Source organism: Tachyglossus aculeatus, chromosome 15 (assembly GCF_015852505.1).
Source record: "Tachyglossus aculeatus isolate mTacAcu1 chromosome 15, mTacAcu1.pri, whole genome shotgun sequence".
Classification (NCBI taxonomy): Eukaryota; Metazoa; Chordata; class Mammalia; order Monotremata; family Tachyglossidae; genus Tachyglossus; species Tachyglossus aculeatus.
Window position 1 is genome coordinate 13649128 of NC_052080.1, and position 72089 is coordinate 13721216.

General features: G+C 48.6%; 2 protein-coding genes across 2 annotated transcripts; both read right to left on the reverse strand.

The window, feature by feature from the left end:
• Positions 1 to 13256: 13256 nt before the first annotated feature.
• On the reverse strand, positions 13257 to 29823 carry ASMT (acetylserotonin O-methyltransferase). Its single transcript, XM_038757463.1, has 8 exons — positions 29744 to 29823; positions 29265 to 29338; positions 24560 to 24734; positions 21852 to 21981; positions 19901 to 19969; positions 17477 to 17595; positions 14605 to 14727; positions 13257 to 13468 (listed from the first exon to the last, which is right to left on the reverse strand). Exons 2-8 carry the CDS (start codon positions 29331 to 29333, stop codon positions 13257 to 13259), a joined length of 897 nt encoding a protein of 298 aa, XP_038613391.1. The 5' UTR covers positions 29334 to 29338; positions 29744 to 29823.
• Positions 29824 to 30818: 995 nt separating this feature from the next.
• AKAP17A (A-kinase anchoring protein 17A) lies at positions 30819 to 51743 on the reverse strand. The gene is made up of 9 exons (XM_038757134.1): positions 51709 to 51743; positions 44123 to 44901; positions 42816 to 42964; positions 38800 to 39040; positions 36577 to 37439; positions 36246 to 36506; positions 35659 to 35764; positions 32341 to 32352; positions 30819 to 30941 (listed from the first exon to the last, which is right to left on the reverse strand). Exons 2-9 carry the CDS (start codon positions 44882 to 44884, stop codon positions 30819 to 30821), a joined length of 2517 nt encoding a protein of 838 aa, XP_038613062.1. The 5' UTR covers positions 44885 to 44901; positions 51709 to 51743.
• Positions 51744 to 72089: the final 20346 nt, after the last annotated feature.

Genomic DNA, 72089 nt, shown 5'->3' on the forward strand with positions numbered 1-72089 from the left:
CCCACGTGGGACAACCTGATCACCTTGTAACCTCCCCAGCGCTTAGAACAGTGCTTTGCACGTAGTAAGCGCTTAATAAATGCCATCATCATTATTATTATTAGTGGCCAGAGCCCAGGCCTGGGGGTCAGAAGGACCTGGGTTCTAATCCTGACTCCTCTGCTTGTCCGCTTTGTGACTCTGGGCAAATCACTTCACTTATCTGCACGTCTGTTCCTTCATCTTTAAATGAGGATGAAGACTATGACCCCATGGGGGACGTGGACTGTTTCCATTTAGTACAGTGCCTGGCACATTGTAAGCGCTTAACCAATACCATTAAGAAAAACAAAACAAAACTGGACAACTGGTCACTGTGCCTATCTAAGGTCCTCAAGGGCAAAACAGTAACACACTTAGAGTCCTTAAAAGACTGTCTTTCAGAATCCCTGAGCCATGAACTCCACACCCTACCACACTGCAATCAGTGGCTTGTTCCTTCCGGATAGCAGCAGAGTGAACACATCCAAATAGCAGGCAAACACTTCATCGCTTGCTACCCCCTTCGCTTCCCATTTGCAATTTTAGGGTTGAATCTTGGCAATTTGAAACGGATTCCTCCAAAGATGCCAGTAAATTAAACTCTCAAAAGTATTAAAAGCAAACAGATGGGCGTAAGGGTTGGAATTTTAAGTGGCGGATCTATCTCCGTGCCATTTTAATATCTCCAGCTAGGATTCCGAAAGTCACCTCCAAACCTGGAACTGCTTGGCTGCGTGACATCCATCAGCATAAACTCGTTAGGATTTAGACTTGTTCATTACCTTTCCGGGAGTCGTCCGTTTGACTCCCTTGAATCATGGAAATTGGCTCTTTTGAGATGTTGGGGTCAGAGTCGGAAGTGTCTCTGTCCTTTCTCTGCTTTAGGCGGTCGGCTGGCGGAGCCGGGATTCGAACCCAGCTCCTCTGACCCCCAGGCCTGAGTTCCTTCCACGAGGACATGCTGTTTCTCGACAGTCGTGAGGTCTAGCAATCTCCCCGCCTGAAGTCCCATCACACCAGCACGTCTCCTCAATTCCTCGGTTGACCTTTTTTCTCCCTCTGTCAGAGAAAGACTTATGCAACTAAACAGAGATTTTCTGCCTAAGAAAACATCGTCACGTTACAGTGAATGCTCAACTCGTGAAATAGCCGGATGGACGAGAGTCTGAAATGTGTCCTGAGGGGACCTCTTCTGATATTCCAGACAAATGAGCAGAGCAATTATAGAATGGGATGCATCACCAAAAGCAGTCATGGTTTTCTCGGCCCACAACCCCCCGGCAAAAATCACGGGGCAATCCTCAAAGATGATCAGCGAAATATCTCTGGACGCCTAGCTTCAGCCATTAATGACTTCTGGAGAGAAACAGAGTCTGAAGGACCTGGGTTCTAATCCCCTGCTCTGCCGCTCATCTGCTGTATGACCTTGGGCAAGTCACTCACTTCTCCAGAGCTTAGTACGGTGCCTGGAACATAGTAAGCACCTAACAAACACCATAATCATTCTCTGGGCCTCAGTTACCTCATCGGTAAAAAAGGGATTTAATGATACTCGTTCTCCCTCTTAGTGGATAGGGCATGGGCCCGAGAGTCAGAAGGACCTGGATTCTAATACTGGCTTCAACATATGGCTGCTGTGTGACCTTGAGAAAGTCACTTCACTTCTCTGTGCCTCAGTGACTTCACCTGTAAAATGGGGATGAGGACTTTGAGCCCAATGAGGGACAGGGCCGTGCCCAACCCGATTAGCTTGTATCTACCCCAGTGCTTAATAATAATAATTATAATGATGGTATTTGTTAAGCGCTTACTATGTGCACAGCACTGTTCTAAATGCTGGGGGGATACAAGGTGATCAGGTTGTCCCATGTGGGGCTCACAGTCTTCATCCCCATTTGACAGATGAGGTAACTGAGGCCCAGAGAAGTGAGGTGACTTGCCCAAAGTCACACAGCTGACAATTGGCGGAGCCGGGATTTGAACCCCTGACCTCTGACTCCAAAGTGCCTGGCACAGAGTAAGCCATTACTAAAAAATGCCATTAAAAAAAAACCCAATAAAAAACCATTAAATAAACCATTTTTAAAATACCATTAAAATAAATCTCCTTAAATGGGATTTGGCTGGATCCTAAGGCAAGCAAGGTGAGGAATAGGCAGGGCTAGAAACTGAGGTCATGGAGAGGAGTCCATGAGCAGCTCAAGCAGAGAACCCAACTCCAGCTTCAAATGCTGCGGTCCTTTGGTGGCCAGCGCTTAGTACAGTGCCTGGCACATAGTAAGCTCTTAACAAATCCCACAACCAAGAGGAAGGAGCTCGGACTTGGGAGTCAGAAGATCCGGGTTTTCATCCCAGCCCTGCCATTGGCCTGCTTTGTGATTTTGGCTCACTTAACCCCTTGGGCCTCAGTTCCCTCATCTGTAAAATGGGAATGTTCTGTCTCTCGTCCTTAGGCTGTGAACCCCATGGGGACAGGGACTGGGAATGAATGAATCAATGTTTGCGCTTACCTTTGATGTTCCTGATCTATCAGTCAGGGTCCGACAGACAATTCCCAGATTCTGGAAACCTTGACAAAATGGAAGAGAAATAAGATTTCACCGGGCAACATCTATTGCCTGCATCAATCTGGGGGGCCAAAAGGGGACACCCCATTTTCAAAAATGTGCTTTTAATAAGGTTTCGAAGGTGGGGAGATGTAGCAAATTTGACTACCGATGTAACAAAATACTTGGAAACATTTTGTCAGGAATTTGATATGTGTCGGCAGGATAACACATTTGGCACATAGCGAACGCTTAACAAATATCTTAACGATTATCAGTATTACCTCCTCCGAGTCTGGCATTATGTCAGACATTAGTGGGAAAAGTTCAAAGTCAAGGAATACGAGCCCTATCCTTCAAAAGTACTTCAACCTGAAAGGGAATATAACTTTAGAGAAACAAATTTCGACGCAAATTTCTCCTTTTTTTCCTAAAGCTATTTCAGGGTTTTTTATTATTATTTATTGTCATGAATTCATTTGCAGAGTCTATTAGAATGTTGGAAAATCTATTCCTAAATAAAAGGGAGAGGAGGGAAGAATCTTCAGTTTGACTCAACCACCTCCCACGCTCCATTAACCCACTCAAGCATCTGCGTCTCATCAGCGGCGATAAATCTCAAAATGCTCATTTTTTTTCCACAGCCGTGGAAACTAGGGGTGATGGCGTAATCCTTCAGGCCTTCCTATTATCACATGGTTTCTGACTCTTTTATATGGCAAACTCTCAAGTAGCGTATCGCTGATATCACAAAAAAAACGAAATCTGCAGATCAGTCGAAAACATGGAATAATAATAATAATGGCATTTATTAAGCGCTTACTATGTGCATGCAAATCACTGTTCTAAGCGCTGGGGAGGTTAAAGGTGGAAGCAAGGTTGCCTAGTGGAAAGAACACAGGCTTGGGAGTCAGAGGACCTGGGTTCTAATCCTGGTTCTGACCCTTGTCTGCCGTCATCTGGATAAGAAATGTCTCCTCCCCGAAGGCACATCTTTTCCAAAAGGCCTTCTCCGATTAGGTCTTCATTTCCTCTTCTCCCACTCCCTTCAGCATCGCCCCGACGCGCTCCACTTATAGTCATCCCTCCCTCAGCCCCAGATGTCTGTACCTGTCATTTACTCATTTATATTAATGTCTGTTTCCCCCTCTAGACTGTGAGCTCGTTGTGGGCAGGGAATGCTAATTCTGTTGTGTTAGAACAATCCTCGGCACACAGTAAATAAATGCGATTGATCGATTGATGAGAAGTCTGAGAATGCTTTCCATTTTGGGTCTTTTCACTGTTCTTGTAACCTGGCTCCAACAACTCATAATAAAAATAGTCGTTGAGCGCTTGCTATAATGATGATGGTGTTTGTTACATGCTTACCATGTGTCAAGCGCTATTCTAAGTGCTGGGGTAGATACAAATTAATCAGAGCATTTTCTGTGGGTCGAAGCACTGGGATAGACACCATACAATTCATTCAATCATATTTATTAAGTGTTTACTGTGTGCAGAGCACTGCACTAAGCACTTGGGAAAGTACAATACAATAAACAGTGGCATTCCCTGCCCACAATGAGACCCAGTGTCTGCCCCATCTAATAATAATAATAATAATAATGGCATTTATTAAGCACTTACTATGTGCAAAGCACTGTTCTAAGCGCTGGGAAGGTAAGGTGATCAGGTTGTACCATGGAGTCTTAATCCCCATTTTACAGATGAGGTCACTGAGGCCCAGAGAAGTGAAGTGACTTGCCCAAAGTCACACAGCTGACAATTGGCGGAGCTGGGATTTGAACCCATGACCTCTGACTCCAAAGCCCGGGCTCTTTCCACTGAGCCACGCTGCTTCCCAGGGGCTCTAGGGCTCAAAAACTAAACCGGGTGGGGATGAAGTATTAAATCTCCAGTTTACAGATGAAGAAACTGGGGCACAGAGGAGTTAGGTGACTTACTCAAGGTCACAACGCAGGTAAGTTGCGGAACCAGAATTAATGTCCAAACTTTCAGATCTTCAGTCCTGTGCTCTTTCCACTAGCCCATGCTGCTGTTACTACTACTACTGATAATAATAATAATAATAATAATAATAATATGGTATTTTTAAGTGCTTACTATGTGCCAAGCACTGTACTAAGTGCTAGGGTAGATTCAAGTAAATCGGACTGGACACAGTCCCTGTCCCATGTGGGGCTCATAGTCTTAATCCCCATTTTACAGATGAGGTAACTGAGGCCCGGAGAATAATAATTGTGGTATTTGTTAAGCGCTTACTATGTGCAAAGCACTGGAGGATACAAGGTGATCAGGTTGTCCCATGTGGGGCTCACAATCTTAATCCCCGTTTTCCAGATGTGGTAACTGAGGCCCAGAGAAGTTAAGTGACTTGCCCAAAGTCACACAGCTGACAAGTGGCAGAGCCGGGATAAGAACCCACGATCTTCTGAATCCCAAGTCTCACATGCTCCTTCTTCTTCTGCTACTACTACTGCTATAACTACTACCGCTATTAGTGGTACTTAAGCACTTACTATGTCCCCAAAACTGTATTAAGCGCTGGAGTAGATCTAATGCAAAAAGATCAGACACAGTCCCTGTCCCAGGCGGAGCTCCCATTCTAAGAAGGAGGAAGATTCTCACTTCTCACTTGGGAGAAATTGTCGATTCTCTTGGCCTTCCCACAATTAGAACTGGTTCCTCTCTCCCAGCAGGTCAAAGATGCTCCAAGCAGTCTTAACTCTCCCTCTCTCCTCGGCCTTACCAATCAAGGCATCTGGCTGAACTCCCGATTTCATCTGTTTCCTCTCTATTCTGAATTTCCTTGAGACTGTTCTCTTATTTGTCTCATTTCCATATGCTTCAGACGTAGACTGCTGTTCAAAATGATGGCAATTCCAAACGTAATCTACCAGAAAACGGCGGTATAGGCAGTGACAATGAAGCACTGCAGCACTTGAAGAGAGAGCTGGAAAATCTGAAGAAAAGAAGTTCATGTATTCCAAGCTTATATGAGCACCCATGTCTTCCCAATCTCCCTGATCTGATACGAATGAAAATATGTCAGAAACGGAGACACAGTGAAGGCTTTTATCCACAGGCTCCCTTTTTTGCCCATTGAAACTGCGTATTTATGAATATCTAAAATCGCTCTAGGATGTCACCTTTCTTGGCTCTTTCATTTTGCCTATGAATGAATGAATCCCTTAGTGAGTTTTTCCACTAGCTCCCTCAATCAACCAACTGTATTTATTGAGCGCTCACTGTGTCCAAGGTATTGTACTAAGCGCTTGGAAGAGCTCAGACAACAATAACAGATACATTCTCTGCCCCAAACCAGCTCTATTTCCCCCTCCAACCTTATCCAAATAGGACTCATTCTTTTTTCAATCAATCAACGGCTCCCAATCTTAACTCCCCATTTTACAGAGGAGGGAATTGAGGCCCAGAGAAGTGAAGTGACTTGCCCAAGCTCACACAGCAGACAAGTGGCAGAACCAGGATAAAAACCCAGGTCCTTCTGACTCTCAGGCCTGGGCTCTATTCACTAGGCCACAGTGGGGGCTGAAGGTATCATTCATTCATTCATTCAATTATTGAGCGCTTACTGTGTGCAGAGCACTGTACTAAGTGCTTAGCACTGTAAGGGTACGGATGCAAGTCTATAGGCAAAATGATGAGGATTTGGGGAAAAGAGGGCACAACTGGGGAAGCCCTTAATGAGGCTTTAAAGGTTATTCGTATTAGTAATCACAATTTTTCTACTCTGTGCCAAGGTCTGTATTAAGTGCGGAATTAAATATTATATTTTAAAGAACCCTGCCCACAGGAAACTCACAGGTTGAAGGGGAGAGAGACGAAGTATCTGATTTCCATTTTAGAAATGGAACAATCAGCCACACTTATTGAGTATTTCCTGCATGCAAAGCACAGTAGGAGAGTCGACAGATACGTTCCCTGCCTATGGTAAGCTTACAGTCTAGAGGGACAGAGAAGTCCTGAACGCCTCTGAGCCTGTGTCCTTACCTATAAAACAGAAATCAGAGATGAGGAAACTGAGGCACAGAGAAGTGACTTGCCCAACGTCACACAGCAGGCAACAGGCAGAGGCGGAATTAGAAGCCAGGTCCTCTGACTCTATAGAACATCCTGCGACTAGGAGAGCTACAACTATGTCAAACATTTAGCCTTGTTTAGAATTAAGCGCACCAAAACTATCATCATTTCTCCTGTCTCTGGTATTTCTCAGCAAAGGGAAACGTACGGACAGCTCTGCTCAGACAGCTCAGCGATGACCAAATGAATTATTTAGCAATTTTCACCTAAAAGGAATCCTCTGTTGGCCTGACACCAAGCAGAAAATAATGCTGAAGAGAGCAAAGCAGACTGATTATCGAATTTTCTTTTGGTGACAAATTCTTCAAAGCCAAGCATTTCAAGGAACAGTGATACCCACTGCTTCTGTCCACTGGCTGGATTGAGAGCTCGTAGACAGCGGGGCGAAACACAAACAAACAAACAAAAACAAAATAAAATTCCAGGGAAGGAAAGTGGTCATTTACACAGCTTATAATGTCATTTATAATGTCATTTATTAAGCGCTTACTATGTGCAAAGCACTGTTCTAAGCACTGGGGAGGTTACAAGGTGATCAGGTTGTCCCACTGGGGGGCTCACAGTCTTAATCCCCATTTTACAGATGAGGTAACTGAGGCCCAGAGAAGTGAAGTGACTTGCCCAAAGTCACACAGCTGACAAGTGGTGGAGCCGGGATTTGAACCCTTGACCTCTGACTCCAAAGCCCGGGCTTTTTCCACTGAGCCACGCTGCTTCTTCTAAAGCTTGCTGCCTTACTGAGCATAGCACTTACGCACATATCCATAATTTATTCATTTATATCACTGTCTCCCTTTCTAAACTGTCAGCCTGTTGTGGGCAGGGAGCATGTCAATCAGTCAATCAATCGTATTTATTGAGCGCTTACTGTGTGCAGAACACTGTACCAAGTGCTTGGGAGAGTACAATACAGCATTATAGCAGATGTGTCTACCACTCTGTCATACTATACTCTTGAAAGAGTATAGTATAACAATAAACAGACACGTTCCCTGCCCACAACGAGTTTACAGTCTCCTCCGTAAAGTGTGAGCCCTATGTGGGACAGGGACTGTGTCCAACCCGATTCGCTCGTATCCACCCCGGCGCTCAGTACAGTGCCTGGCATACAGTAATCGCTTAACAAATGCCACAGTTACTCTTAGTACGCCACCGGTCCTACATTCGGCCAAGACCTTTAAAGCCTTTTTGGCTCAGCAAATCCCGAGCAATAAATGATCCGCATTGTCTGCAAAATCTAAGATCTTCTCAGTCGAAGGAAGGTTCTTGTTTTTCCCAACAGACGGAAATATTTCCGTCCAGGACGCAGAAATCATTTCACTGGTCAAGCCTGTTTTGCGGTGAGGGCTTTAGAAGCAGATCCATTTCTGCACGGAGCAGTGAGGGATCGATGCGCTGAGAAGGGCTACATTAAGATGCGAAGCGTGTCCGTGCCTGAAATTAATTTGGCGGGTGAATTTTTTTGTTTAAGCACTTACTACGTGCAGGACACCTTACTAAGCGCTGGGGTCGATACAAGCCGATCAGATTGGACACAGCCCAAGGGATTCTCCGTCTTCACCCCCGTTTTCCAGCTACTGAGGCCCAGGGAAGTGAGTTGTTCAAGGTCACACAGCGGACAGGTGGCAGAGGCGGGATTAGAACCCGGGTCCTTCTGACTCCCAAGCCCGGCCTCCAGCCACGATGCTTCTCACGGTGACGGTTTGGAGCAGTAGTATTCTGGAATTAGACGGCCTTGGGAAAAACCGATTTCGCCCCAGCCTGCGTGGCATCTAGCACAGGGTGGATGCTCAGAAAGTCAACAACTCGACGCAGAAATCTATCTGCAGTCATGCAAAGGAACAAAGCACCAGAGCTTCACCTACTGGGCACGGGGAAAACAACTCCGAATCAGGGAAAATGCAGAATTTATAGCTTTCCCCAGTCTCAACAAGGTCAAATCCAGGTGTCGGACTCAAATGAATCCATTTCTAAAGACTCCCTTGCCTTTTTTTATTTCATGATTTTTGGTTTGGTTTTTCAATGGCATTTGAATGTTTCCTATGTGCCAGGCATTGCATTCGGCACTGTACAAGTCACTGAGCTTCTCTGTGCCTCAGTTCCCTTATCTGTAAAAGGGGGATTAATAATAATGATGGTATTTGTTAAGCGCTTACTATGTGCAAAGCACTGTTCTAAGCGCGGGGCAGGTTACAAGGTGATCAGGTTGCCCCACGGGGGGCTCACAGTTTCATCCCCATTTTCCAGATGAGGTAACTGAAGCACAGAGAAGTGAAGTGACTTGTCCAAAGTCACACAGCTGACAGTTGGTGGAGCCGGAATTTGAACCCATGACCTCTGACTCCAAAGCCCGGGCTCTTTCCACTGAGCCACGCTGCTTCTCAAGCATGAGCCCAGTATGGGACAGGGATTCTGTCCAACCCGGTTATCTTGTATCTGCCCCGGGGCTTAGTACAGTGCCTGGCATATAGTAAGCACTATACAAATACCACAATTATTATTATTATTATTACCAGCTTGTCAGGTTGGACACAGTCCCTGTCTCACACTCTGAATCCCCATTTTACCAGATGAGTGAACTGAGGCACAGAGAAGTGAAGCGACTTGCTCAAGGTCACGCTTTCATTCATTCATTCATTCAATCGTATTTACTGAGCGCTTACTGCGTGCAGAGCACTGTACTAAGCACTTGGGAAGTCCAAGTTGGCAACATATAGAGACAGTCCCTACCCGACGGCGGGCTCACAGTCTAGAAGGGGGAGACAGACAACAAAACAAAACGTATTAACAAAATAAAATAAATAGAATAAGTATGTACCAATAAAATAGAGTAATAAATGCGTACAAACATATATACATATATACCGGTGCTGTGGGGAGGGGAAGGAGGTAAGGCGGGGGGGATGGGGCTCAGTCTGGGAAGGCCTCCTGGAGGAGGTGAGCTCTCGGTAGGGCTTTGAAAGGAGCAGACACCCACTGCTGCACACCCAGCAAACAAGTGGTGGAGCCGGGATTAGAACCCAAGTCCTTCTAATTCCCGGGCCTGGGCTGTACCCACTAGGCCATGCTACTTTCTAGACACTCTGTTGAGCGCTTATTATGCGTTAGGCACTGTTCTCGGCTCTGGTGTTTAAATCAAATTCTTGTGAAAGAGCTAATAATAATAACACCACTTTTACGTGCTTACTATGTGCCAAGCACTGGGGTAAAGGCAAGATAATCAGGTTCCTCGTGTTTGCTCACAGTCTCAGCAGGAGGGGGAAAAGGTATTGAACCCCCTTTTCGCAAATGAAGGGACCTGAAGCCCAGAGGAAGTGACTTGCCCAAGGTGCCACGGCCCACAGGTGGCAGAGCCGGGATTAGAACCCAGGTCCTCTGACTCCCCGGGCTGGGCTCTTTCCGTTGGGTCCCGCTGTGTCTGTTTCTTATTGTACCGTATTCTCCCAGATGCTTAGTACGGTGCTTTGCACGCGGTCAGCGCTCACTAAATAGGATCGACTCCTTCGGGTGGATGATGCCGTGTAGATAATAATAATAATGGCATTTATTAAGCGCTTACTATGTGCAAAGCACTGCTCTAAGCGCTGGGGAGGTACAAGGTGATCAGGTTGTCCTACGGGGGCTCACAGTCTTAATCCCCATTTTCCAGATGAGGTCACTGAGGCTCAGAGAAGTGAAGTGACTCGCCCAGAGTCACACAGCTGACAGTTGGCGGAGCCGGGATTTGAACCCATGACCTCAGGCTCCAAAGCCCGGGCTCTTTCCACTGACCCACGCTGCTTGTACATTTCTGAAGCCATGGGAATGGAATTGTACATATCTATTCTATTTATTTTATTTTGTTAGTATGCTTGGTTTTGTTCTCTGTCTCCCCCTTTTAGACTGTGAGCCCACTGTTGGGTAGGGACTGCATATATTGTCAACTTGTACTTCCCAAGCGCTTAGTACAGTGCTCTGCACACAGTAAGCACTCAATAAATATGATTGATGATGATGATGATGATAAAGGTTCATTTCAGACCAATCGTTCTCCCAATCTGAATATTTTTGCAGCAAAAAGTAGATCAATTCTAGCTTCTATCGAGAGACAATACTCTAGCTACATCTAAAGGCAAAATGAGACGCCAGCACTAAAAAAATCCCCCAATTTTAGAATAGGACTGGGTTGATACACTAAGGCTCCAATTGGTGCTCTGTGCAGAGCACTGTACTAAGCAACACAGTTGGTAGGATCACTAATATAATAATAATAATAATGATGGCATTTATTAAGCTCTTACTATGTGCAAAGCACTGTTCTAAGCACTGGGGAGGTTACACGGTAGCGTGGCTCAGTGGAAAGAGCCCGGGCTTTGGAGTCAGAGGTCACGGGTTCAAATCCCAGCTCCGCCACTTATTGGCTGCGTGACTTTGGGCAAGTCACTTCACTTCTCTGTGCCTCAGTGACCTCATCTGTAAAATGGGGATTAAGACTATGAGCCCCCCGTGGGACAACCTGATCACCTTGTAATCTCCCCAGCACTTAGAACAGTGCTTTGCACATAGTAAGCGCTTAATAAATACCATCATTATTATTATAAGGTGATCAGGTTGTCCCACAGGGGGCTCACAGTCTTAATCCCCATTTTCCAGATGAGGTAACTGAGGCCCAGAGAAGTGAAGTGACTTGCCCAAAGTCACACAGCTGACAGTTGGCCGAGCCGGGATTTGAACCCATGACCTCTGACTCCAAAGCCCGGGCTCTTTCCACTGAACCACGCCGCTTCTCAATGAAGACAAGTATGAAGACAAAGCCCTCGTTCCCGAAAAATCATTGCCCGTAGAGCTCTGCAGAGAACTATCTTCCATTTAATGGTATCTGTTAAACACTTACTATATGCTTACTATTAAATGCTGGGGTATAATAATATAATAATGGCATTTATTAAGCGCTTACTATGTGCAAAGCACTGTTCTAAGCACTGGGGGGGATACAAGGTGATCAGGTTGTCCCACGGGGGGCTCACAGTCTTAATCCCCATTTTCCAGATGAGGTAACTGAGGCACAGAGAAGTGACTTGTCCAAAGTCACGCAGCCAATAAGTGGCGGAGCCGGGATTCGAACCCATGACCTCTGACTCCCAAGCCCATGCTCTTTCCACTGAGCCTACAAGCTTCTTCTCCCTCTCCCTCCTGCGTCTCTCTGACAAGCTCCCTTTATTCATCCCCCGCTTCCAGCCCCATATACGTCCAAATCTGCCTTTCGTTTATTTCTATTTACGTCCGTCTCCCCCTCTACACTGTCAGCTCGCTGCGGGCGGGGAATGCGTCTGTTTAATGTGGTACTGTCCTCTCCCGAGCGCTTAGTCCAGTGCTCGGCACACAGTAAGCGCTCGATAAATACAACTGACTGACTGACCAGCGTTCGGCCGGTTGGCCTAGCGTTTACGACAGTGCCTGACACACAGTAAGCACTTAACACATACTAAGCGCTTAACAAATACCATTAAAGAAAAAATAATAAAAGAAAAATAATAAAAACAAAGTAAAAGGATCGGTCTCCATACCTGATCACCTTGTATCCCAAGCGCTCAATAAATACGATTGATGATGATGATAGTAAGCGCTTGACACATGCTAAGCGCTTAACAAATACCATTAAAGAAAAATAATAAAAGAAAAATAATAAAAACAAAGTAAAAGGATCGGTCTCCATACCTGATCACCTTGTATCCCAAGCGCTCAATAAATACGATTGATGATGATGATAGTAAGTGCTTGACACATACTAAGCACTTAACAAATACCATTAAAGAAAAAATAATGAAAGAAAAATAATAAAAACAAAGTAAAAGGATCGGTCTCCATACCTGATCACCTTGTATCCCAAGCGCTCAATAAATACGATTGATGATGATGATAGTAAGCGCTTGACACATACTAAGCGCTTAACAAATACCACTAAAGAAACAATAATAAAAGAAAAATAATAAAAACAAAGTAAAAGGATCAGTCTCCATACCTGATCACCTTGTATCCCAAGCGCTCAATAAATACGATTGATGATGATGATAGTAAGCGCTTGACACATACTAAGCGCTTAACAAATACCATTAAAGAAAAAATAATAAAAGAAAAATAATAAAAACAAAGTAAAAGGATCGGTCTCCATACCTGATCACCTTGTATCCCAAGCGCTCAATAAATACGATTGATGATGATGATAGTAAGCGCTTGACACATACTAAGCGCTTAACAAATACCATTAAAGAAAAAATAATAAAAGAAGAATAATAAAAACAAAGTAAAAGGATCAGTCTCCATACCTGATCACCTTGTATCCCAAGCGCTCAATAAATACGATTGATGATGATGATAGTAAGCGCTTGACACATACTAAGCGCTTAACAAATACCACTAAAGAAAAAATAATAAAAGAAAAATAATAAAAACAAAGTAAAAGGATCGGTCTCCATACCTGATCACCTTGTATCCCCCCAGCGCTTAGAAAAGTGCTTTGCACATAGTAAGCGCTTAACAAATGCCATCATTATTATTATTTTATCCTTCTACTGCGCTCAGAGACCGCTGGGATCCGAGGCGAGATTACTTCCTGCCTAAAATAGCATCGTACAGGTTTCCCGTTCGCTTGACCTGGATGCGCGAGAAGCCAGCTGCCGTGAGCAGCCCGCGATATTCGGCGGCGGTTCGTTCTTTCCCCTCCGTCTGGACGAGCATGTTCATGGAGTAGAGCTGAGCCACCAAAGGCCCCGTCTTGTTGTCCTCCAAGACGGTCTCTACCACCAACAGCCCGCAGCCTGAAGGACGGAAAAGATGAAAAAGTTTGGCGGGGTTTGATTCGCGGTGGGGGGGAATCCATCACCGGCCCAGGATACCCAAGGCGATCTCCCCTTCTAGACTGTAAACTCCTTTTGGGTGAGAAATTGTTCGCCTGTCCTCTCCCAAGCACTTAGTGTGCTCTGCACACAGTAAGTGCTCAGTAAATAATAATCATAATGGCATTTATTAAGCGCTTACTATGTGCAAAGCACCGTTCTAAGCGCTGGGGAGGTTACGAGGTGATCAGGTTGTCCCCAAGGGGGGCTCACAGTCTTAATCCCCATTTTACAGACGAGGTAACTGAGGCTCAGAGAAATTAAGGGACTTGCCCAAAGTCACACGGCTGACAGTTGGCAGAGCCGTGATTTGAACCCATGATCTCTGACTCCAAAGCCTTTCCACTGAGCCACGCTGCTTCGCATACCACTATGAGATAAAAATAAATGCCACACTGACTGACTTATAGGGGTGGATTCTCCTTTGTTGAAGAGGGCACAAATTCGCCCCATCGGATTGGATGGTGGTCATCTTCATGCTGCACTTTCCCAAGTGCTTAGTAATAATAATAATAATAATAATAATAATAATAATAATAATAGCATTTATTAAGTGCTTACTATGTGCAAAGCACTGTTCTAAGCACTGGGGAGGTTACAAGGTGATCAGGTTGTAACATAAGGGGCTCACAGTCTTAATCCCCATTTTACAGATGAGGTAACTGAGGCACAGAGAAGTGAAGTGACTTGCCCAAAGCCAAACAGCTGACAAGTGGTGGAGCCGGGATTTGAACTCATAGTACATATATATACATATATGTATATATGTTTGTACATATTTATTACTCTATTTATTTTACTTGTACATATTCTATTTCTTTTATTTTGTTAATATGTTTTGTTTTGTTCTCTGTCTCCCCCTTCTAGACTGTGAGCCCACTGTTGGGTAGGGACCGTCTCTATATGTTGCCAGCTTGTGCTTCCCAAGCGCTTGGTACAGTGCTCTGCACACAGTAAGCGCTCAATAAATACGATTGAATGAATGAATGAATGAATGAATGAAAGTACATTGCTCTGCACGGGGTAAGCGTTGAATAAATATGAATGAATGAACATACCTGGTTTGCAGGCTTGGTAGATCTTAGATAAAAGCTGCAGGCATTTCTCATCTCCCCAGTCATGAAGAACCCTCGCTAGAATGTACAGATTGGCTTCCGGAATGGTCTCTTTGAAAAAGTCCCCTAAAACGCCGAAACACAAATCACCAGTATCAGTATCAATTAATAATTACGGCACTTGTTAAGCACTGACTATGTGCCAAGCAATAATAATAATAATAATAATAATAATGGCATTTGTTAAGCACTGACTATGTGCCAAGCACTGCTCTAAGTGCTGGGGTAGATACAAGCTAAATCAGGCTGGACACAGTCCCTGTCCAAGGGGGGGCTCCCATTCTTAGTCCCCGAGAATAATGATAATAATAATAATAATAATAATAATGGCATTTGTTAAGCGCTTACTATGTGCAAAGCACTGTTCTAAGCACTGGGGGGGATACAAGGTGATTAAGTTGTCCCACGCGGGGCTCTCAGTCTTAATCCCCATTTTACAGATGAGGTAACTGAGGCTCAGAGAAGTTAAGTGACTTGCCCAAGGTCACACAACAGATGCAGTGGAGCCGGGATTCGAACCCATGAACTCTGACTCCAAAGCCCGGGCTCTTTCCACTGAGCCACCCTGCTTCGAGAAGTGAAGTGATTCGCCCAAGGTCCCATGGCAGGCAAGTGATGGAGCTGGGATTAGAACCCAGGTCCTCTGATTCCCAGGCCCGAGTTTTCTCCACTAGGCCGGGCTGCTCCTCTTGGAAATCAACTCAACCAAAGCAGCCTGGCTTAGTGGATAGGGCTCGGGCCTGGGTTTTAATCCTGCCTGCTGTGTGACTTTGGGCAAGTCACCTCACTCCTCTGGGCCTCAGTTACCTCATCTGGAAAACGGGGGCTGAGACTATGAGCCTCACGTGGGACAGGGACTGTGTCCGCCCTGATTTGAGTGAATGAATGAATGAATAAATACGATTGGATGAATGAATAAATGGACTGAAAGCCCCCTCAGGGCAGGGGTTAGGTCTGCAGAACTCTCCCAAGGGCTTAGGGCAGTGCTCGCCACAGAGTAAGTGCTCAATAAATAGTGCTGACTGCCTGATGGGTTCAATGGGAACCTACTGAGCACCTACTGTGAGCAGAACAGCATTCTAAGCTCTTGGGCGAATACACCAGTTAATAGACATGATCCCGACCCTCCAAGAGTTTATCCAACAGATAATATATATATGTATATATGTTTGTACAGATTTATTACTCTATTTATTTATTTTACTTGTACCTATCCATTCTATTTATTTTATTTTGTTAATATGTTTGGTTTTGTTCTCTGTCTCCCCCTTCTAGACCGTGAGCCCACTGTTGGGTAGGGACTGTCCCTATATGTTGCCAATTTGTACTTCCCAAGCGCTTAGTACAGTGCTCTGCACACAGTAAGCGCTCAATAAATACGACTGATGATGATGATGATTTGCTTGAATCCACCCCAGCACTCTCTACAGTGCCTGACGCACCGTAAGCGCTTAACAAATACCACAATTATTATTATTATTATCTAAACCCACCCGTCTGGAAGCTGATCCGTTGTTCCTCGAGAAGTCCGAAGTGTTTCTTGGCTACTCGCACCGCTTCCGGAAGGTCGAAGATGGTCACTGAGCAGTTTGGATACCGAGAGACGCATTCTCTGGCCAGGGAACCTGAACCACCTCCGGAGAAAGGGAAGGAGAGCTTCACAAATCAATCAATCCACCAATGGCATTCCTTGAACTCTCAGCCGAGCACTGTACTGAGCACTTGGGAGAGTTCAGTACAGCGGAATCGGTAGACACAGTCCCTGCCCACAATAAGCTGATAGTCTAGGAGGAGAGATAGATAATAATCAATCAATCGATCAATGGCATTTACAAATATTTACTGAGCACTTACTGTATGTAGAGCACTGTACTAAGCGCTTGGGAGAGTACAACACTAAGTGGAGACGTGATCAATCAATCGTATTTATTGAGCGCTTACTGTGTGCAGAGCACTGTACTAAGCGCTTGGGAAGTACATGTTATTAACATATAGAGACGGTCCCTACCCAACAGCGGGCTCACAGTCTAGAAGCGGGAGACAGACAACAAAACAAAACATCCTAACAAAATGAAGCGGGGACAAAATGATTACTATATCTGTCATTTTTTATTTTATATTAATGTCTGTCCCCCCTTTCTAGACTGTAACTTGTTGCGGGCCGGGTTATGTGTCTGTTTATTGTTGTACTATACTCTCCCAAGCATTTAGTACAGTGCTCTGCTTACGGTAAGTGCCCAATAAATAATAATAATTATAAGAAGAAGAATGGCATTTATTAAGCGCTTACTATGTGCAAAGCACTGTTCTAAGCGCTGGCGAGGTGATCAGAGTGCTTTTAGACTGTGAGCCCACTGCTGGGTAGGGACTGTCTCTATATGTTGCCAATCTGTACTTCCCAAAGCGCTTAGTACAGTGCTCTGCACACAGTAAGCGCTCAATAAATACGATCGATGATGATGATGATGTTGCCAATTTGTACTTCCCAAGCGCTTAGTACAGTGCTCTGCACACAGTAAGTGCTCAATAAATACGACTGATTGATTGATCAGGTTGTCCCACGGGGGGCTCACAGTCTTAACCCCCATTTTCCAGATGAGGGAACTGAGGCCCAGAGAAGTGAAGTGACTTGCCCAAAGTCACACAGCCGACAATTGGCAGAGCGGGGATTTGAACCCTGGACCTCTGACTCCAAAGCCCGGGCTCTTTCCACTGAGCCACGCTGCTTCTTACCACTGATCGATCGATCAATTGTACTGAATGTCCTAGCTCCCGGAGTTGAGCAAATCGTTCCAACTTTTATCTTTGTACTGACCCCCAAGATCACAGATGAGCGGGAAAGGTGAAAGGTCAAATGAAGCCATCACTTCTTCGCCACAGATACTCCAGATCTCGTTCAGGCCCGACATGAACGTCAAGAGTTCTTCCTCCGACCTCAAAGGTGAAAACAGGTTATTTTGTAGAAGTAATAACAGTAATAACAATTACGGTACTTGCTGAGTGCTTGCTATACGCCAAGCGCTGTTCTAAGCGCTGGGGAAGATACAAGTTAATCCGGTTGGACACAGTCCCTGTCCCACATGGGGCTCACAGTCTGATTCCCATTTTCCAGATGGGCAGCGTGGCCCAGTGGAAAGAGCCCGGGCTTTGGAGTTAGAGGTCATGGGTTCAAATCCCGATTCCGCCACTTGTCAGCTGTGTGACTTTGGGCAGGTCACTTCGCTTCTCTGTGCCTCAGTTCCCTCATCTGTAAAATGGGGATTAAGACTGGGAACCCCACATGGGACAACCTGATCACTTTGTATCCCCCCAGCACTTAGAACAGTTCTTTGCACATTGTAAGCGCTTAACAAATGCCAACATTATTATTATTATTATTATTATTATTATTATTATTATTACAGAGGAGATACCTGGGGCACAGAGAAACCAAGTGAAAGATTTCTATGTCTGCTTAATCATCATCATCATCATCAATCGTATTTATTGAGCGCTTACTATGTGCAGAGCACTGTACTAAGAGCTTGGGAAGTACAAATTGGCAACATATAGAGACAGTCCCTACCCAACAGTGGGCTCACAGTCTAAAAGGGGGAGACAGAGAACAAAACCAAACATACTAACAAAATAAAATAAATAGAATAGATATGTACAAATAAAATAAATAAATAAATAGAGTAATAAATATGTACAAACATATATACATATATACAGGTGCTGTGGGGAAGGGAAGGAGGTAAGATGGGGGGATGGAGAGGGGGATGAGGGGGAGAGGAAGGAAGGGGCTTAATGCTGGTTGCTCTCCTTTTTATCCATGTTTATGTGGAATGGAGGCAGAAGGGACATCGGGATTTCCTCTTCTAGACTGGAAACTCCTTGTGGGTAGGGAAAGTGCCAACTCCATTGTATTGTGCCCTCCCAGGCGCTTAGCACAGTGCTCTTCACAAACTAAGTGCTCAGTAAGTAGTGCTGGATGATTGATTGATCAGGAGACGGGAGGGGAATGAAGGAGGAAACAGTATATCCATCGATCAGTCACTGGTATTTATCAGTGCTTAGTACAGCGCTTAGTACAGTGCTCTGCACATAGTAAGCACTCAATAAATACGACTGATTGATTGTCTGGCAGATGGTAAGTGCTTAATAATGTAAGTGCTTACTATGTACCTCCTTCCCTTCCCCACAGCACCTGTATATATGTTTGTACATATTTATTACTCTATTTATTTATTTTACTTGTACATATCTATTCTATTTATTTTATTTTGTCAGTACGTTTGGTTTCGTTCTCTGTCTCCCCCTTTTAGACTGTGAGCCCACTGTTGGGTAGGGACTGTCTCTATATGTTGCCAACTTGGACTTCCCAAGCACTTAGTACAGTGCTCTGCACACAGTAAGCGCTCAATGAATACGATTGATGATGATGATGATGATGTGCAAAGCACTGTTTTAAGCACCGGGGAGGTTACAAGGTGATCAGGTTGTCCCACGGGGGGCTCACAGTCTTCATCTCCATTTTACAGATGAGGTCACTGAGGCCCAGAGAAGTGAAGTGACTTGCCCAAAGTCACACAGCTGACAGTTGGCGGAGCCGGGATTTGAACCCATGACCTCCGACTCCAGAGCCCGGGCTCTTTCCAATGAGCCACGCTGCTTCTCTAACAAATACCATAATTATTATTATTATTGAGCACTTACTGTGTACAGAGAGCACTGTACTACGAGCTTCACTTCTCTGGGCCTCAGTTCCCTCATCTGTCGAATGGAGATTAAGTCTGTGAGCCCCGTGTGCGACAGGGACCGTGTCCAACCCAAATTGCTTGTATCCACCCCAGCGCTGAGTACAGTGCCTGGCACACAGGAGGAGCTTAAACAAATACCACAATCATTATTATCATAGAGAAGCAACGTGGCTCAGTGGAAAGAACCCGGGCTTTGGAGTCAGAGGTCATGGGTTCAAACCCCGGCTCTGCCAATTGTCAGCTGTGTGACTATGGGCAAGTCACTTAACTTCTCTGGGCCTCAGTTACCTCATCTGTAAAATGGGGATTAAGACTGTGAGCCCCACTTGGAACAACCTGATCACCTTGTAACCTCCACAGTGCTTAGAACAGTGCTTTGCACATAGTAAGTGCTTAATAAATGCCATCATTATTATTATTATTATTATTATTATTATTAGAGGGGAAAGGTAACAACCTTTGTTGAGTGATTAAACAGAAGGTCCCCAAGCCGGTACCTGTAGATTGCTTCGAAGAGTTCCTGCGATGACTTGCCAAACGCCCTCACGTACTGGTTTTTGCCTTCTCTGAAAAACAGTCAGGCGAATTTATTGAGCGCTTTCTGGGCACCGATCAGTGTACTGATCGCTTTGGAGAGTCCAATACAACGATATAACAGACACATTCCCTGCCCACAACGAGCTTACAGTCTAGAGGAGTGCTTACTGTGCACGGAGCACTGTACTAAGCGTCTGGGAGAGTCCAACGGAACGATATCCCATGCCCACCGTGAGCTACAGCTCCCCATGCCCCCGAGTGACCAAAGCAGCGTGGCTCAGTGGAAAGAGCCCGGGCTTTGGAGTCAGAGGTCATGGGTTCAAATCCCGGCTCCGCCACTTGTCCAGCTGGGTGACTTTGGGCAAGTCACTTCACTTCTCTGCGTCTCAGTTCCCTCATCTGGAAAATGGGGATTAAGGCTGTGGAGCCCCACGTGGGACAACTTGATTACCTTGTATCTACCCCAGCGCTTAGAACAGTGGGACAACCTGATCACCTTGTAATCTCCCCAGCACTTAGAACAGTGCTTTGCACATAGTAAGCGCTTAATAAATGCCATTTTAAACAAAACAAAACAAAAAAAAACAGTACTTTGCACAGAGCAAGCGCTTAATAAATGCCATTATTATTATAAACTGCCCTTCCACACCGAGAGCTGAGCTGGACGAGGACTTGCCGAACACGGAGGGCTAGAACGGCGGTAAGAAGAAGGGCCAATTGTCAGCTGTGTGACTTTTGGGCAAGTCACTTAACTTCTCTGGGCCTCATTTACCTCATCTGTAAAATGGGGATTAGGAAGAAGTGAGGGAGGAGACATTTGGGGAAGAGGCTTGGAGGCTCAGGGAGACCACAGGAAGTCACTTCAGCCCCCCAAGAGGTGGGGAAAGGACGTCTGGATCCGTTTGAGAGATCTACGTGGAGGAGAGATGGTCCAGGGTCTCCTCACTCTCCCTGATGCTTCCATCATCATCATCATCATCATCAATCGTATTTATTGAGCGCTTACTATGTGCAGAGCACTGTACTAAGCACTTGGGAAGTACAAATTGGCAACATATAGAGACAGTCCCTACCCAACAGTGGGCTCACAGTCTAAAAGGGGGAGACAGAGAAGAAAACCAAACACACTAACAAAATAAATAGAATAGATATGTACAAGTAAAATAAATAAATACATAAATGAATAAATAAATTCCAGACAAAACCGCCTCAGTCTTTCAGTCACTGGTCCAGACTGGACAAGCTTCAATCGATCAATGGATCGATGGCATTTATTAAAGGCCCAGCTCCTCCAAGAGGCCTTCCCTGACTGAGTCCTCATTTTCTCTTCTTCCATTCCCTTCTGCGTCGCCCTTGGACTTGGATTTGCTCCCTTAACTCACCCCACCTTCAGCCCCACAGCACTTAGGTGCTTATCCATAATGTTTCATAGTATTTTTGAGGGCTTACTATGTCCAGGTACTGTAATAAAGCACTGGGGTAGATCCAAGCTGATCAGGTTGGACACAGTCCATGCGATGTGTTGGTTGTGTGTAGGAGTGGAGAGGGTTGGGCCCTGTAAGTCCCTCAAAAGGACTCCAAAATTCAGCAGCCCAAACCGGACAAATTAGATTGTTGACCCAAACTCCCTCATTTTTCTGTTAGCGGGTGTTCGTCCTCACCGAAACATCACCCCAGAGGCAGAAGAAAAGACGGGCGAAGATCAGGCAATGGAGGATGAGAGGAAGAATAGCTTGTTTCTATCAATAGCCGTCTCCCCCTCTAGACTTTAAGCTCGCCGTGGGCAGGGAATATGTCTGTTTGTTGTCTACTGGACTCTCCCAAGCACTTAGTACAGTGCCCTTCACTCAGTAAGTGCTCAATAACTACGACAGATTGACCGAAGAAGGACACGCTCGCAGTTCGACCTACCTCACAGCTTCTGTTAGGTAGTTCCAGCACACGTAGGTGGTTTTGGAGTAATACAGCAGCATGTGATACTGGGATTTGGGGCCAGACTGGGTAAGATATAAGGTGGCAAGTGCTGTATTTTGGTACAAAGCTGGAAAGAAATGAAATGGTTAAGTTGGCCCCATCTTTCTTACAATCACCGTCCCATCATTGTCATCATCATCATCACTGTCACTGTGAATATCACTGAGATCATCGCAATCACCACCATTATCATCACTAACATTACCATGGGTCACCGTCTGCTTCAGTGCTTTGCTGGATGTCTGTCACATAGTAAGTGCTTAATCAATATCAATTTTATCATTCATTCATTCATTCAATCGCATTTATTGAGCGCTGACTGTGTGCAGAGCACTGTACTAAGTGCTTGGGAAGTCCAAGTTGGCATCATCATCATCATCAATCGTATTTATTGAGCGCTTACTGTGTGCAGAGCACTGTACTAAGCGCTTGGGAAGTACCAATTGGCAACATATAGAGACGGTCCCTACCCAACATCATCATCAATCATATTTATTGAGCGCTATGTGCAGAGCACTGTACTAAGCGCTTGGGAAGTACAAATTGGCAACATATAGAGACAGTCCCTACCCAACAGTGGGCTCACAGTCTAAAAGTGGGCTCACAGTCTAGAAGGGGGAGACAGGGAATAAAACAAAACATATTAACAAAATAAAATAAATAGAATAAATATGCACAAATAAAATAGAGTAATAAATACATATATACATATATAAAGGTAATTATTAATTACTATCACCTTCATCACCACCACTATAACCGTCCCATCATTGTTAGAGTCACTCACGTCATCACTGCCACCTCCACCAGAGAAGCGGCGTGGTGGAGTGGCTACAGCCCAGGCCTGGGAGTTAGAAGGTCATGGGTTCTAATCCTGGCTCTGCCACTTGCCTGCTGTGTGACCCCGGGCAAGTCACTTGGCTTTTCTAGGCCTCAGTTCCCTCATCTGTAAAACGGGGGTTAAGACCGGGAGCCCCACGTGGGACGGGGACTCTGTCCAACCTGATCAGCTTGGAGACGACTGAATCAATCAATCATATTTATTGAGCGCTTACTGTGTGCACAGCACTGTACTAAGCGCTTGGGAAGTACAAGTTGGCAACATATAGAGACAGTCCCTACCCAACAGTGGGCTCACAGTCTAGAAGATGAATGAATGATCTACCCCAGCGCTTAGAACGGTGCTTGACACACGGCTTGACGCCGCAGACACTTCCCTCCCAACATGCCCCACCTCCATCTGCTATCGTTCTGGCAGTGGTACCCAGAAAAACCCGGGAAAAACCTGGAAGAGGTTGACCATACCACGGCCCCCTTCCGTGCAATAAACTTGAGTCTCCGCCCTCGACTCTCTCCCGCATTGCTGCAGCCCAGCACAGGTGAGTTTTGACTTGTAGCCGATGGCCTTCCCCTCGCTAGCCACTGGCCAAGCTAGGAATGGGACGGGTGGGCCGCTGCCTGACTCTCCCTCCCGTAGTCGAGACCGGTAGAGGACTGGACACTCTCCAGGGGTGACGCTGAGTGGGAACCTTGACACACAGTAAGCCCCCTTGTTATCACGTTCAGGATCGCAATCACGGCGATCGCCCCCATCATCGTCACAAACATCACCACCATCACCATCGTTGGCCGGGTCACCGACGACGACGTCACGGTCGTCATCACCCTTGCCGTGATCCTCTGTCACCCGTCACTAAACACTGTCGTTGACGGGGAGGGGCCTGCTAATTATAACAATAATAATAATGGCATTTATTAAGCGCTTACTATGTGCAAAGCACTGTTCTAAGCGCTGGGGAGGTTACAAGATGATCAGGTTGTCCCACAGGGGGCTCACAGTCTTAATCCCCATTTTACAGATGAGGTAACTGAGGCACAGAGAAGTTAAGTGACTTGCCCAAAGTCACACAGCTGACAATTGGCAGAGCTGGGATTTGAACCCATGAACTCTGACTCCAAAGCCCATGCTCTTTCCACTGAGCCATTCCGATTCTGTTGTACTGTACTCTCCCAAGTGCTGACAGTCTGGAGGGTTTTTTACCTTTTCCTTCCTTCATTTCCGCGGAGTAGCTTCAGCCTCATGCGGGTAATAATGATGACGGACTAAGCGCCTGGGAAGTACACGTTGGCAACATACTTTATCCCCATTTCGTGATGGGTTCTTCATTTATTCTAACTTGGGCAAGTCACTTCTCTGTGCCTCAGTTGCCTCCCCTGTAAAGTGGGGATGGGGACTGTGAGCCCCCCGTGGGACAGCCTGATCACTCTGTGGCCTCCCCAGCGCTTAGAACAGTGCTTTGCACATAGTAAGCGCTTAATAAATGCCATCATCATCATTTACTAAGCACTTACTATTGTGCAAAGCCCTTTTCTAAGCGCTGGGGAGGTTACAAGGTGATCGGGTTGCCCCACGGGGGGCTCACAGTTTTAATCCCCATTTTACAGATGAGGGAGCCGAGGCCGAGAGAAGTTAAGTGACTCCCCCAAAGTCCCACGGATGACAGTTGACGGAGCCGGGATTTGAACCCCTGACCTCTGACTCCAAAGCCTGGGCTCTTTCCACTGAGCCACGCTGCGTGTTCATCAGTACCCAAGTTTTCCCGCCCAGAAGGAACTGAGGGTCTACGGATTTTTTTTTTTTTTACCTTTTCCGTCGTCGGTTTCCCTGTGGAGTAGCTTGAGTCCCACACAGGTGTTCAGCAGGAGCTCCATCCCATGGTGACTTGTGCCCAGGAGGTCGGCGATGGCTTCTGAACCCAGGGGCCTCCCCGTCCCCTCCAAGAGGTCAAATATTCCCAGCTCACAGGCCGTGAACATCACCTCAAGGCAACGAGAGAGAAAACGGCCTGTTTCCGACACGCGGCTGACGGGCGTTCCGAGAATATGAGGGGAAAGGAGGTTCATTCCTTAATTCAATCGTATTTATTGAGCGCTTACTGTGTGCAGAGCACTTAATGTCGGGGAAGAGGCATGGCCTAGGGGATACAGCCCGGGCCTGGCAGAGGATCTGGGTTCTAATCCCGCCTCCGCACACTTGTCTGCTCTGGTCACTTCGCTTCTCTGGGTCTCAGTTCCCTCAGCTGGAAAATGGGGATTAAAGCCGTGAGCTCCATGTGGGAGAGGGATTGTGACCAACTCGACTGACTTGTATCTATCCCAGCGCTTAATACAGTACCTGGCACTTAGAAAGCGCTTAACAAATTCATTCATTCATTCAATCGTATTTACTGAGTGCTTATTGTGTGTGAGCCCACTGTTGGGTAGGGACCGTCTCTATATGTTGCCAACTTGTACTTCCCAAGCGCTTAGTACAGTGCTCTGCACACAGAAAGCGCTCAATAAATACGATTGATGATGATGATGATGACCCCAGCGCTTAATACAATACGGCACGTAGAAAGTGCTTAGCAAATTCATTCATTCATTCAATCATATTTATTGAGCACTTACTGTGTTTGAGCCCACTACTGGGTAGGGACCATCTCTATATGTTGCCAACTTGTACTTCCCAAGCACTTAGTACAGTGCTCTGCACACAGTAAGCTCTCAATAAATACCATTGAATGAGTGAATGAATGCAGAGCACTGTACTAAGCGCTTGGGAAGTACAAGTTGGCAACAAAGAGAGACGGTCCCTACCCAACAGCGGGCTCACGGTCTAGAAGGGGGAGACAGAAAACAAAACAAAACATACCACTAAAATGACAGGCAAACAAGTCTGGGAAGAATCAGTGCCTGAAGCACTGAATAGATAGTCTAAAAATGAAGTATCAATAATGATTATGATATTTGTTAAGTGCTTACTATGTACCAGGCCCTGTACTAAGCACTGGGGTAGATCCAAGCTGATCAGGTTGGACACAGTCCATGTGATGTGTCGGTTGCGTGCTGGGGTGGAGAGGGCCCTGAGGTAGATACAATCACCAGGTCCCAGTGGGGCTACACAGGTGGTATATCATCATCATCATCAATCGTATTTATTGAGCGCTTACTATGTGCAGAGCACTGTACTAAGCGCTTGGGAAGTACAAATTGGCAACATATAGAGACGGTCCCTACCCAACAGTGGGCTCACAGTCTAAAAGGGGGAGACAGAGAACAAAACCAAACATACTAACAAAATAAAATAAATGGAATAGAGATGTACAAGCAAAATAAATAAATAAATAGAGTAATAAATGTGTACAAATATATATATATACAGGTGCTGCGGGGAAGGGAAGGAGTTAAGATGGGGGGGGATGGAGAGGGGGACGAGGGGGAGAGGAAGGAAGGGGATGGGGAAAATGGGGAATATCCCCATTTTAGAGCCGAGGGAACCGAGGCACAGAGAAGCGACGGGACTTGCCCGAGGTCACACAGCAGACAAACGGCAGAGCCAGAATTAGAACCCAGGTCCTCTGACTCCCAAGTTCTTGCTCTCAGCACTGGGCCACACTGCTACCTCAGTCCCCACACAATGTGCTTCCCTCCACTTCTTAGCTATTCACGCTCCTTGCGAGCGCCCAAAGGCTTGGATGATGCTGAAGTGAAAGAGAAATCACTTGTACTAAAAGAAAAATCGGGTCGGGGAAACATGGTTAGGATGATGTGCTTTCAACATGAAGGCCAGTAGACACACAGAAGCAACGTGGCCTAGTGGATACAGCCCAGGACTGGGACTGGGAAGGATCTGGGTTCTAATTTCGGCTCCGCCGCTTGTCTGCTGGGGCACTTGGGGCAAATCGCTTAACCTCTCTGGGCTTCAGTTCCCTCCTTAGTCAAATGGGGATTAAGACGGTGAGCCCCATGTGGGGCAGAGGCTGTGTCCGACCCGATTAGCTTGTATCGACTCAAGTCCTCAGGTCGGTGCCTGGCACATATTAAGTGCTTAACAAATACCATTTTTTAAAAAAAGAAACCGAACTGACCCTTTCTCCTGCAACGGAAGAGAATTCTCCCCTCCTAGCACAGACCCGAGCCCCGTCCTAAAATGGGGCTGATTGGAGGCATCCAGCAGGATAAGTTTAATCTTTCTTCAAACCCTAAGAAGCCGAGATCTCCCTCGCGTCTCAGCAAATCCTGAAACAGGACACTGTCTCCTTATTGACAAAGAGCAAATCAATATTGTCCTTTCTTTTTCTAATAGAAAAAGTCCTTTTAATCTGTGAGCCCAATGTTGGGTAGGGACTGTCTCTATATGTTGCCAATTTGTACTTCCCAAGCGCTTAGTACAGTGCTCTGCACATAGTAAGCGCTCAATAAATATGATTGATTGATTGATTAATAAAGGGAGGGAGGGAGTAAGATGGGGAGGACAGAAGGAGTTGAGATGATCTTCAGTCTATTGAGGTAGAAAAGTCTCCAAGACACACATAGGACTCTGGTCACAGCAACAACAGCAGCAAAATTTACCTTAATGTCTTGAGCCTGCTGCTGAGTCGGGACCGTCGCTATATGTTGCAATCTTGTACTTCCCCAGCGCTTAGAACAGTGCTTTGCACATAGTAAGCGCTTAATAAATGCCATCATTATTATTACAGTGCTCTGCACACAGTAAGCGCTCACTAAATACGACTGAATGAATGTCTCTTTTAGACTTGTCACCTTCTCAGTTGTAAAACCCACCATTCATTCATTCAATCGTATTTATTGAGCGCTTACTGTGTGCAGAGCACTGTACTAAGCGCTTGATCAATGATTATTCATCTCTGAACTTGTCCCCAAACTCCTCCTGGAGTTTGGGCAGGCCGATACCTTCACCGGCCCTGCTTTCTATAGAAACAAATTCTATCTAATAATAATAATATCACTGCGGTGTCTGTTAGGCGCTTACTCTCACTCAAGCGCTGTACTAAGCGCCGGGGTGGGTACAAGCAATCTGGGATGGACGTAGTCCTTGTCCCATATGGGGCTCACTGTCTCAATCCATGTTTTACCAGTGAGGTAACTGAGGCCCAGAGAAGTGAAGTGACTTGGCCCAAGGTCACAGAGGAGGCAAGTGGTGGAGCCGGAATTAGAACCCATGACCTTCTGACTCCGAGGCCCGGGCTCTAACCACTAGGCAATATATGTTGCCAGCTTGTAATAATAATAATAATAACAATGATGGCATTTGTTAAGCGCTTACTATGTGCAAAGCACTGTTCTAAGCGCTGGGGGGGATACAAGGTGATCAGGTTGTCCTGCATGGGGCTCACAGTTATCGTCCCCATTTTACAGATGAGGTCATTGAGGCTCTGAGAAGTTAAGTGCCTTGCCCAAGGTCATCATCATCATCATCAATAGTATTTATTGAGCGCTTACTGTGTGCAGAGCACTGTACTAAGAGCTTACACATAGCAGGTCACACAGCAGACACGTGGTGGAGCCGGGATTCGAACCCATGACCTCTGACTCCAAAGCCCATGCTCTTTCCACTGAGCCACGCTGCACTTCCCAAGCAGTTAGCACAGTGCTCTGCACACAGTAGGCGCTCAATAAATACGATTGAATGAATAAGTGAATAGGCTACGGTGCTTCTACCGGGAGACCCGAGAACATATTTTTCTTTCCATAGTTTCGACTTGAAAACCGAGCAAATAGAAACGATCCTTTTGTGGCCGACTTCGAGACACTATCGGGATCATCAATCAATAAATGTTATCTATTGAGTGCCTACTGTGTGCAGAGCGCTGTAGTAGGTTTCTTTTCCACAAAGAGTCTTAAAGTCCCTGCTACTGTGGTTTGTTCCCACCTCAGCCTAGTTTCCCAGTGCTTAGTGCAGCGCTTTAGAAGACGCTTCATAAATGCTACTACTACTTCTAGAACAAAGCCTAGAATCAGTATGGCCTAGTGGAAAGAGCCCGGGCCCCGAGAGCCAGAGGACCTGGGTTCTAATTCCGGCACCGCCACTTGTCTGCTGTGTGACCTCAGCCAAGTCACATCCCTTCTCTGTGCCTCGGTGCCCGTAGGATGGGGATTAAGACCCAGAGGCCCACGTGGGACACGGTCTGGGTCCGAAACTGATCAACTTGTATCCACCCCAGCTCTAAATCCAGTGCCTGATACAGCAGCGTGGCTCAGTGGAGAAGAGCACAGGCTTTGGAGTCAGAGGTCATGGGTTCGAATCCCGGCTCCGCCACATGTCTGCTGTGTGACCTTGGGCACGTCACTTAACTTCTCTGGGCCTCAGTTCCCTCATCTGTAAAATGGGGATTAAGACTGTGAGCCCCACGTGGGTCAACCTGATCAGCCTGTATCCTCCCCAGCGCTTAGAACAGTGCTTTGCACATAGTAAGCGCTTAACAAATGCCAATTATTATTATTATTAACAAATTCCATTTAGAAACTACAAAAAAAGATTTTAAAAAGCGTCAACTATTGACTTACCTTGGAGACCAGAAAGCCATTGGTGTATTCGGTTAGGAGACGACACCAAGGCTCTTCGGGGGAGCTCATTTTCTCTGTGAGGATGAAGGGCCCGGTTATCCTGGTTTTAAAAGGCAGGCACCTCGGGGTGGGGGGCTTTAAACTCAATTATCCGCTAAGTGACACCCCCCCCCAATCTTTTTCCACCTGCTCTCTGAGGGGAGAGCCCCCCTAGAGCACCTCACAGGCTCCCAAGATGCTTAATTAGCAAAAAGAATTAGGTCCACACCTAATATCTGGATAATATCTGATATCCAGACCTAGGATATCATGGTTGAGTTGATAGTGAAGGGGGGGGGGGGGTCAGCCCCAAGCATGCCCCACCCTCCAGGAAGATGGATATCTACGCTAATCCTATTGGGAGAGTGGGGATAATTGAAATCCCCAGATAATCCCCAAGCCCTGGTTGAGTCGCTGCCTTCCTCCTCCCGTTGACCTACATCAGATGGGTTATCATTCCCCGTGTCGGACGGGATTGAGTTCTGATTCTCCGCCTGCATTGGGGCCTCTCCAGAAGCGGGTGGACGTGAAGGGATGTCTCTTCTCTTAATTAAAGGCTGAGTTGAGAAGCAGCGTGGCTCAGTGGAAAGAGCCCGGGCTTTGGAGTCGGGAGGTCATGGGTTCGAATTCCGCTTCCGCCAACTGTCAGCTGTGTGACTTAACTCCTCTGGGCCTCGGTTCCCTCATCTGTAAAATGGGGATGAAGACTGTGAGCCCCCCGTGGGACAACCTGTTTACCTTGTAACCTCCCCAGCGCTTAGAACAGTGCTTTGCACATAGTAAGCGCTTAATAAATGCCATTATTATTATTATTATTATTATTATTATTAAGAGATAGCCGGAAGGCTGGGGGGTCGGGGAGGGTTACAGGGTTAGGGTTAGGATGGGGCGAGGGCGCGGATAATGTTGGAGTTGCAGGGTTAGGATCAGGGTTTGGGGTATGTTTGAGTTAGGGTTAGGACCAGAGCCAGAGTTAGGGTAAGGGTTGGGATCAGGGCCAGAGGTAGTAGTGGCCACAGCCCGGGCCTGGGAACCAGAAGGACCTGGGTTCTAATCCCGGCTCCACCGCTGGTCTGCTGGGTGACCTTGGGCAAGTCACTTCTTCGTACCTTGGTCGCCTCATCTCTGAAACGGGGATTAAAACGGCGAGCTGCATCCGGCCTGATGATCTCAAATCTACCCCAGTGCCTAGGACAGTGCCTGACACATACTTGGTGCTTAACAAATACCATCATCATCGTGGACAGCTTGCTTAGTACAGTGCTAAGCGCTTAGTAAAGTGCTCTGCACACAGTAAGTGCTCAATAAATGCGATTGAATGAATGAATGAATCCTCCCTGAGGCACTCGTGTCCATATCCATAATTTATTCAGTTCTATTAACTCCCGCCTCTCCCTCTAGACTATAAGCTCCTTGTGGGCAGAGAAAGTGTCTACCAACTCTGTTGTATTGGACCCTCCCGAGCGCTTAGTGCACACTGTAAGTGCTCAGCAAATACGCCTGCATCTCTGCCCACTACGGCTTAGGGGAGGCTGGGGCTCCTTTAAGAAGATCCGGGATTTCCGAGTTAAAACCAGAATCCCTCCAGCATCTGACCTTCATCCCGTCTAGATCTGGATTATCCAAGATGAGTATCTCCTTACGGAAATGGGGAATCCATTTAAAAAGCTCCGGTTGGATCTGTGAGCTGTCTCCCCGCATGATTTAAGAGCCATCAAACTAATGATAATGTTGGTGTCTGTTAGGCACATACTATGTGCCAGGCACTGTAGTAGAAGCAGCGTGGCTCAGTGGAAAGAGCCCGGGCTTTGGAGTCAGCGGTCATGGGTTCAAATCCCGGCTCCGCCAACTGTCAGCTGACTTTGGGCAAGCCACTTCACTTCTCTGTGCCTCAGTTCCCTCATCTGTAAAATGGGGATTGACTGTGAGCCCCCCGTGGGACAACCTGATCACCCTGTATCCTTCCAGCGCTTAGAACAGTGCTTTGCACATAGTAAGCGCTTAATAAAATGCCATTATTATTATTAATAGGAGCCGGGGTGGATGCCAGTAAATCGGGCTGGACACAGTCCCTGTCCCATTTGGGGCTCACAGTGGACACAGTCCCTGTCCCACTCGGGGCTCACAGTCTTAATGTTGCCGATGTGTACTTCCTAAGCGTTTAGTAGAGTGCTCTGCACACAGTAAGCGCTCAACAAATACAACGGAATGAATGAATGAATCCCCATTTACGGATAATAATAATAATAATGATGATGGCATTTATTAAGCGCTTACTATGTGCAAAGCACTGTTCTAAGCGCTGGGGAGGTTACAAGGTAATCAGGTTGTCCCACGTGGGGCTCACAGCCTTCATCCCCATTTTACAGATGAGGTAACTGAGGCCCAGAGCAGTTAAGTGACTTGCCCAAAGTCACACAGCTGACAACTGGCAGAGCCGGGATAACGGATGACGGAAATGAGGCACAGAGAAGTGAAGCAACTTGGCTAAGGCTCCCCAGCAGGCCAGCGGGGGTGTGGCCATTAGAACCCAAGTCCTCCTGACTCCCGAGCCCGGGCTCTATCCACTAGGCCCGTGCTGCTTCTCTGTGCCTCAGTTTCCTCACCTCCAGAACGAGGATTAAAAACCGTTTTCCTCTCCCCTTTAAACTGTGAGCCCCACGGGGGACAGGGATTGCATCTGATCTGCTTCTTTGGGGGCAGGAAACCTCTCATCTCATTCTCTCCCAAGCGCTTAGTACGATGCTCTGCACATGGTAAGTGCTCAATAAACTTGATTATAAATTACTTGAATATAGCGAATCTACCCCAGTGCTTACCACAGGATTCAGTATATACAGTAAGCGCTTAACAAATACAATCAGAGATGGAGTGCTCTCAATCCGAGCAGGGAACGTGTCTGCTAATTATCTCGTACTGCACTCTCCCCAAAGCTCAGGACGCTGAGCGTTCAATAAATAGTAAGCATTCAATAAATACCATCGATTAACTGATCGGTGAGATGAAAATGTGCTTCAAGACGACGTGAGCCACTGACTTTGAGGTGCACCTGCGGGCCAGAGAGGAAATTTTCGTTTCAATAAGCGTTACATTCTTCCGAATGGAGGGGAGGGTCATCTATGGCCTGTCATCTATGGCTAGGGGTAATGTTAACAATAATAAAAAATAAATAATAGTAATCGTGGCATTTATTAAGCGCTTACTACGTGCCAGGCACTGCTCTAAACACAGGGGTAGATATGAGCAGACCGGGTTGGACAGGGGAGCATAAATTCTTCTCATTTGATGTCAGCACTTAACTCGAATCCCACAAGAGAAAAAACCCCGTGAAATCAATCAATCAATCGTATTTATTGAGCGCTTACTGTGTGCAGAGCACGAAAGTTTTATCCTCTGATTTTCACAGGATCAGCCAAAAAGAAGTATCGTCTAGAGACGCTGATTATCGAGAGACAGACAGGCTGACCATCTAGAGATGCTGACCTTCTAGGGACAGACAGGCTGCCTCTATTTACTTATTTAATTTGTACATATTTATTCTATTTATTTTATTTTGTTAATATGTTTTGTTTTGGTGCCTGTCTCCCCCTTCTAGACTGTGAGCCCACTGTTGGGTAGGGACCGGGCTCACAGTCTAGGGTTCTAGTCCCGCCTCTGCTGCTTGTCTGCTTTGTGACCTTGGGCCAGTCATTTCACTTCTCTGTGCTTCAGTTACCTCATCTGTAACTGAAGTATGTTGCCAACTTGGACTTCCCAAGCGCTTAGTACAGTGCTCTGCACACAGTAAGCGCTCAATAAATACGATTGAAGATGATGATGATGATGATGTAAAATGGGGATTAAGCCTGTAAGTCCAGTGCGGCCAACTTGTACTTCCCAAGCGCTTAGTACAGTGCTCTGCACACAGTAAGCGCTCAATAAATACGATTGATGATGATGATCTGTAAAATGGGGATTAAGCCTGTAAGTCCAGTGCGGCCAACTTGTACTTCCCAAGCGCTTAGTACAGTGCTCTGCACACAGTAAGCGCTCAATAAATACAATTGAATGAATGAAGTATTAAACCTTCTCGGGGACGGCCTCTGACTCCCCCCGAGAGATTTACAGGGATTAGGTGGAGATGAATTCAACAGTGGAGATCAAGCGTTCACGTTTTATCAAGGACCGAACAGGCTCCCACTAAAAGCTGCTCATTTGGGAAACTGGCATGTTGCGTGTGTTTTTAAACGGTATTTATTCAGGGCTTACTACGTGCCGGGCAGTATACTAAGCGCCAGGGTGGAGACGAGCAAATCAGGTGGAACAGAGTCGCTGTCCCACAAGAGGCTCACAGTCTTCATCCCGTTTTTACAGATGAGGTAAAGCGCTTAGTACAGTGCTCTGCACACAGTAAGTGCTCAATAAATACGATTGACGATGAGGTAGCAGGGGGCCAGAGAAGTTGAAGTGACTTGCCCAGGTCACACGGCAGTCAAATCAGGCAAATTAGGATTTAGACCGTGAGCCCACTGTCGGGTAGGGACTATATGTCACCGACTTGTACTTCCCAAGTGCTTAGTACAGTGCTCTGCACACAGTAAGCGCTCAATACGATTGATTGATTGACCCAGGTGGTTCTGAATCCCAGGTCCGGGCTTTCCCCACTAGGCCATGCTGCTCCCGAGTTTCATTTGAAAATTACGGTATATACTGAGGGCTGCGCTAAACACTGTGGTGGGTTTCAGGTATTTTAAGTCCTACACAGGCTCTGCCCCTCATGACGTTCACAGTTTACTCGGGAGGGGGACGGGGCGATGTGGCCCGTTGTTGGGTAGGGACCGTCTCTGTATGTTACCGACTTGTACTTCCCGAGCGCTTAGTCCAGTGCTGTGCACACAGTGAGAGCTCAATACGACTGAATCAATCAATCGTATTTATTGAGCGCTCACTGTGTGCAGAGCACTGGACTAAGCGCTTGGGAAGTACAAGTTGGCAACATATAGACAGTCCCTACTAATATCCATTTTGTAGATGACGCAACTGAGGGCCAAAAGAGTGAAATGACTTACCCAAGGTCACACGGCTGACGCGCGGTGGGAATCGGAATTAGAACCCGGGTCCTCAGACTGCCAAGCCCGGGCTCTAGCCCCTAGGGCCACGCTGATCCTCCAGTGAAACATTTTCCAGACAGCTGACCACCCAGGCAGGCCTCGAGAAGCCTTCTGGGTGATCAGTCTTCCTCCCTCTCTCCGTCGCTTCTCATCCTGAGATCCCGTCCCTCGGAATCCTTTCGGATTTCCACCTCTCGTTCCTTTCCGTGACATCTTTTAAGCACTCGGTCCACGCCGGGAACCGTTCCAAGTGCCAGGGTGGATACGAACTAGTGAAGTTGGACTCACTGGGGGCTTGCAGTCTGCACCTCCAGTTTGGCCTCGGGAGCTGAGAGATGATGGGTTCAAGCCCAGGTTCCGCCCCTTGTCTGCTGTGTGACCTTGGGCAAGTCGCTTCGCTTCTCTGGGCCTCAGTGACCCCATCTGAAAAGTGGGGATTGAGACTGCGAGTCCCATGTGGGCTAGGGACCGTGTCCGTCCCGATTTGCTCGTATTCACCCCAGCGCATAGAATAACACCTGGCAAGCTCTCGTCTGTCATCGTGGCCAGGGAATGCGTCCGTTCTGCTGTCCTCTCCTACACGTTCAGTACAGCACTCTGCACACTATACGTGCTCGATAAATACGACTAATTGATTGACTTCTGACTCCGAGGCCCCGGCGCTTTCCACTATCGATTACTATTAATGTCTGTCTCCCCCTCTACACTGCAAGCTGGTCGCGGGCAGGGAATGTTATTGTTCTATCGTCCTCTCCCAAACGCTCAGTACAGTGTCCCGAACAGTCGGTGCTAAATACGATCGAATGCCTATACGCCCATCGTCCCTCGAGGTTTGGCTTCTGTTGTACTTTCCTACTGCGCCCCGAAGGACCGATCCGTGACAAAGTCTCCAGTGAGCGTACAGGACGCGATGCTTCAGCGGGCCAGACGGCCCGCCCTTCGTTGCGGTGGGGGAGGAAAGAGAAAATTTAGGGAAAAAAAAAAAAAGCTACTTCTCAAAACTTTAATAAAATATAAAGCACGTTGTCACGTATCAGTCAGCGGTTCTACAAACTCCCTCCCCCCTCGAGGATCCGTCGGCTGGTTAAGGGGTTTCAGCGAGGCTAGGAGAAAGAGGGAGAAGGCTAATTCGGCCGGACCGTCCTCTCCCGAGCACTCGGCCGCACGGGAAGCGCTCAATAAATACCACCGATCGGTCCACTGACGAGGACGCGGGCTGGTCGCCTTCTGGTTCGGGGAAGCCGGGCGGGGATGAAGGTCCTTACCGTGAACCGGGCGGGAGGGCGGCTGAAACAGGGTGAGGCCGCGTGAAAAGCGCGACCCACCCGTCGCTCGCCCGCGGCGTCCACCTGAGTGCCGTCCGATCGCGGCCTAAAGGGCGTGTGTGGTCTGAGTCCACGGACGAGAGGACCCGGGCTACGGTTTCCAAGGTTTTAATGTTCTTAAATACGAAAACGGGGATTTGGGGTGTGTGGAGACGGCGGGGGGGCACCGTGGAAACGCAACCCGGAAGAATCGCCACTCGGGATGAAATTCGAGCTGTGTTTCCGGATCGCCGGGGCTTCGTTTTTGAAGCCGGAGGGCGGAAGACACACTTGATGGTTCCGTTGCCTCGAGCCGCGTGTTGAGAGTAAAAATAATTGAGCGACATGGCTCCGGGCAGGCGGGGTGGGCGGGTGGGGGAAGAAAAATAATAGAAAACACCCACGCTAATGTCCTACTGCAGATGAAACCTGATCGATTTGCTTCTTCCCCGCCCCAGGTTCGTTTCAGCTTTAAAAAGTCAGCCTTTTGGAAGTGACGGAGACTTAGAAAAAAGGGTTTCCGACCCGAAAGGAGTCGGGCCCGTGACCACGGGCCGTCCGTGACGGCGGAGGGGGGCCGCCCCGTCTCCGGTTTTCCCACCGGGGCCCCTTGGACGGCGTGGCGGGCTGGTATCTGTCCGGTTCGGGTTTTAAAAAATAAAACCGCCGCCCCCCGCGAAGAAGAAAAGACCCCACCGGGGAAAAAAAGGAAAAAAGGCGAGGCGCCCTTTGACACGTCGGGGGCTGCGGCTTGCGTCCGGGAGGCCCCTGGTTCCGCCAAATCCGTCGCCGGCCCGGAGACTTGCGTCCTGCGGGCGCGGGGAGGAAGAGGAGGAGGAAGAGGAGGAGGAGGAGGTCGGGGAAGATGGCCGGCACTACCTCGTCCAGGCGCTCCTGTGCCTGCTGAGGGAGCGGGACTGGCGGCGCCGGGCGGTCTTTCTGGCGCGGTCCCGGCGCGGGGTGGTCCGCTCCCGCCGGCCGCCGCGGCTGCCGCTCCTCCTCCGGGGGCTGGGGCCTCGCCCGCGCGGCCTCCGCTCCTTCCTCCGCCTCTCGTCGTCGTCGTGGTCCTCGGCCCCATCCCCGCCACCGCGGCGGCGGTCGCCGGGCCTCCCGTCGCGGCTCCGGGGGCGCTTGCGGCTGTCCTCCCGGCCCTCGGCCCGGCCCGGCTCCCGGTTACACTTGCCCGGCTCGGCCGGAGGGGCGGGGGCCGGGGCGGCCCCCAGGGCGGGCGGCGGCTCCTTGAGGGGCCCGCCGGGCTCGGCGCCGGCCCCCTTGGGCGGCTGGGCGTTGGCGGGGATGCAGGCCAGGACGCCGGGGCAGGGCCTGGGGGGCTCGGGGCCCGGCGGGCCGGCCCCGGCGGGCGAGGGGGACGGGGAGGGGGCGGCCGCCGTCGCGGCGGCCGCCGCCATCATCTCCCGGCGGTACAGCTGAGCCAGGTGGCCCACGAGGGCCTGGATGGAGGGGGCGGTGGGGTGGGCGCCTCGCTGCCGGCCCGCGGCTTCCTCCTCCTCCTGGTCCCCGGGCTCGGGCCGCTGGTCCGCCGGCGGGGGCCGCGGGGGCCGGGCCCTCTTGCTGAGCAGGATGTGGATGAGGCGCTGGCGGAGCTCCTGCTCCTTCCTGTGGAGGCCCAGGGCGCGCTCCTTCTCCTCCTCCACGCGCCGCAGCTCCGCCTCCTGCACCTGCCGCTCCCGCTCAGCCCGCACGCGCTCCTCCGTCTGCTCCCGCTCCGCCACCTTGGCCGCCTGCGACACCCAACGGGGACAGGGAGGGCCGTTGGCGGGGGGGCTCCCCACCGCCCCGCCCCGACCGACGGCGCCTCCCGGGGCCTGGGAGCCGGGAGGACCCGTCTGCCGGGTGACCTCGGGCACGTGGCCTCCCTTCTCCGGGCCTCCGTTCCCTCATCTGGAAAATGGGACCCCACGGCTCCCTCCGGCCACTCCCCTACCGCTCCTCTCCCAACTCCTTCGGCGAGTCGTCTACACCCGCCGTCCCAGATCCCTCTCCTCCGATTCTCTCTGGGACCCCCGCCGATCGGGCTTCCGTCCCCTTCACTCGGCAGAAACGGCCCTCTCGAAGGTCACCGACGATCTTCTCGCCAAATCCAACGGCCTCCGCTCCGTCCTAATCCTCCCCGACCACTCGGCCCCCTTCTCCCGGAAACGTCAGCCAACCTCGGCTTCGCCGACTCCGTCCTCTCCCGGTTTTCCTCTTCTCTCTCGGGCCGCTCCTTCTCGGTCTCCTCCTCCGCCTCCCACCCCCCATCTCCGGGGGTCCCTCAAGGCTCAGTTCTGGGTCCCCTTCTCTTCTCCATCTACGCCCCTTCCCAAGGACATTTCATTCGCTCCCGTGGCCTCGACTACGACCTCTGGCCCCAAACCCTCTCCCCCTCAGCCCTACGGCCCTTACGTCCATTTGTCCGTAACCGACTTCTTTCTGGTCACGTCAGTCAGTCGGTATTTATTGAGCACTTACTGTGTGCAGAGCACTGGACTGAGCGCTTGGCAGTCTGCCTTCCCCTCTGTGGGCGGGGAACAAGTCTACCCATTCTGCTGTATTGGACTCTCCCAAGTGCTTGGTAAGTGACAAGCGGCGTGGCTTAGTGGCTAGAGCCCGGGCCCAAGTATCAGAAGGACCTGAGTTCTAATCGCTGCTCCGCCACCGGTTTGCTGTGTGACCTTCGGGCCAATCACTGCACCTCTCTGGGCCTCCGTTACCTCATCTGGAAAATGGGGATTACGACTGGGAGCCCCACGTGGGACAACCTTGTAACCTCCCCAGCGCTTAGCGCTTTTAGACTGTGAGCCCACTGTTGGGTAGGGACTGTCTCTATATGTTGCCAATTTGTACTTCCCAAGCGCTTAGTACAGTGCTCTGCACACAGTAAGCGCTCAATAAATACGATTGATGATTGATGATTAGAACAGTGCTTGGCATGTAGCGTTTAACCAGTACCAGAATTATCATTATGAATATTACAGTGGTCTGCACGGGAGAGGTGCTCAATAAATGCCACTGATTGACTGAGGGGAGGAGGGGTGTGATCACCACCTCGAAATTCAAGGCCCGGGGGTGAGAGGGGCCACTTTGCTTTTCCTTTTGTACCTTTGCTCTGCTCAGCAGCTCGGCAATTAGCCTTATGGACTGCAGATTCCTCTGAGCCAAGAGGAGCTTCCTTTCTTCGAGCTTGATCTTCTCCTGGAGTTTCTTCTGCTCCTCCGCCTGGATCTTCTCCAGCTTCTTCTGGTTGCGGCGGGTTTCCCGGGCTTTTTGCTTCTGCTCTCGCTTCCGGAGCTTGGCTTCCCGCTTCCGCTCTTTTTCCAATTCCTCCAGTTCCTTTTGCTTCCTAAATCAAACGGATGAAACGTCAAACGCCATCCGGGCACCCCTTTCATTCGGTCCATCGCATTTCCTGGGCGCTTGCTGCGAACGGGTCTAATCTCGGCTCTGCCACTTCATTCATTCATTCAATTGTATTTACTGAGCGCTTACTGTGGGCAGAGCACTGGACTAAGCGCTTGGGAAGTCCAAGTTGGCAACATCTAGAGACGGTCCCTACCCAACGGCGGGCTCACAGTCTAGAAGGGGGAGACAGAGAACAAGACAAAACGTATTAACAAAATAAAATAAATTGAATAAATATGTACAAATAGAGTAATAAATCCGTACAAACATATATACATATATACAGGTGCTGTGGGGAGGGGAAGGAGGTAAGGCGGGGGGGATGGGGAGGAGGAGGGCCAGTCCCTTCGCTTCTCTGGGCCTCAGTTCCCTCACCTGTAAAATGGGGTGTGGGGTAGGGACCATCTCTATATGTTGCCGATTTGTACTTCCCAAGCGCTTAGTACAGTGCTCTGCACACAGTAAACGCTCCATAAATACGATTGAAGGAAGAAGGGGAGAAGACGATGACCCCATATGGGACACGGACCGTGTCCAACCTACCTCAGCGCTCAGAGAAGTCTTTATGGTTATACTGTACTCTCCCAAGCGCTCAGAGCAGTGCTCTGGAAATAGTAAGTGCTCAATAAAGATATATATGTATATGTTTGTACGTATTTATTACTCTATTTTATTTGTACATGTTTATTTTATTTATTTTATTTTGTTAATATGTTGTTTTGTTCTTTGTCTTCCCCTTCTAGACCCTGAGCCCACTGTTGGGTAGGGACCGTCTCTATATGTTGCCAACTTGTACTTCCCAAGCACTTAGTCCAGTGCTCTGCACACAGTAAGCGCTCAATAAATACGACTGAATGACAATGACTGAATGAATAAAGATGAATCAATGATCGAAAAGTGCTCGACATGTTGAGCGCTTAACAGACACCATCATCGTCAACTTTCTAGACTGTGGGCCCACAGTTGGGTAGGGACCGTCTCTATTTGTTGCCAACTTGTACTTCCCAAGCGCTTAGTACAGTGCTCTGCACACAGTAAGCGCTCAATAAATACGACTGAATGAATGAGTGAACCTGAAAGGCTTGTACCTACCTATCTTGGCTCCGCCACTTGTCTGCTTTGAGACTTTGGGTAAGTCACTTCACTTCTCTGAGCCTCAGTTCCCTCCTCTGTAAAATGGGGATTGAGACTGGGAGCCCCACATGGGACAGGGACTGTGTCCAACCCAATTTGCTTGGATCCACCATAGTACTCAGTACAGTGCCCAGCACACAGTAAGCATTTAAATACCACAATTATATTTTTCTCTTGGGGGGGGGGGGGAGGGGGAACGGCAGTGTGGTTTAGTGGAAAGAGCACAGGCTTGGGAGTCAGAGGTTGTGGGTTCTAATCCTGGCTCTGCCACTTGTCGGCTGTGTGACTTTGGGCAAGTCACTTCACTTCTCTGTGCCTCAGTTCCCTCCTCTGTAAAATGGGGATTGAGACTGGGAGCCCCACATGGGACAGGGACTGTGTCCAACCCAATTTGCTTGGATCCACCATGGTACTCAGTACAGTGCCCGGCACACAGTAAGCACTTAAATACCACAATTATATTTTTTTTTGGGGGGGGACGGGGACGACAGTGTGGTTTAGTGCAAAGAGCACAGGCTTGGGAGTCAGAGGTCGTGGGTTCTAATCCCGGCTCCGCCACGTGTCAGCTGTGTGACTTTGGGCACCTCACTCAACTTCTCTGTGCCTCAGCTGCCTCACCTGTAAAACGGCCCCACTTGGTGAGCCCCACCTGATAACCTTGTACCTATCCCGTCGTTTAGAGCAGGGCTTGGCACACAGTAAGCGCTTAACAAATACCATCATTTATTATTAGTAGCGACAGTAGCACGGTGGCTGGCGTGTGGTAAGCGCTTCCTGTAGGAAAAAGAAAAAGGGGAGGGAATCCGGATGCGACCGTGATCCGATCCGCTTCCCGGCCTCCGAGTTGCCTGCTTCCTGACCCCACCGCTGGCTGCTGACCGTTCGACCCTCCGGGAACGCCCGGGCGCTCACTACACCGCTCGTGGATGGATCCTCCGGGGTCTTGGACGCTGACCCGTGGTAGGGTGGGGGCACGGACCAGGCCCACGCCGCCGCTCGCCCCCGCCCCTCGTCCACACCGGGGATTTCTCGAGGGGCACCACCACGCAACCACGGCCACCAGGACGCTGCTGCATCAAGGAGGTCGAACACGTCGCCCTCGAGACCGCCCGCCCACGCAACGCCAAGGGCAAGCGAGTGGCCTTTCCTAAGCGCCCCTGCAGACTGGAGGCTGAAGCAGCGTGGCTCCGCGGAGAGAGCCCGGGCTTTGGAGTCAGAGGTCATGGGTTCAAATCCCGGCTCTGCCAACTGTCAGCGGGGTGACTTTGGGCGCGTCACTTCACTTCTCTGGGCCTCAGTTCCCTCATCTGCAAAATGGGGATGAAGGCTGTGAGCCCCCCCCGTGGGACCACCTGATCGCCTTGTAACCTCCCCAGCGCTTGGAACAGCGCTTTGCACATAGAAAGGCTTAATAAATGATGATGATAAATGATAAATAAGTGATGGCTTAATAAATGCCATCATTATTATTATTACTAAAACAGTGCTTTGCACATAGTAAGCACTTAATACCATCATTATTATTATTATTATTTTTGTGGGCAAGGATTCACGTCCACCAACCTTCCCGTACTTTCTCCAAGTGCTTGGTTCGGTGCCCTGCACGGGGTAAGTACTCAATAAATACCCGTCAGTCAGTCGGTCAGTCAGTCAACGGGACTTATCGAGCGCTTACTACGTGCAGAGCAGCGAACTAATTAGGAGACGCACAAACAACAGAATTAGCAGTCACGTTCCCCGCCCATAAAGGGCCGTCTAGAGATGCAAAGACTCACCGTCTAAAGAGAGATGGGCTGATCGTCCAGAGACGCTGATTATCTAGAGACAGACAGGTTGACCATCTAGAGATGCTGCCCGTCTAGACACGGGCAGGCTGCCTCCATTTAGTTAGTTATTTTATTTGTACATATTTATTCTATTTATTTAATTTTGTTAATATGCTTTGTTGTGTCGTCTGATTCCCCCTTCCAGACTGTGAGCCCGCTGTTGGGTAGGGACCGTCTCTAGATGTTGCCCACTTGGACTTAGTCCAGTGCTCTGCACACGGTAAGCGCTCAATAAATACGACTGAATGAATGGGAGACTCCGCCCGTCTGGAGACGGAGGGGCTGCCCGTCTAGCGACAGACTGACAGTGTAGAGACAAGCTGACGGCTAGAGAAGCAGCGTGGCTCAGTGGAAAGAGCCCGGGCTCTGGAGTCAGAGGTCATGGGTTCGAATCCCCTCTCCACCACACACCTGCTGTGTGACTTTGGGCAACTCACTTCACTTCTCTGAGCCTCAGTTACCTCATCTGTAAAATGGGGATGAATGAATCAATCGTATTTATTGAACGCTTACTGTGTGCAGAGCACTGTACTAAGCAATTGGGAAGTACAAGTTGGGAACATATAGCGACAGTCCCTACCCAACAGTGGGCTCACAGTCTAGAAGGATGAAGACTGTGAGCCCCCAGTGGGACAACAAAATCAGCTTGTATCCCCCCAGCACTTAGAACAGTGCTTTGCACATAGTAAGTGCTTAAATGCCATTATTATTAGAGATCAGACCACTGACTGACTGAGCAGAAACGCGTCCGTGTACCTCTCCTCCTCCTTCTGCCTTTCTTCCGCTTCCTTCTCCTTCCGTTTCTGCTCCTCTCGTTGCTGCTCCAGCTCCTGAAGCTTCCGCCTCTCCAGCTGCCGTTTTTTAATCGACGCATCGCTCAGATGTTTCGTGGAGTCAAAAGACACCTGGCCGACGCAAACGGGATAAATGAACAGGGGTCTGTCGGGGGGGAGAACTAAAAACAGACCACGTAAGCTCACCGTGCCCAGGGAATGTGTCCGTTTCTTGTTCCGTCGCGCTCTCCCGAGTGCGTAGTACAGTGCTTTGCACCCGGTAAGTGCTCCATAAATACGACTGAATGAATGAGCCTAAGGTGACGTCTAAAATCTCCGGACCAAAATACTTGGTCTTTTGGCCATTTGACTTATTTCAAATGTACAACCTGAAGCGGCGTGGTTCAGCGGAGAGAGTCAGAGGTCATGGGTTCTAATCCCTGCTCCATCACTTGTCTGCTGAGGGGCCTTGGGCAAGTCACTTCTCTGGGCCTCAGTTCCCTCGTCTGTAAAACGGGGATTGAGACCGAGTCCCACGTGGGACAGGGACTGATTTGCTGGTAACCACCCTGGCACTCGGTACAGTTCCCGGCACATAGTAAGCACTTAATAACCACGATTATTACAATTATTATTGTTATTATAAATCACGAGTGCTGGGGATGGGATTGACGGGGAGGGGATTTGGACAAGTCCAGGACTGTCGTGTGCTCCCAAAACAAAATTTAGGGGTCCCCGCTCGGAGGCTAGGGGTGGTTACTTCAAACCAAAGCGTTAACATTTCTTCAGGCAGGTGTGTGTGGGGGGGGGGAAAAGACATTCATCAGCAGGGGACGTGAGCCCTAATAATAATTATAATATTGATTGTGATATTTGTTAAACGCTACGTGCCAGACACCATACCGAGCGCTGTACGAGAAAATCGGGTTGGACACAGTCCCTATCCCAGGAGGGGCTCACAGTCTCAATCCCCATTTTCCAGGTGAGGGAACCGAGGCCCCGAGAAGCGACGTGACGTGACTTGCCCAAGGTTGCCCAGCAGACGAGTGGCGGAGCCGGGTTCAGGACCCACGGCCTTCTGCACCTAGGGCCCGGGCTCCATCCACGACGCCGTGCCACTCCTCAACTGACATCCCCACCCGGGACGGGGACGGTTTCGGGGAGCTGGGAAGAGCCGCTAAAAGATGACGGCACCCGTCAGGCGCTTCCCACGCTCCGAGTGCCGCACAAAACGCCGGGGAAGGGGAGACGATCGTCAGGGCCCCGTCCCCCGCCCCCCCCGCCCCTCACCTTGATGTTACAGGCCACGGCCTTGCCGTCGTCGCCCTTGTACATGAGCTTCATGCCGCGCAGGGCGTTCATGGCCTTGACGAAGCCCGCGTACTCGCGGTACTGCACGTAGGCCTCGAAGTTCAGGTGGCCGCCGAAGCTGAAGGTGTGGAAGTTGCGGCCCGTCATCTCCTCCCGGTAGGGGTCCAGCATGGGGATGTCCACGGTGCGGATCTCGCCGAAGGCCTCGAAGACCCGCACCACCACGGCCTCGCTGGGCTTCTCCGAGCCCGACTCCTTGCGGGCGAACCACTTGCAGGGCAGCCCGCCCAGGTGGACGGTGTCCGGACGCTCGCCGGGCAGGGTCTCGTTCATGTCCTCCGCGTCGCGGAAGAAGGAGTCCCAGTCGTGGCGCGTGGGGAAGTCCGTCTTGAACTCGGCCGCCCGCACCTTCAGCGTGTCCGAGAAGCCGCTCAGCTTGATCGTCTTCCCGTCCAGCCGGGCCAGGAAGGGCTGGATCAGGCTCTTGTTCTCCACCTCGCCCTCGAAACGGATGAAGTCCATGGTGCTCTTGGAGATGCGCAGCGTGGAGAACTGGTGGGCCTGGACCATGGCCTTCAGCCGCTCCATCACCTCCCAGTTGGAGATGGACTTGCCCGGCTGCTTCAGCTGGGGCAGGGCCACGCTGATGGTCATCTTGGTGATGGGCTTCAGGTAGAGCCCCTGCGGCGGGCACAGCTCCACCGCCTCCGACGGGTCGTGCACGATCGTCGCCGCCGCCATGGCCCCGCCGCCCGGCCCTGGTCGGGTCACGCGGAAGGCGCCCGCAAACGGACGGAGGGAAAGAGACGGAGATGGAGAGAGAGAGAGAGAGAGTCGATCAACAGGTCGTTGTGGAAGCCGAGAGAGACAAAGCGTCAGTCGATAGGGAGTTGTGGGAGGGCGGAGAAAGGAGGGACAGTGTCGACCAACAGGTCATTGTGGGAGCCCAGAGAGAGAGGGAAGGGGAGAGAGAGGGTGGAAGAGAGAGCCCCATAAAGGGACAATCAACAGGTCATTGTGGGAGGAGAGAGAAATCAACAGGTCATTGTGGGATCCCGGAGAGAGAGAAGGAGCGGGGAGGAGGAGAAGAAGAAGAAGAACAAGAAGACAGGGTCAAGCGACAGGTCATTGTGGGAGGGGAGAGAGCGAGAGAGTCAATCAACAGGCCATTGTGGGAGCAGAGAGAAGGGAACAGAAAGAGAAGAGGGGGCGGTCAATTGACAGATTGTTATGGGGAGAGAGGGAGAGAGACAGAGGAATCAATCCACAGATTAATGCACCCTATTAGGCCTTCTTTTCTTTTGAACCAGTACAAAAAGCCCTTACTATCAATCAATCAATCAATCGTATTTATTGAGCGCTTACTATGCGCAGAGCACTGTACTAAGCGCTTGGGAAGTACAAATTGGCAACACACAGAGACAGTCCCTACCCAACAGTGGGCTCACAGTCTAAATGCTATATGCCAGGGACTGTCCTAAAGCGCTGAGGGAGGTAGAAGCTAAGCCGGTCGATCGGTCAGAGTCTTCAACCCCCGTTTTACGGATGAGGTCGCCGAGGTGCAGAGAAGTGAAGCGACTCGCCCAAGGTCGCACGGCGCGGGAGAGGCGGGGCCGGGAGGAGAACCCAGGTCCTCTGACTCCCCCGGGCCACAGACCTTTCCCTGGCTCGCTCTCTGATCTCTGACCTTTGGCCATTTGATCCTCGCCGCGCCCACAGCACTTAGGTAGGTAGAGCTTCAAACCTTACGCCGTAAATGACTTCTTTATTTCAATTAATTAATGTCCGTCTCACCCCCCAGACTGAACGCGTCTGCCCACTCAGTTGTACCTAGGGCTCAGCATATAGTAAGCGCTCAATACATACCACTGACTTTAGGCAGGGGGGAAAGTCTATCTGGACTGGAAGAGGAAGCTGAAAAGCTGCTGCTACAGAGTCCAGCCGTGGACTAAATGGTCTGAGGTTTTTTTATTATTATTATTGTTCTACAAAAGGCCCCAAACTCAATTATCTGAGCCCTGAGGAATCCACCACAAAGGGCAAAGAACAAAGGATCGGTTGGACCCTTTGATCCGAGGCCTAATAACCGTTTAGCTCCGAGAACAGTGCTCTGCACATAGTAAGCGCTCAATAAATACGACTGATGATTGACGATTGATGAGAACCAATTTAGAAGCAGAGCCTATAGGCGCTTATGAATCTAGATCGCGTCCGGTGACGGGGTTTGGGGGCTCCGTTTGCTCGGTCGGGGGCTCCTCTATGTGCCGGGGGGAAAAAAAGAAGGCACGAAGGAAACCACCAAGATGCACAAACTCCGTCGGCTCTTTGCGGGCAGGGAACGGGTCGTACTGGACTCTCCCGAGCGCTCGGTCCAGTGCTGTGCACACTGTAAGCGCTCAGTACATATTCCTGAACCCTGGCCAGATCGGTGCTCATCGCTGCCTCGGTTTCCTCCTTCAATTTTTATCATCACCAAGTGCTGTCGGGGCATTTCCGATTCACGGCGACTCTAGGGATATACTCTCTCCGGAATGTAATTCTTCCTTTAAAGCCGGACATTAAAACAGCTGTTCTCCTTCTCCCTTACGAACTGTGAGCTTGGATTCTAATCCCGACTCTGCCACCTGCCTGCTGTGTGACCCTGGGCAAGTCACTTGACTTCTCTGGGCCTCAGATTCCTCACCTGTAAAACGGGGGAGTCCGTCCCCGATCTCCCTTCTACTTAGACAGCGAACCCCATGTGGAACCTGTTTCTCTTGAGTGGACCTCAGTGCTTAGTACGGTGTTTGCACATAATAAACCCTTGACAAAAGTAGACAAAAGTAACAACGATCAATCAGTGGTATCTATATATACATGTACATACATATACATATATATATATGTGTGTGCATGTATAGGAAATGGCATATATATGTATTTATATAATAATAATGATGGCATTTGTTAAGCGCTTACTATGTGCCAAAGCACTGCTCTAATCTCTGGGGGGATACAAGGTGAGCAGGTTGTCCCACGTGGGGCTCACGGTCTTAATCCCCATTTTAAAACAGATGAGGTCACTGAGGCCCAGAGAAGTTAAGTGGCTTCCCCAAGGTCACACAGGACCGTCTCTATATGTTGCCAACTTGTACTTCCCAAGCGCTTAGTACAGTGCTCTGCACACAGTAAGCGTTCAATAAACACGACTGAATGAATGCATGAAAGTGGCGGGGCGGGGATTCGAACCTACGACCTCTGACTCCCAAGCCCGTGCTCTTTCCACTGAGCCACGCTGCTCCTACTATATGTTGAGCACTTACTGTGGGCAGAGGAGTGAACTAAGCGCTCGGGAAGGTACTAGAGAGAGGGGAGACGTAATTCCTGACCACAAGGAGTTTACAGTCGGACATGGATGTTGTGGTAGATTAGGGACACGGGAAATAGAGCAGAACGGAACCGAGTGAGCAGGGAACACGCCCACCAACTCCGTTGTACTGTCCTCTCCCAAGCGCTCAGTACAGTGCTCGGCACACGGTAGGCGCTCAACAGAGACCACTAGCTGACTTGATCCTTTTGCTTTTCGAGTCACGGGGCCTGCCTTTCTCTACCCGCCTGACGAGCCCCGTCATCTAAACGGTCGGCTCCTTGCTGGGCAGGGACCGTGCCTGGCGACTCTGCTGTGCTGGGCTCCCCCGGGCGCTTAGCACAGTGCTCTGCCCGCAGCAGGTGCTCCATCAATCCCACCGGTGGGTGCATTTCGGTGCCATGGGGCACTTTAGACACACATCCACACCTCCACCAACGCACACATACACCTCACAACCCCACACCCACCCACGCATCCACCTCCGCATCCGCCAACACACTCAACTCACAACCACGCACACGCCACACACCCACAAACACACCGCACGCCATAACCTACCCCCCACACCTACCCACTCCCCTACACACAAACACACCACCCACCCAAACACCCCTCCACACCTCCCCAGGCACACGCACTTTAAGCACTCACTGGACGCCCAACACTGTACTAAGCGCTTGGGCTAATACAAGCTGATCGGGTTGGACCCAGTCTGTCCCCCAGCCTTCACCCCCATTTCGCAGATGAGGAAACTGAGGCCCAGAGAACTTAAGCGGCTTGCCGAAGGTCATACGGCAGATGGGCGGCGGAGCCGTCTTATCTGTGCAAAACCGTCCCAACGGGTTGTGCACAGTTGCCATGCCGCACATCCACACAGTACACACACACCCTCCAAGACACACATACACACCCATTCACATCCCCCTCACCTTTGTTCAATCGTATTTATTGAGCGCTTACTGTGTGCAGAGCACTGGACAAGTTGACAACATACAGAGACGGTCCCTGCCCAACAATGGGCTCACAGTCACCTCCCAGACACACACACACACACACACGCACATATTCACACCCCCGGTACCTACACAGAAACGCTCTGGGCATGTTCATTCGTTCATTCAATCGTATTTATTGAGCGCTTACTGTGTGCAGAGCACTGTACTGAGCGCTTGGGAAGTCCAAGTTGGCAACTTATAGAGACGGTCCCTACCCGACAGTGGGCTCACAGTCTAGAATCTAAGTTGCCAACTTGTACTTCCCACGTGCTTACTACAGTGCTCTGCACACAGTAAGCGCTCAATAAATACGATTGAATGAGTGAATGAAAATCACTTAACTGACCTTAATCACTTTACTTCTCTGTGCTTCAGTGCAAAGCCCTTCTGAGAGCTCACCTCCTCCAGGAGGCCTTCCCACACTGAGCCCCCTTTTTCCTCTCCCCCTCCCCATCCCCGCCGCCCTACCTCCTTCCCCTCCCCACAGCACCTGTATAGATGTCTGCACAGGTTTACTACTCTATTTATTCTACTTGTACATATTTACGGTTCTACTTATTTTATTTTGTTAATATATTTTGTCTGGTTGTCTGTCCCCCCCACCCCCTTCTAGCCTGTGAGCCTGCTGTTGGGTAGGGACCGTCTCTATATGCTGCCAACTTGGACTTCCCAAGCGCTTAGTCCAGTGCTCTGCACACAGTAAACGCTCAATAAATACGATTGAATGAATGAATGAAATGAATACACAGTCACAGCCCCCTCACCCCCCAGACACAAACACACACCCCTCACCCCCCAGACACACAAACATTCACACCCCCTCACCCGACACACACACATTCTCACCCCCTCACCCCGACACACACTCTCACCTCCCAGATACACACAAACACATTCACACCCCCTCACCTGACACACACACACACACACATACATTCACACCCCCTTACCCCAACACACACTCTCACCTCCCAGACACACACACATAAACACATTCACACCCCCTCACCTGACACACACACACATTCACACCCCCTCACCCCAACACACACACTCACCTCCCAGACACACACACATAAACACATTCACACATCCCCCTCACCCCGACACCCCACCCCCACCCCGAGAAGCAGCGTGGCTCAGTCGAAAGAGCCCGGGCTTGGGAGCCAGGGGTCGTGGGTTCAAATCCCGGCTCTGCCAATTGTCAGCTGTGCGACTTTGGGCGAGTCACTTGACTTCTCTGTGCCTCAGTGACCTTATCTGTAAAATGGGGATGAAGACTGTGAGCCCCCGGGGGACAACCTGATCACCCTGTAACCTCCCCAGCGCTTAGAACAGTGCTTGGCACATAGTAAGCGCTTAATAAATGCCATTCTTATTATTAAGTCACTTCACTTCTCTGGGCCTCAGTTCCCTCATCTATAAAATGGGGATGAAGACTGGGAGCCCCCCGGGGGACAACCTTGCAACCTCCCCAGCGCTTAGAACGGTGCTTGGCACATAGTAAGCGCTTACTAGATGCCATTATTATTATGTCACTTCACTGGGCCTCAGTTCCCTTATCTATATAATGGGGATGAAGACTGGGAGCCCCTCGTGGGACAACCTTGCAACCTCCTCAGCGCTTAGAACGGTGCTTGGCACATAGTAAGCACTTAATAAATGCCATTATTATTATTATTATGTCACTTCACTGGGCCTCAGTTACCTCATCTGTAAAATGGGGATGAAGACTGGGAGCCCCCCGTGGGACAACCTTTCATTCACTCATTCCTTCAGTCGTATTTATTGAGCGCTTACTGTGTGCAGAGCACTGTACTAAGCGCTTGAAAAGTACAAGTCGGCAACATATAGAGGCGGTCCCTACCCAACAGTGGGCTCACAGTTTAGACGGGGGAGACGGCCAACAAAACAAGACATATTAACAAAATAAACAGAATATGTACAAACAAAATAAGTGAATTAAAAGAATAATAAACACGTAACCACCCCGGCGCTTAGAACGGTGCTTGGCACATAGTAAGCGCTTAATAAATGCCATTATTATTATTACGTCACTTCACTAGACCTCAGTTACCTCATCTGTAAAATGGGGATGAAGACTGGGAGCCCCCCCCGGGGGACAACCTGGCAACCTCCCCAGCGCTTAGAACGGTGCTTGGCACATAGTAAGCGCTTAATAAATGCCATTATTATTATTACGTCGCTTCACTGGGCCTCAGTTCCCTCATCTGTAAAATGGGGATGAAGACTGGGAGCCCCCCGGGGGACAACCATGCAACCTCCCCAGTGCTTAGAATGGTGCTTGGCACATAGTAAGCGTTTAATACATGCCATTATTATTATTATGTCACTTCACTAGGCCTCAGTTACCTCATCTGTAAAATGGGGATGAAGACTGGGAGCCCCCCGGGGGACAACCATGCAACCTCCCCAGTGCTTAGAATGGTGCTTGGCACATAGTAAGCGCTTAATACATGCCATTATTATTATTATGTCACTTCACTAGGCCTCAGTTACCTTATCTGTAAAATGGGGATGAAGACTGGGAGCCCCCCCCCCGGGGGACAACCTGGCAACCTCCCCAGCGCTTAGAACGGTGCTTGGCACATAGTAAGCGCTTAATAAATGCCATTATTATTATTACGTCGCTTCACTGGGCCTCAGTTCCCTCATCTGTAAAATGGGGATGAAGACTGGGAGCCCCCCGGGGGACAACCATGCAACCTCCCCAGTGCTTAGAATGGTGCTTGGCACATAGTAAGCGCTTAATACATGCCATTATTATTATTATGTCACTTCACTAGGCCTCAGTTACCTTATCTGTAAAATGGGGATGAAGACTGGGAGCCCCCCGGGGGACAACCTTGCAACCTCCCCAGCGCTTAGAACGGTGCTTGGCACATAGTAAGCGCTTAATACATGCCATTATTATTATTACGTCACTTCACTAGGCCTCAGTTCCCTCATCTGTAAAATGGGGATGAAGACTGGGAGGCCCCCCTGAGGGACAACCTTATCACCTTGTAACTTCCCCAGTGCTTAGAACGGTGCTTGGCACATAGTAAGCGCTTAGTCCATGCCATCATCATCATCATCATCATGACCCTCCTCCCCCCGACACCCATAAATAAGGAATAAATACTAATAAAGGCACTTATTAGACGCCCCCACCTCCCACACAAACACACCACAGCTCCTCCCCTCAGGGGGGCACTCACCGGGGCCTGGGGGTGTCTCCCCCGCTGCCGGGGGGCCTCCGTGACCCCTGACCTCTGACCTCCGACCCCCCCCAGGGCCCGTTGGCGTTGGGCCTCGGCCGCCACCCCGCTCACGTGACCGCGCCCCCCGTGCGCGTGACGCACTTCCGGCGCACGTCGGCCAACCGGCGCCCTGGCGCGCGACGCACGGACGTCGTCCCCCCCTTTCCTCGCCCCCGGCGCGCAGCCGCAGTACGCCCCGCCCACAGCGCCGCCTACAGGCCGGCGCGGGGAAAACCCTTCCGTGAACCCCCCCCCTCACCGGGCCCAAGGGCAGGTGGAGCCGCAAAGCCTCCTGGGAAAGCCTCGGGGCCTACTGTGTAATAATAATAATAATAATAATAATGATGGCATTTGTTAAGCGCTTACTATGTGCAAAGCACTGTTCTAAGCGCTGGATAATAATGGTGGCATTTATTATGCGCTTACTATGTGCAAAGCACTGTTCTAAGCGCTGGGGAGGTTACAAGGGGATCAGGTTGGATCAGGGGGCTCACAGTCTTAATCCCCATTTTACAGATGAGGTAACTGGGGCCCAGAGAAGTGAAGGGACTTGCCCAAAGTCACACAGCTGACAATTGGAGGAGCTGGGGTTTGAACCCATGACCTCTAACTCCAAAGCCCGGGCTCTTTTCTCTGAGTTCAGTCAATCAATCAATCAATCAATCAATCGTATTTATTGAGCGCTTACTGTGTGCAGAGCACTGGACTAAGCGCTTGGGAAGTACAAGTTGGCAGCATATAGAGGCGGTCCCTACCCAACAGTGGGCTCACAGTCTAGGAGAAGTCCTATGTATTGAGCGCTTACTGTGTGCAGAGCACTGTACTAAGCGCTTGGTAAGTCCAAGTTGGCAACATACAGAGACGGTCCCTACCCAACGGTGGGCTCACAGTCTAGGAGAGGTCCTATGTATTGAGCGCTTACTGTGTGCAGAGCACTGTACTAGGCGCTTGGAAAGTACAATTCGGATTTGAACCCATGACCTCTGACTCCAAAGCCCGGGCTCTTTCCACTGAACTTCCTCCCCTTTCTTTGACGGCGTTTGTTAGGCGCCTGCTATTTGCCAGGCACTGTACTGAGCGCTGGGGCGGGTTCAAGATCATCAGGTGGGACACTGATGGTGAGGCTCGTGGGGCTCACGGTCTTCATCTCCATTTTACAGATGAGGGGTCTGAGGCAAAGAGAAGTGAAGAGACCCGCCCAAGGGCAGCCAGCAGACAAATAATAATAATAGTAATGGCATTTATTAAGCGCTGACTATGTGCAAAGCACTGTTCTAAGCGCTGGGGAGGTTACAAGGTGATGAGGTTGTCCCACGGGGGGCTCACGGTCTTAATCCCCATTTTACAGATGAAGTCACCGAGGCCCAGAGAAGTGAAGCGACTTGCCCAAAGTCACCCAGCTGACAAGGGGCGGAGACGGGATTTGAACCCATGACCTCTGACTCCAAAGCCCGGGCTCTTTCCACTGAACTTCCTCCCCTTTCTTTGACGGCGTTTGTTAGGCGCCTGCTATTTGCCAGGCACTGTACTGAGCGCTGGGGCGGGTTCAGGATCATCAGGTGGGACACTGATGGTGAGGCTCGTGGGGCTCACGGTCTTCATCCCCATTTTACAGTTGAGGGGCCTGAGGCAAAGAGAAGTGAAGAGACCCGCCCAAGGGCAGCCAGCAGACAAGTGGCAGCGGTAGGACTAGAATCCAGGTCCTTCTGACCCCCAGGGCCGGGCTCTAGCCACTAGGCAACGCTGCTTCGCAGGCAGTTGGGGTGATGGCCTTTTTGTTGAAGTGGTGTGGTTGAAATCAGTATCATTTCTGTGGTCAAACAGCTTTTCAACTGAACCACAGTTACACTCACGAACTGCGCTCACTGAAGAAATGGGCCTTTTCGTTTTTTTATTTTTTCCCCTCTGTAACAATAATAATAATAATAATAATAATGGCATTTATTAAGCGCTTACTATGTGCAAAGCACTGTTCTAAGCGCTGGGAGGATACAAGGTGATGAGGTTGTCCCACGTGGGGCTCACAGTCTTCATCCCCATTTTACAGATGAGGGAAGTTAAGTGACTTGCCCAGACTCACCCAGCTGACAAGTGGTGGAGCCGGGATTTGAACCCATGACCTCTGACTCCAAAGCCCGGGCTCTTTCCCACGTCTCCTTCCCCATGATGATCAGAACCGGTCTCACGGGTCCAAGCCCAGGAGGTGAAACACACTGGTAGCCACTACCCGGTTTAAACAATTCGGGAGGGAGAAAAACGCACCGTGTCCATCACTCGAGCGTATTTATTGAGCGTGCAAGTGTGTGCGGAGCACTGTACTAAGCGCTTGGGAGAGTACAATATAACAGAGCTGGTAGATGCGTTCACTGAGCTCACGGTCTAGAGGGGGGGACAGACATTAATAGAAATAAATTATGGGTATGGACGTAAGCGCTGTGGGGCCGAGGGAGGGGTGAATGAAGAAGGGAGTGGGAGAAAAAGAAATGAGGACTTGGGTCTCAGAAAATTTCAGCCTTTCACTTGGTATATTTTGAATTTTGGGAATAATTTATCTTCTCTGCTAGGGACTAGTTTAAGCGCTTAGAACAGTGCTTTGCACACAGTACGCGCTTAATAAATGCCATCATCATTATCATTATTTAAGCAGTACGCGCTTAATAAATGCCATCATTATTATTATTATTTAAGCAGGGTATTAAAGTGAGCGACAAGCGACTGGCCAGGAAGGGAAAGGAAGTGAATTGTTGAGTCCCTTGGGGTCATATACGATTGAATGAATATCAATCGAACTATCGATGGTATTTATTGGGCGCTTACTGTGTGCAGAGCTCTGTACTAAGCCCTTGGGAGAGTATGATACAACACAGTCGGTAGACACGATCCCTGCCCACAATAAGTTTATGGTCTAGAGGGGGAGATGGACATCAACTAATCAATCGGCGGTATTTATTGAGTGCTTACTGTGTGCAGAGCACTGTACTAAACGCTTGGGAGGATACAATCCAACGGTCTGTAGACACGTTCCCTGCCCACCAGGAGGATAAATATAACAACGTAACAGACACATTTCCTGCCCACAACGAATTTACAGTCTAGAGGACAGACAGACATTAATATGAATTAATATATGAATTAATATGAATTAATATGAATATGAATAGGGAAGCAGCGTGGCTCAGTGGAAAGAGCCCGGGCTTTGGAGTCAGAGCTCATGGGTTCAAATCCCGGCTCTGCCAATTGTCAGCTGGGTGACTTTGGGAAAGTCACTTCACTTCTCTGGGCCTCAGTTCCCTCATCTGTAAAATGAGGATTAAGACTGTGAGCCCCCCGTGGGACAACCTGATCACCTTGTAACCTCCCCAGCGCTTAGAACGGTGCTTTGCACATAGTAAGTGCTTAACAAATACCATCATTATTATTATTAATTTTAATGCAGTGGATACAGTATGTATTACTTGTACATATTTACGTCTATTTATTTTTTACTATTACTATTCTATTTATTTTATTTTGTTAATATATTTTGTCTTGTTGTCTGTCTCCCCCTTCTAGACTGTGAGCCCGTTGCTGGGTAGGGACCATTTCCATATGTTGCCAACTTGTACTTCCCAGGCGCTTAGTACAGTGCTCTGCACACAGTAAGCGCTCAATAAATACGATTGATTGATCGATTGGTTGATTAGCAGATACCATAAAAAAGGGAAAAATCCACTTTTTACCCGTTTCAAACTTCCCAAGCGCTTAGTCCAGTGCTCTGCACACAGTAAGCGCTCAATAAATACGAATGATTGATTGATTGATTGATACCATAAGAAAGGGAAAAATCCACTTTTTACCCGTTTCAAACTTCCCAAGCGCTTAGTCCAGTGCTCTGCACACAGTAAGCGCTCAATAAATACGATTGATTGATTGATTGATTGATTGAAACAAGGGGGGGTGTCTCCTAGGTGACAAGCTCTAAAGTGGTGCTGACCCCTTTTGGGACGTTTCGGTACTGCACGCTGCTCAGAGGGAGAGGAAGGATTGATTCATTCAATCAATGAATCAATCAATCAATCGGATTTATTAATAATGATGGCATCTTGTTAAGCGCTTACCATGTGCAAAGCACTGTTCTAAGCGCTGGGGAGGGGAAACAAGGTAATAATAATAATAATAATGATAATGGCATTTATTAAGCTCTTACTATGCACAAAGCACTGTTCTAAGCGCTGGGGAGGTTACAAGGGGATCAGGTTGCCCCATGGTGGGCTCACAGTCTTCATCCCCATTTTATAGATGAGGGAACTGAGGCCCAGAGAAGTTGAGTAAGTTAAGTAAGGTAATGAGCTTGTCCCATGTGGGGCTCACAGTCTTAATCCCCATTTTACAGATGAGAGGGAACTGAGTCTCAGAGAAGTTAAGTGACTTACCATGTGGGGCTCACAGTCTTATTCCCATTTTACAGATGAGAGGGAACTGAGGCTCAGAGAAGTTAAGTGACTTACCCAAGGTCACACAGCAGACAGGTGGCGGAGCCGGGGTTCGAACCTATGATCTCTGACTCTACAGCCCGGGGTCCTTCCACTGAGCCACGCTGCTTCTCTTGAGTGCTTACTGTGTGCAGAGCACTGTAGTAAGCGCTTGGGAGAGTCCAATAGAAGAATAAACAGACAAATTCCCTGCCCACAACGAGCAGATGTGTCTAGAGGAGGAGCTTACCCTGGATCTCAGTAGTTCAATCAAATCAATCAATCAATCAATAAATCAGTCGATTGTATTGTTTGATCACCGATTCCGTGCATAAGTGAGCTCAGTAGAGGCGGTACACACGATTCCGGCCCACAGGCAGTTTACAGTGTACAGGGGAAGACAGGACTTAAAATAAATTATCGATGAGGGAAGTGTCCCAAGGTAATAATAATAAGAATAATAATTGTGGTATTTGTTAAGCGCTTACTATAGGCCAGGCACTGTGCTAAGCGCTGGGGTGGATACAAGCAAATCGGGTTGGACACAGTCCCTGTCCCAAATGGGGCTCACAGTAAGGTAAGGATGTGGAGAAGCAGCGTGGCTCATTGGAAAGAGCCCGGGCTTTGGAGTCAGAGGTCATGGGTTCAAATCTTGCTCCACCAACTGTCAGTTGTGTGACTTTGATCAAGTCATTCATTCATTCATTCAATCGTATTTATTGAGCGCTTACTGTATGCAGAGCACTGTACTAAGCGCTTGGGAAGTACAAGTTGGCAACCTATAGAGACGGTCCCTACCCAACAGCGGGCTCACAGTCTAGAAGGGGGGAGACAGACAACAAAACAAAACATATTAACAAAATAAAATAAATAGAATAGTAAATATGTACAAGTAAAATAGAGTAATAACAAGTAAAATAGAGTAATAGTCACTTCACTTCTCTGTGCCTCAGTTACCTCATCTGTAAAATGGGGATTAAAACCGTGAGCCCCCCATGGGGCTTGTCACCCTGATCACCTTGTAACTTCCCCAGCGCTTAGAACAGCATGGCTCAGTGAAATGAGCCCGGGCTTTGGATTCAGAGGTCATGGGTTCAAATCCCGGCTCCGCTACTTGTCAGCTTTGTGACTTTGGGCAACTCACTTCACTTCTCTGGGCCTTAGTTACCTCATCTGTAAAATGAGGATTAAGACTGTGAGCCCCCCAGGGGACAACCTGATCACCTTGTAACCTCCCCAGCGCTTAGAACAGTGCTTTGCACATAGTAAGTGCTTAATAAATGCCATTATAAAAAAAAGCAGTGCTTTGCACATAGTAAGCGCTTAACAAATATCATCATCATCATTACCTAAGTGCCGTGGGATTGAGATAAGATTCAAAGTGCTCGAGGAATGCGGACAGGAGCAGAGGCACCATGGGGTGAGAGAAAATTATTATTGGCATTTGACGATCAATAAATAATTGATATGAATGTCTGTCTCCCTCTCTAGACTGTAAGCTCGCTATGCAAGAAACGTGGTTACCAACACTGTCGTACTGTATCAATCAATCATATTTATTGAGCGCTTACTGTGTGCAGAGTACTGTACTAAGTGCTTGGGAAGTACAAATTGGCAACAGAATACTGTACTGTACTCTCCCAAGAGCTCAGTACAATGGTCTGCACCCAGTAAACACTCAATCAATACTATTGATTGATTGACTGATTGATTGAAAAGGGTCTACCAACTCTGCTGTATTTGTCCACTCCCAAGGGCTTAGTCCAGTGCTCGGCATTCAGTGAGCACTCAATAAGTGCCACTGATTACTGATTTTTGTTTTAACGGTATTGAAGCATTTCTAATGTGCCGGGCACTGCAGAAAGCGCTGAGAAAGATTCAAGCTAAACAGGTTGGACACAGTCCATGTCCCACATGGGGTTCATAGTCTTTCTCCCCATTTTGCAGATGAGGGAACTGAGTCGCGGTGAAGTGACTTGCCCAGAGTCACACAACAGACCAGGGGGAGAACCGGGTGAAGAGCCCGGGTCCTCTGACTGCCGGGCCCGTGCTCTTTCCATCATCTTTATTCAACACCCAGAGGGAGCAATGAACTCTACTAGCGTGTGGGAACTACCAAACAAGCAGGTGACACCCATTTCCTGCCCACAGGGAACTTACACTCTAACGTGGAGGAGTGTTTACCGCCTCCGTTTCTCACCCCACGTGTACGAACAAGACGCCGATTCAGTCACTTCAAAGTCTAAAGCAGCCCCTTCACTCTGTAAAGCCAAAAAAACCACACCGAGAAGCACTGTGGCCTCGTGGAGAGATCACAGGCCTGAGAGGCAGAAGGACCTGGGTTCTAATCCTCACACCCCCACTCGTTGGCCCCGTAACCTTGGGCGCAGCACTTCACTTCTCTGTGCCTCAGTTACCTCATCTGTAAACTGGGGATTAAGACTGTGAGCCCCATGTGGGACAGGGACTGTGTTCAACCTAATCTACCCCAGTGCTTACTTGGGTGCCTGGCACGTGGTAAACGCTTAATAAATATTTTATTTTGTTAAAATGTTTTCTTTTGTTCTCTGTCTCCCCTTCTAGACTCTGAGCCCACTGTCAGGTAGGGATCGTCTCTACATGTTGCCAACTTGGACTTCCCAAGCGCTCTGCACACAGTAAGCGCTGAATAAATACGATTGAATGAATGAATGAATAAATGCTATTTAAAGGAAAATTGAAAGCGGATATCGTTCCCCACAACAAAAATGGCCTGTCTGGAAAATTCATGTCTTAATATCATCCATTTTGTTCATCCAATATGTGGAGGTTGAGGAGAAGGATGGTAGCTTAGAACAGTGCTTTGCACATAATAAGCGCTTAATAAATGCCATCATTATTATTATTATTTATTAAGTGCTTAATAATAATAATGATAATAATAATGGCATTTGTTATTTATTTGTTGTTATTTATTAAGTGCTTAATAATAATAATAATAATAATAATGATGGCATTTGTTAAGCGCTTACTATGTGCAAAGCACTGTTTTAAGCTCTGGGGGCGATACAAGGTGATCAGGTTGTCCCACGTGGGGCTCACGGTCTTAATCCCCATTTTACCGATGAGGTCACTGAGGCTCAGAGAAGTGAAGTGACTTGCCCAAAGTCCCGCAGCTGACAATTGGCAGAGCCGGGATTAGAACCCATAATAATAATGGCATTTGTTAAGCGCTTACTATGTGCAAAGCACTGTTCTAAGCACTGGGAGGATACAAGGTGATCAGGTTGTCCCGCGTGGGGCTCACAGTCATCATCCCCATTTTCCAGATGAGGTAACTGAGGCTCCGAGAAGTGAAGTGACTTGACCAAGGTCACAAAGCAGACATGTTGGCAGAGCCGGGATTCGAACCCATGACCTCCGACTCCCAAGCCCGGGCTTTTTCCGCGGAGCCACGCTGAAGGCTTTGAAAGGGTGGAGAGTCATTGTCTGTCGGATAGGAGGAGGGAGGGTGTTCCAAGCCAGAGGTAGGATGTGGGCGAGAGGTCAGCGGTGAGAAAGTCAGATTAAAGTACAGTGAGAAGGAACAAAGTGGGCAGGAGGGGTTGGAGTAGGAGAGCAAAGAGGTGAAGTTGAAGAGGGTGAGGGAATTGAGGGTTTTAAAACTGTTGGTGAGGAGTTTTGGTCTGATGAGGAGGTGGATGGACCACCACTGGAGTTCCTTGAGGTGTGGACGGCCCGAATGTTTTGGAAAAAAAATCATCCAGGCAGCGGTTGAGTAGAGACTAGAGGGAGGTCAGCAAGGAGGCTAATACAGTAATCAAATGGAGGAAAGGACTGGGTTTAGCGGTGTGGCGAAGTTGGAATCGATAGTATTGAGTGATGGACTGACTGTGTGGGTTGAATAATAATAATAATGATGGCATTTATTAAGCGCTTACTATGTGCAAAGCACTGTTCTAAGCGCTGGGGAGTTTACAACGTGATCAGGTTGTCCCACAGGGGGCTCACAGTCTTAATCCCCATTTTAGAGATGAGGGAACAGAGGCACAGAGAAGTGAAGTGACTTGCCCAAAGCCAGCCAGCTGACAATTGGCAGATTTGAACCCATGACCTCCGACTCCAAAGCCCGGGCTCTTTCCACTGAGCCACGCCGCTTCTCTATGAGGGAGTGAGGGAATGACGGAGTGGAGTCAAGCATAATGCCAAGGTGATGGGCTTGTGAGACGGGAAGGACGGTGGGGCCAACTACAGTGTTGGGAAAGTCACGGGGGGATGGACAGGGCTTGGGGCGGAAGATAAGAAGCTCTGTTTTGGACGTGTTAAGGTGGAGGTGACGGGAGGACATCCAAGTAGCGATGTCCTGAAGGCGGGAGGAGAAGCGAGACTGCAGGGACGGAGAGAGATCAGGGCTGGAGGTGTAGACTTGGGCATCGCCTCCAGAGAGGTGGTAGTTGAAGCCGCGGGAGTAATGAAGTAGATGGCCAGATCACTGGGGAGAAGAGATGGAGGAGTCGGGGTGACAGGCGTTTGAGAAGGGAGTGAAATGTCTGGAAGAACCGGCGAGGGCGACGGGCAGGGGTGTCAATGAGGATGGGGACATCGTTTTGCCGGGCGGAGTTAAAGCACGCAACGACAAATTGGAAGCAAAAGAAGTCGGCCGGATATCTAGATTTCCTCCAGCAGCACCCCGAGGCTCGTGCACAGGAGCGAAGGAGGCGGACTCGGGAGGCGATCCAGGGCTGTGGGTTAGTGCTAAGAGACGGACAAAGGGCCGAAAATCGATGTTGGGCGGGGGGCCGGGGGAGAAAAAATCCCTCCCATCACACAAGAAGTCACGGCCACCCCTGCTGAAATTTGAATGGACCTGACTCTGTGACAATCAACGTGGTTATTTGTTAGACACTTACTATACGCTGAGTAGGACGGACAAAGGCCCTGTCCCACACCAAGCTCTCCCAAGTGCTTAGTTCAGTGTTCTGCACATAGTAAGCTCTCAATAAAGTCCAATGATCGATCAATCGATTGATTGAAGGCCACAGCCTAAGGGGGAGGGAGGAAAGGGATTTAATCCCCATTTTACAGATAAAGAAACAAAGGCCCAGAGACGTGAAGTGACTCACCCAAGGTCACACGGCAGGTAAGCGGCAGAGCCAGGGTTAGAACCCATTTCTCCTGACTCCCATGCCCTTGATGGACTCAATCCATCCATGGTATTTATTCATTCATTCAATCGTATTTATTGAGCGCTTACTGTGTGCAGAGCACTGTACTAAGCGCTTTGGAAGTCCAAGTTGGCAACATATAGAGATGGTCCCTACCTGACAGTGGCCTCACAGTCTAGAAGGGGGAGACAGAGAACAAAACAAAACATATTAACAAAATAAAATAAATAAAATAAATATTTATTTATTGAGCGCTTACTCTGTACAGAGCACTGTACTAAGCGCCTGGATGTAGTGAAGACCGAAGAACCAGAGTTGCAAACTAAAAAATAATACAAACACCCAAAAAACCAGATCTCACAAGGCTTTCCACACCCAGGCAAGATTCTCTGCTACAGTTCACGCGTATCCGGACAGAAAACCTAACTTTGAAGAAAACAACATCAGCCCATTTTATCAGTTTATCAGAATTTCCTGCAGGTGAAAAAAAAAATGTGTAATCTATTTTCAACTTTCGAAGTCTATTTCTCACCAAACGCCTTCAAGAAATGCGGGTGAGTCTCATTCGTGCCTTCTCTCTTGGAGGAAAGGAGTAAAATCTTCAAACACCACAGTGACTCCAATATAACAAGGCAGTTTTGGGGCAATCGCCTCGATATTTTGTCGTCGTGTCCGCTCACCGAGGTTCAAGGACTCTGGCACAAACCGGCCATCTAATCTCACATCACGCTCTGTGAGCTTAACCTGCTCTACGCTTTTCTTTACAATGGTATATGTTAAGCGCTTACTATGTGCCAGGCACTGTACTAAGCGCTGGGGTAATAGCTCGCTGTGGGCAGGGAACGCGTCTGTTTACTGTTGTATTGTCCTCTCCTAAGCACTCAGTACAGTGCTCTGCACACAGTAAGTGCTCAATAAATACGATTGAATGAATGAATGAATAAATACCATGGACGGATTGAGTTCATCAAGGGCCTGGGAGTCAGGAGAAATCAATCAATCGTATTTATTGAGCACTTACTGTGTGCAGAGCACTGTACTAAGCACTTGGGAAGTACAAGTTGGCAACATATAGAGACGGTCCCTACCCAACAGTGGGCTCACAGTCTAAAAGGGGGAGACGGAGAACAAAACCAAACATACCAACAAAATAAAATAAATAGAACAGATATGTACAAGGAAAACAAATAAATAAATAAATAAATAAATAGAGTAATCAATCAATCAATCAATTGTATTTATTGAGCGCTTACTGTGTGCAGAGCACTGTACTAAGCGCTTGGGAAGTCCAAGTTGGCAACATATAGAGACGGTCCCTACCCAACAGCGGGCTCACAGTCTAGAAGGGGGACACAGGGAACAAAACCAACCATACTAACAAAATAAAATAAATAGAATAGATAGGTACAAGGAAGATAAATAAATAAATAAATAGAGTAATAAATATGTACAAACATATATACATATATACAGGTGCCGTGGGGAAGGGAAGGAGGTAAGATGTGGGGGACAGAGAGGGGGACGAGGGGGAGAGGAAGGAAGGGGTTCAGTCTGGGAAGGCCTCCTGGAGGAGGACTAGATGGCTCCACCTTCACGCCTCCTAAAGATGATTTCTTCTTTGTCATTGGCAGGCATTGACTGCAAACGTTTGTCTGCGGGGTGTGATGAAACCAATCCAATAATCTGTTTTAAACGCCCAATTCCTCCTCTAAACTCCTTGAGGGCAGGGGTTCCATCTACCGACTCTGTTGGGGTGTACCCCCCCGAGCGTTTTGTACGGGGCTCTCCAGAAAGCAAGCGAGCGCTCAGTACATAGATAGATAACCATCGCTAGATAAGCAGTATGGCATGGGGTTAGGGTACGGGCCTGGGAGTCACAAGGTTTGCTGCCATTTGTCTGCTGCATGGGGACAGGGCACAGGCCTGGGAGTCACAAGGTTTGCTGCCATTTGTCTGTTGCGTGACCCCGGGCGAGTCACTCTACTCCTCTGTGCCTCAGTCATCTATTCTGCGCAGAGCACTGTGCTAAGCGCTTGGGAAGGACAAGACGGCAACACACAGAGACGGTCCAACAACGGGCTCATTATTATTATTATTATCATTCATTCATTCATGCAATCGTATTTATTGAGCGCTTATTCTGTGCAGAGCACTGTAGTAAGCACTTGGGAAGGACAAGCCGGCAATATACAGAGACGGTCCAACTAACAGGCTCATTATCATTATCATTGTTATTATTTATTTATTCATTCCATCATATTTATTGATATTCATTCATTTATTCATTCAATCGTGTTGCGCGCTTATTCTGCACAGAACACTGCACTAAGCACTTGGGAAGGACAAGCCGGCAACATATAGAGACGGTCCAACAACGGGCTCATTATTATTATAATTCATTCATTCAATCATATTTATTGAGCGCTTATTCAATCAATCAATCAACCAATCGTATTTATTGAGCGCTTACTGTGTGCAGAGCACTGTACTAAGCGCTTGGGAAGTGCAAGTTGGCAACATATAGAGACGGTCCCTACCCAACAGCGGGCTCACAGTCTAGAAGGGGGTGACAGAGAACAAAACGAAACATATTAACAAAATAAAATGAATAGAATAGATATGTACGAGTAAAATAAATAAATAAATAAATAGAGTAATAAATCCGTACAATAGAATAGATATGTACAAGTAAAATAAAGTAATAAATCCGTACAAACACATATACATATATACAGGTGCTGTGGGGAAGGGAAGGAGGTAAGGCGGGAGGGATGGAGAGGGGGAGGAGGGGAAGAGGAAGGAGGGGGTCTCAGTGTGGGAAGGCCTCCTGGAGGAGGTGGGCTCTCAGTAGGGCCTTGAAGGGAGGAAGAGAGCGAGCTTGGCGGATGTGGGGAGGGAGGGCATTCCGGGCCAGGGGGAGTATGGCGGATGTGTAGCCGTCCAAAAGCCAGTAAAATTGAGGAGCTGGATGTTCCCCAATACTGCAGGTGCGAGATCCAATTTTTCTGCATAAAACCGAGTAACTAAGCAGAAGCCATCACGAGGCAAAAATTACAGGGTTCTGCTGAAGCGGTAGCCAGCCGAGACTAGATGGCCCCATCTTCACGCCTCCTAAAGATGATTTCTTCCTTTGTCATTGGCAGGCATTGACTGAAAACGTTTGTCTGCGGGGTGTGATGAAACCAATCCAATAATCTGTTTTTAACGCCCAACTCCTCCTCTAAACTCCTTGTGGGCAGGGGCCCCATCTACCAACTCTGTTGGAGTGTACCCTCCCGAGCGTTTTGTACGGGGCTCTCCACAAAGCGGGCGAGCGCTCAGTACATAGATAAATAACCAGTGCTAGATAAGCAGTATGGCATGGGGTTAGGGTACGGGCCTGGGAGTCACGAGGTTTGCTGCCGTTTGTCTGCTGCATGGGGACAGGGTATGGGCCTGGGAGTCACAAGGTTTGCTGCCATTTGTCTGCTGCGTGACCCCGGGAGAGTCACTCAACTCCTCTGTGCCTCAGTCATCTATTCTGCGCAGAGCACTGTGCTAAGCGCTTGGGAAGGACAAGACGGCAACATACCCAGATGGTCCAACAACGGGCTCATTATTATTATTATTATTCTTATCATTCATTCATTCATGCAATCGTATTTATTGAGCGCTTATTCTGTGCAGAGCACTGTACTAAGCGCTTGGGAAGGACAAGCCGGCAATATACAGAGACGGTCCAACTAACTTTCCAAGCGCTTAGTACAGTGCTCTGCACATAGTCTGCACATAGTCTGCACATAAATTGATGATGATGATATTTATTGATATTCATTCATTCATTCATTCAATCGTGTTGCACACTTATTCTGCACAGAGCACTGCACTAAGCGCTTCGGAAGGACAAGCCGGCAACATATAGAGAGGGTCCAACAACGTGCTCATTATTATTAGCACTTATTATTAGCACTTATTCAATCAATCAACCAATCATATTTATTGAGCTCTTACTGTGTGCAGATCACTGTACTAAGCGCTTGGGAAGTACAAGTCGGCAACGTATAGAGACAGTCCCTACCCAACAGTGAGCTCACAGTCTAGTCTTGCACTTTCAGTGACACAAATGCAAGTCAAAGAAAAACAAAACGGCCAACGAGAGTTCCCCCAGACCCCAGATTTCGACGAGAGGGATGGAGAGGGGGACGAGGGGGAGAGGAAGGAAGGGGCTCAGTCTGGGAAGGCCTCCTGGAGGAGGACTAGATGGCTCCACCTTCAAGCCTCCTAAAGATGATTTCTTCTTTTGTCATTGGCAGGCATTGACTGCAAACGTTTGTCTGTGGGGTGTGATGAAACCAATCCAATAATCTGTTTTTAACGCCCAACTCCTCCTCTAAACTCCTTGAGGGCAGGGGTCCCATCTACCGACTCTGTTGGGGTGTACCCCCCGAGCGTTTTGTACGGGGCTCTCCACAAAGCGAGCGAGCGCTCAGTACATAGATAGATAGCCATCGCTAGATAAGCAGTATGGCATGGGGTTACAGTACGGGCCTGGGAGTCACAAGGTTTGCTGCCATTTGTCTGCTGCATAGGGTTAGGGCACGGGCCTGGGAGTCACAAGGTTTGCTGCCATTTGTCTGCTGCGTGACCCCGGGCGAGTCACTCAACTCCTCTGTGCCTCAGTCATCTATTCTGTGCAGAGCACTGTGCTAAGCGCTTGGAAAGGATAAAACTGCAACAGACAGAGAGGGTCGAACAACGGGCTCATTATTATTATTATTATCATTCATTCATTCATGCAATCGTATTTATTGAGCACTTATTCTGTGCAGAGCACTGTACTAAGCGCTTGGGAAGGACAAGCCGGTAATATACAGAGACGGGCCAACTAACGGGCTCATTATCATTATTATTGTTATTATTCATTCATTCATTCCATCATATTCATTTATTTGCCAATTTGTACTTCCCAAGCGCTTAGTACAGTGCTCTGCACATAGTAAGCGCTCAATAAATACGATTGATGATGATGATATTTATTGATATTCATTCATTCATTCATTCAATCGTGTTGCGCGCTTATTCTGCACAGAGCACTGCACTAAGCGCTTGGGAAGGACAAGCCGACAACATATAGAGGCGGTCCAACAACGGGCTCATTATTATTATTATTCATTCATTCAATCATATTTATTGAGCGCTTATTCAATCAATCAATCAACCAATCGTATTTATTGAGCGCTTACTGTGTGCAGAGCACTGTACTAAGCGCTTGGGAAGTACAAGTTGGCAACATATAGAGACGGTCCCTACCCAACAGCGAGCTCACAGTCTAATCTTGCACTTTCAGTGACACAAATGCAAGTCAAAGAAAAACAAAATGGCCATTGAGAGTTCCCCCAGACCCCAGATTTCGAGGAGGGGGATGGAGAGGGGGACGAGGGGTAGAGGAAGGAAGGGGCTCAGTCTGGGAAGGCCTCCTGGAGGAGGACTAGATGGCTCCACCTTCACGCCTCCTAAAGATGATTTCTTCCTTTGTCATTGGCGGGCATTGACTGAAAAGGTGTGTCTGCGGGGTGTGATGAAACCAATCTAATAATCTGTTTTTAACGCCCAACTCCTCCTCTAAACTCCTTGCGGGCAGGGGTCCCATCTACCAACTCTGTTGGGGTGTACTCTCCCGAGCATTTTGTGCGGGGCTCTACACAAAGCGAGCGAGCGCTCAGTACATAGATAGATAACCACCGCTAGATAAGCAGTATGGCATAGGGATAGAGCACGGGCCTGGGAGTCACGAGGTTTGCTGCCATTTGTCTGCTGCATGGGGACAGGGTATGGGCCTGGGAGTCACAAGGTTTGCTGCCATTTGTCTGCTGCGTGACCCCGGGCGAGTCACTCTACTCCTCTGTGCCTCAGTCATCTATTCTGCGCAGAGCACTGTGCTAAGCGCTTGGGAAGGACAAGACGGCAACATACAGAGACGGTCCAACAACGGGCTCATTATTATTATTATTATCATTCATTCATTCATGCAATCACATTTATTGAGCGTTTATTCTGTGCAGAGCACTGTACTAAGGGCTTGGGAAGGACAAGCCGGTAATATACAGAGACGGGCCAACTAACGGGCTCATTATCACTATTATTGTTATTATTTATTCATTCATTCCATCATATTTATTGATAATCAGTCATTCATTCATTCAATCGTGTTGCGCGCTTATTCTGCACAGAGCACTGCACTAAGCACTTGGGAAGGACAAGCCGGCAACATATAGAGACGGTCCAACAACGGGCTCATTATTATTATTATTCATTCATTCAATCATATTTATTGAGCGCTTATTCAATCAATCAATCAACCAATCGTATTTATTGAGCGCTTACTGTGTGCAGAGCACTGTACTAAGCGCTTGGGAAGTACAAGTTGGCAACATATAGAGACGGTCCCTATCCAACAGTGAGCTCACAGTCTAGTCTTGCACTTTCAGTGACACAAATGCAAGTCAAAGAAAAACAAAGCGGCCATCGAGAGTTCCCCCAGACCCCAGATTTCGACAAGGGGGATGGAGAGGGGGACGAGGGGGAGAGGAAGGAAGGGGCTCAGTCTGGGAAGGCCTCCTGAGGAGGACTAGATGGCTCCACCTTCACGCCTCCTAAAGATGATTTCTTCCTTTGTCACTGGCAGGCATTGACTGAAAACGTTTGTCTGCAGGGTGTGATGAAACCAATACAATAATCTTTTTTTAACGCCCAATTCCTCCTCTAAACTCCTTGAGGGCAGGGGTCCCATCTACCGACTCTGTTGGGGTGTACCCCCCCGAGCGTTTTGTACGGGGCTCTCCAGAAAGCAAGCGAGCGCTCAGTACATAGATAGATAACCATCGCTAGATAACCAGTATGGCATGGGGTTAGGGTACGGGCCTGGGAGTCACAAGGTTTGCTGCCGTTTGTCTGCTGCATGGGGACAGGGTATGGACCTGGGAGTCACAAGGTTTGCTGCCATTTGTCTGCTGCGTGACCAGGGCGAGTCACTCAACTCCTCTGTGCCTCAGTCATCTATTCTGCGCAGAGCACTGTGCTAAGCACTTGGGAAGGACAAGACGGCAACATACAGAGACGGTCCAACAACGGGCTCATTATCATTATTATTATCATTCATTCATTCATACAATCGTATTTATTGAGCGCTTATTCTGTGCAGAGCACTGTACTAAGCGCTTGGGAAGGACAAGCCGGCAATATACAGACGGGCCAACTAACGGGCTCATTATCACTATTATTGTTATTATTTATTTATTCATTCCATCATATTTATTGATATTCATTCATTCATTCAATTGCATTGCGCGCTTATTCTGCACAGAGCACTGCACTAAGCGCTTGGGAAGGACAAGCCGGCAACATATAGAGACAGTCCAACAACGGGCTCATTATTATTATTATTCATTCATTCAATCATATTTATTGAGCGCTTATTCAATCAATCAATCAACCAATCGTATTTATTGAGAGCTTACTGTGCGCAGAGCACTGTACTAAGCGCTTGGGAAATACAAGTTGGCAACATATAGAGACGGTCCCTACCCAACAGTGAGCTCACAGTCTAGTCTTGCACTTTCAGTGACACAAATGCAAGTCAAAGAAAAACAAAACGGCCATAGAGAGTTCCCCCAGACCCCAGATTTCGACGAGGAGGATGGAGAGGGGGACGAGGGGGAGAGGAAGAAAGGGGCTCAGTCTGGGAAGGCCTCCTGGAGGAGGACTAGATGGCTGCATCTTCACGCCTCCTAAAGATGATTTCTTCCTTTGTCATTGGCAGGCATTGACTGAAAACGTTTGTCTGCGGGGTGTGATGAAACCAATCTAATAATCTGTTTTTAACGCCCAACTCCTCCTCTAAACTCCTTGTGGGCAGGGGTCACATCTACCGACTCTGTTGGGGTGTACCCTCCCGAGCGTTTTGTGCGGGGCTCTCTACAAAGCGAGCGAGCGCTCAGTACATAGATAGATAACCATCGCTAGATAAGCAGTATGGCATGGGGTTAGGGTACGGGCCTGGGAGTCACAAGGTTTGCTGCCATTTGTCTGCTGCATGGGGACAGGGTATGGGCCTGGGAGTCACAAGGTTTGCTGCCATTTGTCTGCTGCGTGACCCCGGGCGAGTCACTCAACTCCTCTGTGCCTCAGTCATCTATTCTACGCAGAGCACTGTGCCTAAGCGCTTGGGAAGGACAAGATGGCAACATACAGAGATGGTCCAACAACGGGCTCATTATTATTATTATTATTATCATTCATTCATTCATGCAATCGTATTTATTGAGCGCTTATGCTGTGCAGAGCACAGTACTAAGCACTTGGGAAGGACAAGCCGGCAATATACAGAGACGGTCCAACTAACGGGCTGATTATCATTATTATTGTTATTATTTATTTATTCATTCCATCATATTTACTGATATTCATTCATTCATTCATTCAATCGTGTTGTGCGCTTATTCTGTACAGAGCACTGCACTAAGCGCTTGGGAAGGACAAGCCGGCAACATATAGAGACGGTCCAACAACGGGCTCATTATTATTATTATTCATTCATTCAATCATATTTATTGAGCGCTTATTCAATCAATCAATCAACCAATTGTATTTATTGAGAGCTTACTGTGTGCAGAGCACTGTACTAAGCGCTTGGGAAGTACAAGTTGGCAACATATAGAGACGGTCCCTACCCAACAGTGAGCTCACAGTCTAGTCTTGCACTTTCAGTGACACAAATGCAAGTCAAAGGAAAACAAAGCGGCCATCGAGAGTTCCCCCAGACCCCAGATTTCGACAAGGGGGATGGAGAGGGGGACGAGGGGGAGAGGAAGGAAGGGGCTCAGTCTGGGAAGGCCTCCTGAGGAGGACTAGATGGCTCCACCTTCACGCCTCCTAAAGATGATTTCTTCCTTTGTCACTGGCAGGCATTGACTGAAAACGTTTGTCTGCAGGGTGTGATGAAACCAATACAATAATCTTTTTTTAACGCCCAATTCCTCCTCTAAACTCCTTGAGGGCAGGGGTCCCATCTACCGACTCTGTTGGGGTGTACCCCCCCGAGCGTTTTGTACGGGGCTCTCCAGAAAGCAAGCGAGCGCTCAGTACATAGATAGATAACCATCGCTAGATAAGCAGTATGGCATGGGGTTAGGGTACGGGCCTGGGAGTCACAAGGTTTGCTGCCGTTTGTCTGCTGCATGGGGACAGGGTATGGACCTGGGAGTCACAAGGTTTGCTGCCATTTGTCTGCTGCGTGACCAGGGCGAGTCACTCAACTCCTCTGTGCCTCAGTCATCTATTCTGCGCAGAGCACTGTGCTAAGCACTTGGGAAGGACAAGATGGCAACATACAGAGACAGTCCAACAACGGGCTCATTATTATTATTATTATCATTCATTCACTCATGCAATCGTATTTATTGAGCGCTTATTCAGTGCAGAGCACTGTACTAAGCGCTTGGGAAGGACCAGCCGGTAATATACAGAGACGGACCAACTAACGGGCTCATTATCATTATTATTGTTATTATTTATTCATTCATTCCATCATATTTATTGATATTCATTCATTCATTCATTCAATCGTGTTGCGCGCTTATTCTGCACAGAGCACTGGACTAAGCGCTTGGGAAGGACAAGCCGGCAACATATAGAGACGGTCCAACAATGGGCTCATTATTATTATTATTCATTCATTCAATCATATTTATTGAGCGCTTATTCAATCAATCAACCAATCGTATTTATTGAGCGCTTACTGTGTGCAGAACACTGTACTAAGCGCTTGGGAAGTACAAGTTGGCAACATATAGAGACGGTCCCTACCCAACAGTGAGCTCACAGTCTAGTCTTGCACTTTCAGTGACACAAATGCAAGTCAAAGAAAAACAAAACGGCCATCGAGAGTTCCCCCAGACCCCAGATTTCGATGAGGGGGATGGAGAGGGGGACGAGGGGGAGAGGAAGGAAGGGGCTCAGTCTGGGAAGGCCTCCTGGAGGAGGATTAGATGGCTCCACCTTCACGCCTCCTAAAGATGATTTCTACCTTTGTCATTGGCAGGCATTGACTGCAAACGTTTGTCTGTGGGGTGTGATGAAACCAATCCAATAATCTGTTTTTAACGCCCAACTCCTCCTCTAGACTCCTTGTGGGCAGGGGCCCCATCTACCAACTCTGTGGAGGTGTACCCTCCCGAGCATTTTGTATGGGGCTCTCCACATAACCATCGCTAGATAAGCAGTATGGCATGGGGTTTGGGTGCAGGCCTGGGAGTCACAAGGTTTGCTGCCATTTGTCTGCTGCATGGGGACAGGGTATGGGCCTGGGAGTCACAAGGTTTGCTGCCATTTGTCTGCTGCGTGACCCCGGGTGAGTCACTCTACTCCTCTGTGCCTCAGTCATCTATTCTGCGCAGAGCACTGTGCTAAGCACTTGGGAAGGACAAGACGGCAACATACAGAGACGGTCCAACAACGGGCTCATTATCATTATTATTATCATTCATTCATTCATACAATCATATTTATTGAGCGCTTATTCTGTGCAGAGCACTGTACTAAGCGCTTGGGAAGGACAAGCCGGCAATATACAGACGGTCCAACTAATGGGCTCATTATCATTATTATTGTTATTATTTATTTATTCATTCCATCATATTTATTGATATTCATTCATTTATTCATTCAATCGTGTTGCGCGCTTATTCTGCACAGAGCACTGCACTAA

Excerpts from the sequence above, each read along its gene's own strand:
- ASMT (XM_038757463.1), bottom strand. The coding sequence starts at position 29,333 with ATGAGCTCCCCCGAAGAGCCTTGGTGTCGTCTCCTAACCGAATACACC. Across the intron at positions 24,735-29,264 it reads ATGGCTTTCTGGTCTCCAAG|GTGATGTTCACGGCCTGTGA; the intron begins GTAAGTCAATAG and ends CGTTGCCTTGAG. Across the intron at positions 13,469-14,604 it reads CTACCAAGCCTGCAAACCAG|GCTGCGGGCTGTTGGTGGTA; the intron begins GTATGTTCATTC and ends TCCGTCCTTCAG.
- AKAP17A (XM_038757134.1), bottom strand. The coding sequence starts at position 44,884 with ATGGCGGCGGCGACGATCGTGCACGACCCGTCGGAGGCGGTGGAGCTG. Across the intron at positions 37,440-38,799 it reads AGCTGCTGAGCAGAGCAAAG|GCGGCCAAGGTGGCGGAGCG; the intron begins GTACAAAAGGAA and ends TGGGTGTCGCAG. Across the intron at positions 36,507-36,576 it reads CACAGGAGCGCCTGGACGAG|GACGCAAGTCTCCGGGCCGG; the intron begins GTAGTGCCGGCC and ends CCGCGCCCGCAG.